Genomic DNA, 72,089 nt, shown 5'->3' on the forward strand with positions numbered 1-72,089 from the left:
TTCAACCATCTCAATCTTGTCTGCCTCAATACCGGCGCCCCGACTTTCCTCTCGGACTCTACTCATACCTACTCCCACTTGGACCTCTCGATCTGTTCTACCCCTCTTGCCCGTCGGTTCGAGTGGTATGTCCTTTCTGACACCTATTCGAGCGACCACTTCCCCTGTGTCATTCGTCTCCTGCACCACACCCCATCCCCACGTCCTTCGCGCTGGAACATACTGAAAGCTGACTGGGGACTTTACTCCTCCCTGGCGACCTTTCCGGACCACGATTTTCCCAGTTGTGACAGTCAGGTCGAATACCTCACGGCTGTTATTATCCATGCTGCCGAACGTTCCATACCTCGTACTACTTCTTCTTCACGTCGCGTTTCCGTCCCCTGGTGGAACGAGGCTTGTAGGGACGCTATCCGTGCTCGACGACGTGCTTTATGCACCTTTCGCAGCCATCCTACGTTGGCGAATTGTATTGAATACAAACGACTCCGAGCGCAATGCCGTAGAGTCATCAAAGACAGCAAAAAAGCTTGCTGGGCCTCTTTCACGAGCTCCTTTACCACTTTTACTCCCTCTTCCGTTGTTTGGGGTAGCCTGCGCCGGCTGTCGGGCATTAAGGCCCACTCCTCAGTACCTGGCCTGACCTCAGGTAATGAGGTCCTTGTTGATCCTGTGGCTGTCTCCAACGCCTTTGGCCGCTTTTTCGCGGAGGTTTCAAGCTCCGCCCATTACCACCCTGCCTTCCTTCCCAGGAAAGAGGCAGACGAGGCTCGGCGACCTTCCTTCCATTCGCTGAATCTGGAAACTTACAATGCCCCCTTTACTATGCGGGAACTCGAATGTGCGCTTGCACTGTCCCGGTCCTCTGCTCTGGGGCCAGATGCCATTCACGTTCAGATGCTGGCACACCTTTCTCCGGCGGGCAAAAGCTTCCTTCTTCGTACCTACAATCGCGTCTGGACCGAAGGTCAGGTCCCCATGCGTTGGCGTGACGCCGTTGTTGTTCCTATACCCAAACCCGGGAAGGATAGACACCTTCCTTCTAGTTACTGCCCCATTTCTCTTACAAGCTGTGTCTGTAAGGTGATGGAGCGCATGGTTAATGCTCGGTTAGTTTGGATTCTTGAATCTCGACGACTACTTACTAATGTCCAATGCGGCTTTCGTCGCCGCCGCTCCGCTGTTGACCACCTTGTGACCTTGTCGACATTCATCATGAACAACTTTTTGCGAAGGCGCCAAACGGTAGCCGTGTTCTTCGACTTGGAGAAGGCTTATGATACCTGTTGGAGAGGAGGTGTCCTCCGCACTATGCACAAGTGGGGCCTACGCGGTCGTCTGCCCCTTTTTATTGATTCCTTTTTAACGGATCGAAAGTTTATGGTACGTGTGGGTTCCATATTGTCCGACGTCTTCCTCCAGGAGAACGGAGTGCCTCAGGGCTCCGTCTTGAGCGTAGCCCTTTTTGCCATCGCGATCAATCCAATTATGGATTGCATTCCACCTAATGTCTCAGGCTCTCTCTTTGTCGATGACTTCGCGATCTACTGCAGTGCCCAGAGAACATGCCTCCTGGAGCGCTGCCTTCAGCGTTGTCTAGACAGCCTCTACTCATGGAGCGTGGCAAATGGCTTCCGGTTCTCTGAAGAGAAGATGGTTTGTATCAACTTTTGGCGATATAAAGCGTTCCTTCCGCCATCCTTACATCTCGGTCCCGTTGTTCTCCCATTCGTGGACACAACTAAGTTTCTAGGGCTCATGTTGGACCGGAAACTGTGTTGGTCTCCACATGTCTCTTATTTGGCGGCCCGTTGTACACGTTCCCTTAATGTCCTCAGAGTTCTTAGCGGTTCATCTTGGGGAGCGGATCGCACTGTCCTGCTTCGCTTGTATCGGTCCATAGTCCGATCGAAGCTGGATTATGGGAGCTTCGTCTACTCGTCCGCTCGGCCATCCCTCTTACGCCGGCTCAACTCCATCCACCATCGGGGGATACGTCTTGCGACCGGAGCCTTCTACACTAGTCCTGTCGAGAGTCTTTATGCTGAAGCTGCCGAATTACCATTGACCTACCAGCGCGACATACTGCTGTGTCGGTATGCCTGCCGGCTGTTGTCTATGCCCGAACACCCCTCTTACAAGTCCTTCTTCGCCGATTCTCTCGACCGTCAGTACGGGTTGTATGTGTCTGCCCTGCTGCCCCCCGGAGTCCGCTTCCGTCGCCTGCTTCGACAATTGGATTTTGCCCTCCCTACCACCTTCAGAGAGGGTGAGAGCCCGACACCACCTTGGCTCCAGGCTCTGGTTCGTATTTATCTCGACCTCAGCTCACTCCCGAAGGAGGGTACTCCGGCTGCAGTGTATTGCTCACGGTTTGTCGAACTTCGTGCTCGCCTTGCTGGTCACACCTTTATTTACACCGATGGCTCCAAAACTGACGATGGTGTCGGCTGTGCCTTTGTCGTCGGGACCGCCACCTTTAAATACCGGCTCCTTGACCAATGTTCCAGCTTTACGGCCGAGCTTTTTGCTCTCCATCAGGCCATTCAGTATGCCCGCCGCCACCGCCATTCATCGTATGTACTCTGCACTGACTCACTCAGTGCTCTTCAGAGCCTTGGGGCTCCCTATCCGGTCCATCCCTTGATTCAACGAATACAGCAGTCCCTCCATTCTTTCGCTGATAATGGCGGTTCTGTCAGCTTTCTGTGGGTCCCCGGACATGTGGGAGTGCCTGGGAATGAGGCTGCGGATGCTGCAGCCAACGCTGCAGTCCTCCAGCCTCGGCCAGCCTCCCATTGTGTCCCGTCATCTGACGTTTGTGGGGATGTATGTAAGAGGCTTGTGTCCTTGTGGTGGGATGCTTGGTCATCCCTCCAAGGAAACAAGCTCCAGGCAGTAAAACCGCTCCCAACTGCTTGGACAACTTCCTCCCGACCATCTCGGCGCGAGGAGGTCCTTCTGACCAGGTTGCGGATTGGGCATTGCCGGTTTAGCCACTGCTACCTGCTCTCTGGTGACCCAGCCCCGCAGTGCCCTTGTGGTCAGGCACTAACGGTGTGCCATGTTTTATTGTCGTGTCCCCGTTTTAGTCAATTTCGTGTTGTCCTGTCCCTGCCATCTACCTTACCGGATGTTTTAGCTGATGACGCTCGAGCAGCTGCTCGTCTTCTGCGTTTTATAACTTTAACTGGCTTGACCAAAGACATTTAACCTTTTTACTTATTTAATCTGCATCTTTGTCAGGTCCTTTTGATGTCCCCCCATCCCCTTGAGTTTTAGCAGGTTCCTTGTGCTCTAACACCAGTGACTGGGCGATAATGACCTCAGCAGTTGAGCGCCCATAAACCCTACCAAAAAAAAAAAAAAAAAAAAAAAAATATTTCTCTGACACAGAATTACACAGCTATCTGATTATTTAACAGAAAAACAAACATATTTTTACTACGTCAGTGACACATGTTTACGCAATTACACAGTTGGATAACTTCACACTTATGAAATTGTATTTTGTATGTACTTTGTGAACTGTTCATATACTTTTCGGAACCATTGTGATACTATGAGAGCTTTGAATGATGTATTTGGTATGGGATCATGACTTTTAAAGTATATTTCAGGTAGATGACACTTTTGAAATGAGCAGAGAATTTTTTTTAGGTTTTGAAATTATTGCAGAAAGCTACGACTTTTTTGAGATTTGAGTGAGGTGTTATGATATTATTACGACAACGATGTATATTATGCTGTTGAGGTATGTTTATGATCAATAACCTGATGCTACCGTATATGAGGAATGTGATTACGTGTTTATATGTATATGAACAATGAATAGAAGTTAAGGACTCTGGTTTGTGAAAAAGGATGTTGGAAACCAAGAATCGTACTTTAAGAGTGATGACTTGTCCGTCCATGCATGAATGTATCACAACACTGCTATTCATAAGATTTCGTTTCTACGCATTTCTGCTGTAATTTGTCGATCTGAGAATTTTTTATATGAGACTGTCACTGTAGTGCAAACTGCTGTCGTAAATATTTCGGTAAGAAAGCTAAGTGACCTTGACGTAATGCATTGTGGCACGCAGTTGTGCCAGTTGCCTGGAGAAAAAGCCATTAGGTGCAGAAAAAAGAGGCCATTAACCTCGCTATTGACATCCCTTTGTAGAAATCATCGCAAATATGACACACTATTACTTGCAAACATATGATTATGTTCTGGAGCACGTACTTTGTGCTATTTGCTGAAATGCTTATAAATTGATGGGAAATATTCTTACATCTGCACACCTGATTATGACAAGTGTCTTTCTATGAGAGTTGAGAGAATCTCTACTAACTTATGAAATGCCACATGACTATTGAATGATGTTTTTAAGCTTTGCTTTACATAGTTGCTTATTTCATTTGATATCTGGTTTCCAGCTGTGTTGTAGAATAAAATAAAATTAAATGCATTTGTTAATGTCAACACTTTCTGTCAACAGATCTAGTAAATAATAATTTTATGATCCACATTCTTCGAAAAAGGAGCACTTGGAAAGGAAAGAACAATAAGAATGGAGTAATAAAAGTAACTGCATACATAATTTTCTTTTCAAGTAGTTGGTAATTTTTTATAGAATTAGTTGTGGTGCACCACTTTAATTACATAGACATTAAGATGAGAATAGACATTTCCCTCATCTGCATTGTTGTCTTTAGTGTACTATTTTTTCTTCTTGAGCTTTGTCATGTTTAGATGTAAGTTATTGCATTTGCTGCCGCTTTTTGCCAGTCATAGTGCTACTGAATTTCACTTTGTATTACTCTGTTAAGCCAGCTGTACTACTGATTTAATTTTCTTGTTTGCTGCACAGTGTCTTGTATTAGTTGTAATATTGCAATTGCTTTGCTAAATTAGATATACTGCTGCTTGCTTTGTCAATTGGCATTTTTTGTCTTTGCTGTTTGTGTTAATTGTTTTGTGCTGCTGCACTGCCTCATCCCTTAGTTTATGCATATGAGCTCAGTAGATTTAAGTTAGCTTAGGAGGGGGTGGGATATATAAGAAAATGAGTTGGGATGAATAGGAAGAAATGTATTGAGAAGTTATACGGTTAAAGTACAAAAAGCAGGTATAGATAGGACTTTTTGGAAATAATGAAGAACAAAGGGAGATCTCCAAGAAGTAAAGAAAGTTTTGTTTGCAAAATACTGCAGTAAAACAAACCCTGTCCTTTCCTTTTGTATTATTCCGCTATGTGTTTGCGTACCCTTGTGTATTTGTGTTCTTCATGTCTTTATATTTTTATCTGATAAGACTTATGTTGTAGAATTTTTCTAATACTCGGCTATGTTCACTATGATGAGGAATACTGTTATCCACAAATATAATTTGCATTAATAATATGTTATTTACTTTGTAAAGATGTTTAGACATTATTAATTCAGTTCTGTTTCAATGCTCATATGTGAAATTAATGTTTCGGAAACTATTCTCATTATTTTATTTATTTACTTATGTCATAATTCCTGTAACACTGATGTAATTGTTTATTTCTATTCTTTTGTAAAGCCTGTATTACTACAAATGTTATCTGTACTATTATGTTCTTTAATGATGTATTTTGTACCTTTGTAATTGTATACTAATGTTGTAAATTTATAATTGTATAGACTCCAGTTCTTCAAATTAAGTTTCATTTCACTGCACACGTTTTTGTTGGTCATAGTACATGCAGAATATGCGAGAAAAAAGGGGACTGTTAGTGTTTGCACGTGTGTTAATAATTCAGCAAGGGACTGGTAAACAGCATTGCTGGTTCTAAGGACAATTCCAAAAACCTTGTGAGTGCACAAGTGGTAGTTTATGGACTTGCTATATTATCCGCGAGATTCTTCGGTGGTGATTGTGCACCTGCACAGTTGCAACAGATGGCTGCTGGCCGTCTCTACAAGTACTATAGTGGGTCTGCATCTTTGGTGGCCCACCAATACCATTATTTCTTCAAGGACGTCAGTGGGTTAGCACCTCTAGTGGCACACCAATACCGTAATCTCTACCAGGACTACAGTGGGTCTACTCTTGATGACCTACCTACCAATATTCTTCAATACTTTGACAGACTCTGCTGTGGGTTTGCTCTGTTGTGGTCCATTACCTGTCTGCATGTCAAGAGTCAGCACTTGCTATCCGTTGCAAGGACAACTCTACTTCTTCAAGACTGCATGGAAATCCACTACTTCCGTGTGCATTTTTCTTTACTGCTCAGACTTTGATGATGAATGATCAGGACTGTCATTATGGACTGTGAGGAAATTTTGGCTTTTGACCAACATTGTACCAATAAGTCTGTGCATTTGATTTCTTTCTTACTGTAATTATGAAAAATTTTTTTTCAAATCTGTATTGTCCACTGCCCAAAACAATTTGTAAAATTTTTTGTGGAGATCATGGGGGCTATGTAAGTAGGCTGTTAAGTTTTTCTATTGGTAGCGCCAAGTAGCGCTCTGTATGAAAATCACTGGCTGTGCTGTGTGCAGTCTGTGGCTCGTTTGTATTGTTGTAGGCTTTTGTAGTGTTGGGCAGCTGGATGTTAACAGTGCGTAGCATTGCGCAGTTGGAGGTGAGCTGCCAGCAGTGGTAGATGTGTACAGAGAGATGGCGGAATTTTGAGAGCGGATGATCTGGACGTGTGTCCATCAGGGACAGTAAATTTGCAGCACTGGATGTCATGAATTGATATATATATTATGACTTTGAACACTATTAAGATAAATACATTGTTTGTTCTCTATCAAAATCTTTCATTTGCTAACTATGCCTATCAGTAGTTAGTGACTTCAGTAGTTTGAATCTTTTGTTTAGCTGGCAGTATTGGCGCTCGCTGTATTGCAGTAGTTCGAGTAATGAAGATTTTTGTGAGGTAAGTGATTCATGAAAGGTATATAGGTTATTGTTAGTCAGGGCCATTCTTTCGCAGGGATTATTAAAAGTCAGATTGCGTTTCGCTAAAAATATTGTGTGTCAGTTTAGTGATGATCAGAGTAAGTAAAGAGAGAAATGTCTGAGTGCGTTCAGTTCTGCTCAGCTGCTTGAAAATCAATTAACGTAAGAGGTTTACCAGCACAATCATTCATAAAGTCTTCTAATGGGACGTTTCATAAGTAGTTCTAAGTTCTAGGGGACTGATGACCTCAGAAGTTAAGTTCCATAGTGCTCAGAGCCATTTGAACGAATTTTAGTAGGTTGTTTATGGCACTCCCCCTACCACTGAACGAAAATTTCCGACCACACGAACTATTCCCGATATTCGATCATTTTTGGTTAATGTTGACTGAGATATTACGTCACCCGCGTAGTCTAGTATTTCCTTTACATTATAAATTTCAACGTGCTCTTGAGGGTAATGAACGAAGAAAAATTTGTGTAAACGTTCCGTTAAAACTAATTACGTTGACCATTCATTCCATATTTAAAACTTACAAGCATATTGGTAGTCAAAAGGCCTGGCGAATAGAACGATGTCATTGTTTATTTTAGCTGTTAAAATTCCCAATAATGCTAGGTAACAGGTACACAAACGTCAGTTTCACAAATTCTAAGTGGTGGACTAAGACGGCGCCGTAACAAAGCAGTGAATTAAAGCTGAATGTGGCAGGTGGGGGTGGCATGAACATACCAGAAATTCTGACCAGTGAGGGCTGTGTGTGGGTATGTTAGAACGTCACTTTTGTACAATGTTCTTGAATAACTCGAAAACTACGGACTCCAGAGAAAACTGATGCCGGTACAAAATTTAAGTACATTAAATTACCTACGATTTATTTCTGAATTACTAATAGTTGGCGCGTAGCGAGTGAGAGAAATTTAAAATATCACGCGTTGTTTTTGACGGCCGAACGTAATACAGAGGGTTGAATAAAATGGCAGGAGCAGCTGAATGACCCTTTCTACATTTTTAACCGGGTTGCTACAAACTTATGACACGAAGGAGCAGCTCGCAGGCAGGGTAACGAAGCGCCAGAGCCCCGCTTTATGGAGGTGAATCCTCGCCACCTCAGACACTGGTCGCGGTCATGAACCCGGCAGGCCGAATGAAGCCGAATTGTTACATCAGAACCACACACTCCAGCTTCCCAAGCTGTTCAACAGCTGTCGACGGCTCCTGACCACCGTATGTGTAAAATAATGTCATATATATTAGATAACGGGGAGGACATCACACCTGATGCAGCTGAATCGAGTTACCAAGTTCTTCAGTTTCTGAGATACCAAACATGTCGGACAACGATGATGCTTAACGACCATAACACGACGAGGACCAACAGTTTCAACTCTTTGTCCATTAAAGATCGGGAAGAAAACGCAAAAACTCGCATGAAGTGGAGAACATTGCAAAACAACAGCACAAAGTCTCCACCTCAAACAAATACGCAACCGCTGCAGCCTGGCGATACTCAGATGGAGGTTTCAATGGAACTGAGCGCATCTGGAACGAGCAACGAGTCAAACTCTGCACCGACGCAAAGCCTTCCAATACCACTAACTATGGAACCACCACCTAGAACAATCCGATACTCAGGGCAGTTCCCATTCCAGAACAGTGAAAATGTCGGAGGACTTATAAGGGCGATTTGTGACGCCCATACAATCAAGTATCACTTCTCGCCATTTCCTGACCAATGGAATGGCCTGCTGTTTTCCAAGGATTAAAATCTCTGTTTTTTTAGTAACCAATCGCCAACCGACAACTCTCTCAAAATCTTCATCAAGTATTTTCCCACGTTAAAGCCAAGAAGAGGAGATAGCACAAGCTTTGTATAAGCTGCTCGAGGTCCCCACCATCCTGGACTGCTGCACGAAGGTTATAGACAGCTATCTTCAAGACAGGTGCTTCTTTGTCCGAATTGATGGTCAGTGGTCCCGCATTCAACAAGTACCAGACTGCATCTCTGCAGGCTCTGGTCTGTCTCCGATTCTATTCATCTTGTATGTGCATGACCTGTAGTTGCTTCCCCAAGTCGTCCTTGCGCAATTCGCTGATGATACAACGCTCCTTGCCAGCAGCCACAGAGTAGGTGCACGGATACGGGACCCCCAGCGTCAGATTATACTTATTCAGCCATGTACAACAGCGAATCTTATTACCCTGAACGCAGAGAACAAGTTGACCATTTTGTTTACTCTTCGTCGGCTCGAGCTCGGAGACCATCTCACACTCTTCAATATCGCACTCCCTTGGACAAACCAGGTACAATCCCTGGGACTGATATTGTACCGGAAACTCCTCTTCAAGGACCATGTTCAGAGAAAACGCAACATTACTATGCATCTGTTTCACCACTAATATCCACAGCAGCCAAATCAACATCTGAAAGTGAGGACCTAACAACTCCTCTACCGAGCAACTATCGTGCCGTCAGTCTTATATGGATGCTCCTCCTGGGAGATCACCTGTAACAGCAGTCTCAAACCACTGCGAACCCTACTAAACTGATACTTGCGGTTAATCGGTCAGGATCAGGAACCTACACCAGGAACTCCACATGGAGACCATCAGAAAAGTAATCGTATCATCCACACAAAAACAGTTCGCTACAATTGAACACCAAGGCCTACTACCAGACATCTTGGTTATGTGAGGTCCGTCTCCCGTGAAAGGTGGCATCGCATCCAAGATCCCCACGCCATCATCTAAGCACGCCAATGACATAACAAGTAATGTGTCAAATAAATTGGAACACACGTCAAATTGAATGAAATGTAAAGAAGTAACCAATACCTTAGTAAAATCAAAGGACTTAGTGTCCAATACCCTTCCACGCGAAAATAAAAACAAAATTAGACCTTCACCCTTTACATCTCGGAATTCCTACTACGAGGTGGTAGTACGTTTGTGACACGACACAAAATAAAAAAGAAAACGTTGCTACAAACGGCACATTTCTTTGATGCTACAAAGATTGGACGAAAGAAGTGGCGAAATTGTGGAGTTCAATTAAGTGTTTGGTGGAGTGAGCATTGCCACGATTTTTACTAATGCACATCTAATCGCAGGTACAAAACTGGAGAGGCAGTAAGCTGTGCAATTCTTGACCGAGGCCGTTTATCTGGCCCAGCGGCGCTGCTACACTGCGATATAAGATAAAGTTCAGGAAAATGGTTCAAATGGCTCTGAGCACTATTGGATTTAACATCTGAGGCCATCAGTCCTGTAGAACGTAGAACAACTTAAACCTAACTAACCTGAGGACATCACACACATCTATCGACGAGGCAGGATTCGAACCTGCGATCGTAGTGGTCGCGCGGTTTCAGACTGAAGCGCCTAGAACCACTCGGTCACATCAGCCGGCCGATAAAGTTCACAATCAAACAGGGTGTGCGGATGGGAGACAGGGAGAGAGTGTTAAGCTCCCGACTTATAATTCTGTTATTACTTCGTTATAACTTGAAACGTCAGTCTACACGCTGTAATTACTAGTGATTTAAAAGTACATAACCATTTTCACAATCTACGTCTGAAATTTAAGTGTGTCATAGTAAGAAAGATTTCAAAGCTTAGGCTAGTTATCGGTATGTTTAAAGACGTATTATAAACATAATACCTGAGCCGATGCTGGATGGAACGGTCGCGCTGAGGTCTCTAGTAGAATACCTTAACCCTAGGATAGCGTGGTTCGCGCGGAAATCAGAGGCGAGGACAGTGAAAGTGAGATCGGGAAGGTAAAACAGTTCGCTCTGGGTGAACCGGCCGAGTTGGAACCTGGCGGCGAAGAGATTAGTGTGCCGGCAGTAGATGGCTGGTACAGTTCGTCGCAGCAGCGACACGAGGAAGAGACATTCAGGCAGGTTCCTGGGTTATGGACCATTATTACCTCGCTTGCAGCCGGCTGCAAACTTTTGGATGTGTCGGGCGCGTGCGAGGAAAGGAGCGTGCGTGCTGTGTGGTTCTGCGACCGATGGGACCTGGAGGCGGACGGCGATCTGTCGCTGTCTTGAAGTTGTTTGTCGGCTCCGCACTGTCATTCTTGGGTCGTTGTACCGATATGTTTCATGAGCTTACGATTTGGTTTATCGGATGCGAGTGAGCCGAACATCGGCAGTAACCACAGCTATAATTGCCATTTCCTGTACCAGTACTGTCACTTTAGTTCAGTAGTTTTCTTGTTGTTTGTTCAGTTTCACGTCCAGTTCCCTACCAGACTTCTGGTTATTCATGCCGCTTCTGTCCCCAGGCACGGAAGTTGTGTGTGGACTCTTATAAAACTACTGAATTTGTTTCTTTATTTAATGCTCCAATCTGAGTGTTATTTCCGAAGTTCGGTCTCAGGTTCCTAGTTGGATGCGGTAAGCTGTCGGATTTGTGGCGGAGCGGATTTATATATGAAGTAGGCTTATTTCGTGTGCCGCGTTCTGCATATACTATTACTGGAGAGCACAATTTCGTCTGTTGTTTTACTGGGTGCTTACACTACCAACTTTGACTGTGTATTTTATTGTTTCTAAGTGTAAGGGGTCTTTTAACATTAATTATTAAGTCTCTATTAGTGAAGACTTTATTTTGCGTCTGTTACGAATACATTATACATGGCTGTAATGTTGTTAAAAAGTTGTGTTCTATCTGCTGTATGTAAAGGATTCGTTAGCCAAGCCGGCCGGAGTGTCCGTGCGTTTCTAGGCGCTCCAGTCTGGAACCGAGCGACCGCTACGGTCGAAGGTTCGAATCCTGCCTCGGGCGTGGATGTGTGTGATGTCCTTAGGTTATTTAGGTTTAATTAGTTCTGAGTTCTAGGCGACTGATGACCTCAGAAGTTTAGTCGCATAGTGCTCGGAGCCATTCGTTAGCCAACGGAACGCGTTAGTTTGGGGTTTAGTGTTCTGCTCCGCGTAGCGGTCATTTGTTTATCCCTCGCCCACGTGGCGGATGTTTGGTACAATTTGTGGTTGGCAGTTGAACTTGCTTCTCGGTAACTGTATTAGCAACTCTGTTTAGCTTTTGGCCACCTAACAAGTTTAATTGATTTGACTAGATTAACTCACCGAAAATTTATTTATTTGGTTTTCAAATGGTTCAAATGACTCTGAGCACTATGGCACTTAACATCTGAGGTCATCAGTCCCCTCGAACTTAGAACTACTTAAACCTAACTATCCTAAGGACATCACACATATCCATGGCCGAGGCAGGATTCGAAACTGCGACCGTAGCGGTCGCGTGGTTCCAGACTGAAGCGCCTAGCACCGCTCGGCCACACTGGCCGGCTTATTTGGTTTTCTTCTTGTAGTAAGTATGACTGTCGTGGGCGGCATTCGGTCTACGTTAGAGACCTGGCCCAATCCCCGACAAAGTGTTGTAGAGTATAGATTCCTGATGAAAGCTAGCCCACGTGTGCTAGTAACAAGGACCCCACAATAGATGCGCCAATGGAAACAAATACTTATTTAGCAGTGATGGGACCTGAGGATGGAGGTAATGTTCCACAGAAACTATTCGTTTGATAGAATAAAGACATTCTCAAGATAAAGTTGTCGCGGTACTTTTTTTTGATAAATATCATCAGCTGAAGTCCCTCATCCATATAGTGAGATGTACATCCACTAAGTGTCACTAATTATTCGTACCATCCAGGATGCAATATTTAACATGAATTCTGTCCTATTTCTCTTGTGTACGCAACTCCAATATCCGCCGGTACAGTAATTTTCTTGTATGGCGGTTATTTACGGAGTGTACTTCTATTTTGGTCTGTAAATCTTAATTTTTTTTTTTTTTTTGACGAAGAATTTTTACCTCTTTTATTGTACTGCTACAGTTTTTATTATTGTATTTAACTTTTTTGCTGTTAATCAACATGGTGCAGGTATATGATTGAGTATTACTCAATTCTTTAGTAATCAGTGCCACTGGAGCTGTTTTTCCATTAGATCTAACTTAGTGTATTCTGTTAAAACTAAGAGAAAGTTCACAAAACAAATTGTATTCCATCTCCGTCTGACCCTCTCCTTCCTAGCACACACACCATGTGGAGCATATTGCGTACCAATACTGCTGTGCAGAAACAAAGACTCTTCGCCCGACGTAAAACTGTAGATATATGTATCCTACAATCAAACCAAACATCGTCTCCATGATACGTGGAAGAATGTAAATAAGCACAAAATATTTACAGAAAGTATCGTGACAAAGTGTACCAAATTGCGTCACTCACGGACCCCACGTTAAACTGCAAATTAAGTAAGAACAGTGAATATCACGTAACAACAATGAAATAGTGCTAAACAATGTGAATTCCATAGACTCCTAACATTCTCAGTCGAACTTCAGTCAAGAAGCTAGGAGAGGATACTCAGAAAACTGCAGTCATGTATATAGAACACGTGGTAGGAAACAGACTGTCAAAACGATATACGCGGTTACAGTGGTAAATTCACAACAGGATTTAGGACAGAGGTTGTCCTTAAAGCTACGAACCAGTTCTCACGATTTTCGAGACACGGCAAGAACTGCAACCTCGTGGACATGCTTTTACTGTATATAATGTATCCGATAGAAATTGACTAGGGATAATATTTCCAAAATCATAGACAAACACGAAAGCTCTGTCCTATATCTTTATGTATGATACACTCTGCTCTGTAAAGCTTACCGAAGAGCAAGAGAACGTAGCACAACATAGTAACTACTCGGTGAAAATGAATTGCTGGAGCCTGTTGCCAAAGATATTCCAGCCGTTACAGTGTGGCACGAAGGCATTTGGATGACTTCACATGGGGAAGAATCACGGGGAAACTGGAAGAAGGACGAAGTGTGTTGAGTGTAACCGAGGAGATTGGTGTAGCCCACAGCACGCGTAGGGTGCGTTGCGTATTACATGAACTGCTGCTGACGGCGAGGAGGTGGTCGACCAAGGACAACGCTCCACAGTGGCATAGCGACTGCACGGGGGTAGTCTCACAGCCCGATGACCAGTGCGTCGTATTCCGTTCACACCCGAATATCGGTATCGCAGTTTGCGATGTTATGAAGAGCATAGAGACTGGATCAACAACGTGTGGGTGCGCGTGTTGTTCTCTGGTGAGAACATATTCAGTTTCAGGAATGATTCTGAACTTCCTTCACATGGTGAGAGGTCTGAACACGTAATGTACCCAGTAACATTGTCCATCACGATCGGTTTTACTGTCGAGGCGCTATGTTGCGGGGACGCATAACTTTGCATGGCCATACTGACTTTCAGCTCTTTGAACACTGTACCATCATCCCTGTCAATGACAGTGTGACACTGTACTCCTTCCTCACATGCATCCTTTCAGGGGTGCATTTGACATGACACAATCTTTATGGTTCCATACTTTCTCAATAATATCGGAAATCTAACTTCATGAAATGAGGCAAGAAATAATGCGTTCAGAGAAATAATGAAGGGAAAAATAGAAATCGTTAATTTTTAATTGTACACTATCTGATCAAAAGTATCCGGACACTTGGCTGAAAATGACTTACAAGTTTGTGGCACACTCCACCGGTAATGCTGGAATTCAATATGGTGTTGGCGCACCCTTAGCCTCGATGACAGCTTCCACTTTCACACGCATACGTTCAATCATGTTCTGGATGGTTTCTTGAGGAATAGGAGCCCATTCTTCGCGGAGTGCTGCACTGAGGAGGGATATCGATGTCGGTCGGTGAGGTCTGGCTCGAAGTCGTCGTTCCAAAACTTCACAAAAGTGCTCTGTAGGATTCAGGTCAGGACACGGTGCAGGCCAGTCCATTACAGGGATGTTATTGTCGTGTAACCACTCCAGCACAGGCCGTGCATTATGAGATGCTCGATCGTGTTGAAAGATGCACCCCCGAATTGCTCTTCAACAGTGGCAAGCAAGAAGGCTCTTAACACATCAGTATAGGCCTGTGCTCTGATAATGCCACGTAAAAAACAAGGAGAGGAAGCCCCTTGCCTGAAAAACACGACCACACCATACCACCACTCTTCAACTGTCGGCGGTCTCTGTCAGTCAACAGACGAGGTCGGCCCGTACGCTTTTGTTGTCTACGTGTCCCTTCACGTTTCCACTTCACCATCACATCGGAAACAGTTGGCCTACGGACGTTTAGGAGTGTGAATACCTCGCTTACAGACGTATGACACAAGTGACATCCAATTACCTGATCACGTTCGAAGTCCGTGAATTCTGCGGAGCGCCCTATTCTGCTCACTCACGATGTCTAATTAATGACAACTGAGGTTGCTGATATGGAGTAACTGGCAGTAGGTGGCAGCACAATGCACCTAATATGAGAAACGTATGTTTTTGGGGGTGTACAGATACTTTTGATCACATGTATCATGCAAAAATATTATATTCCATTTGCTATCATAATGTCTGCCTGTTCATCTGCCAAGACTTCTTTTTTCTTGGAAACTGGTAGACGTATTAAGTTGAAATTAGAGCCACATACTAAGGTCTAAAGTTCCTCGGTGGCGTAAAAAATGTTACCTTCCAAGTCAATGAAATCAAAAGATACTGCCATTTATGTATATCTTCATATTCACAAACGTTCTCATCAAAACATACAAGATACTTCCCGTTGCCCTGTAATCATGAGATTTCGCATTAAGAAAGGTTTTACAGTACAAGTTAATGAAAATTGTGTGGTGTAGCGAATTAGCATATCATGTTAATATAGCTCCAGAATTACTAGCCGGCCGGGGTGGCCAAGGGGTTAAAGGCGCTACAGTCTGGAATCGCGTGACCGCTACGGTCGCAGGTTCGAATCCTGCCTCGGGCATGGATGTGTGTGATGTCCTTAGGTTAGTTAGGTTTAAGTAGTTCTAAGTTCTAGGGGACTGATGACCTTAGAAGTTAAGTCCCATAGTGCTCAGAGCCATTTGAAAGACAATTTTTGAATTACTAAAATAAACAAAAATTGCGTTAGTAAATGCGAAGTTGGGCAATAATAGACTAAAATTAAAACATTCTCTAACATCTTAGAATCCCCCGAACCGATATCATGCCAATATCAACGTCGATAACAGACGAAAATTGTTGAGATTTTAGATTTTCGATTCTCGGTGTGGATTAACCATCTATATGTGATTCTTGAGTTTCTCCCGGCGTATTTGATAATCAAAATATCCACGGGTGTACTGCCGGTCTACAGTGTCCAACGGGCACAATATTTCGGCGATCATACATGTCGCCTTCATTAGGTGAAATGACGGACTGAGCTCTTGTGAACGTGCCGGCACGGAGATCTCCGCCCAGCCACTACAGCACAACCTGTGGAGATGGATGAAATCACGAGGGAGGAGGTAGGCACCGTGTTTATTCCATATACGGGCGCACTCTCGGGGAAAATCGCCCGCATTTTGAAGGAACTATGTTTTGTCATCCGAATAAAACTCGTGCATTGGTCGGGAGCGCCAAAGATGACCTCGGTTTGAGGAAGGCCGGCGTGTACCAGATTCCGTGTCAATGTGGCAAGTCGTATATTGGTCAGACGATGCGTACCGTCGAGGATCGATGCTGTGAACACCAGAGGTGCACTCGACTGATGTGTCCGAGCAAGTCGGCGGTCGCTGAACATTGTTTGTCGGAAAATCACGCTATGGAGTATGACCGCACGAGGATTCTGGTACAGACGTCGAGAAACTGGGACAGCGTCGTTAGAGAGGCCATCGAAATTCGCACCAATGACGACCTCATAAACCGTGACTGGCTATAAGCTTAGCAAGGCTTGGGAACCTGAGATTGGGTTAATCAAGAGTAAATCGAGCAAACGTATAGTTGTGACGACCACGGCGGACAGAGCCATTACATCGACGTCATCTCAGACGCCGTCGCAATCTGTTCCACCGCGCGACCGTGGCGCGGACGGCGGAAGGAGCGCGCCGCGGGCGGAGGGTATTTAAATCGCCCGCCGCCGCGACCGAACCCGGTTCCCTCTGAGAAGCCATAGCGTACGGATCTCTGTGCCGGCACGTTCACAGGAGCTCAGTCCGTCAGTTCACCTGATGATGGCGACATGTATGATCGCCGAAATATTGTGCCCGTTGGAAACTGTAGACCGGCAGTACACCCGTGGATATTCTGATAGTCATCTATATATTCGTAAACAGATGAGTTTGTTAGGAAGCCTCCGAGCTTGAGTCTTACTCGCACTTGGCCAATCTCTTTCTAATGGATGAAAATGCACTACCGCACTGTAGAGCACAGATGGTGATATTGGAACGACAGTATATTCAGCGAATGAATTGCCCTGGCGGTTGTGGGATGCGTTGGGGTCATGTACAGCAGCACGTCCACATGCTCCAGTTACCACTGTCAGCCGAACTGGTGGAGGAAGTTCAGCATCTCGTGGCCGGCATCGGAGCACGTTGCAGAGCATATACCTTCTCACGCACTGTGACTGTGAAGGAGAGCACCACGAATTGCAGTGATTTCATTGTAATTGTTGTCTTTTAATAAAATAGTTATTTCTGTTCGTCTCATTGCTTACAGGGTTATTACAAATGATTGAAGCGATTTCACAGCTCTACAATAACTTTATTATTTGAGATATTTTCACAATGCTTTGCACACACATACAAAAACTCAAAAAGTTTTTTTAGGCATTCACAAATGTTCAATATGTGCCCCTTTAGTGATTCGTCAGACATCAAGCCGATAATCAAGTTCCTCCCACACTCGGCGCAGCATGTCCCCATCAATGAGTTCGAAAGCATCGTTGATGCGAGCTCACAGTTCTGGCACGTTTCTTGGTAGAGGAGGTTTAAACACTGAATCTTTCACATAACCCCACAGAAAGAAATCGTATGGGGTTAAGTCGGGAGAGCGTGGAGGCCATGACATGAATTGCTGATCATGATCTCCAACGCGCCGAAAATTCAAAGCGTTTGACTTTGTCATCGGCTGTCAGGGCTTGTAGCAATTGTAAACGGTAAGGCTTCTGCTTTAGCCTTTTCCGTAAGATTTTCCAAACCGTCGGCTGTGGTACGTTTAGCTCCCTGCTTGTTTTATTCGTCGACTTCCGCGGGCTACGCGTGAAACTTGCCCGCACGCGTTCAACCGTTTCTTCGCTCACTGCAGGCTGACCCGTTGATTTCCCCTTACAGAGGCATCCAGAAGCTTTAAACTGCGCATACCATCGCCGAATGGAGTTAGCAGTTGGTGGATCTTTGTTGAACTTGGTCCTGAAGTGTCGTTGCACTGTTATGACTGACTGATGTGAGTGCATTTCAAGCACGACTTACGCTTTCTCGGCTCCTGTTGCCATTATGCCTCACTGCGCTCTCGAGCGCTCTGGCGGCAGAAACCTGAAGTGCGGCTTCATCCGAAGAAAACTTTATGAATTTTTCTACGTATCTGTAGTGTGTCGTGACCATATGTCAATGAATGGAGCTACAGTGAATTTATGAAATCGCTTCAATCATTTGTAATAGCCCTGTATTTCTTTCAGTTATCTTCTGTGCTGCATTTTAGCAGTTCTTTCTCCGTATGGTGTAAGTTTCATCGAACTACGTTACTTGGCAGTGGCCCATCACGTGAAAGTTACTTTCGTCCCTGTTCTGCACACGACTGAATAAAGGCGCCTAGGTTACGTATGTGCATATCGATGCAGACGATGGAAACAACGTGAAATTATGCTTCAGAAGTAAAAGAAAAATAAAAGTGTTCGTGTTACCCTACTACTCAACGTTCGGCCACAGATACTGCGTCAAAACCGAAAGCTTACTGGCCTTAGAAAAATTACCTTTAAACAGAATCTAAAAAAAAAATTAAGTACAGTGGGAATTTTCATTTTAGCTGAAAGACGTTTAAACAGTTACCATTTCTTATAAACTCACTGTCACTGAGTAGACAACAAAGGTACAGAATTTTAAAAGCAATGAAGTCACTGGATAGTTAGCTACAGTTATCTGAAGTTCCCTGATAAAATTTTAAGCAAATGGTTTTCAAACAGCTGTCATTCTGAACCCAACTCATACAGTAGAGAGCAAAATATAGAATTTTAAACACAATTGACAGTTACTGAATAAGCAGCTACAGTTAGCCAAAATTTACTGGTCAGATTTAAGAAAATGGTCTATAAACATCTGCTATTTATGGTTCATAACCAACACACTATTGTGAGGAACGCGGGAGGGGGGGGGGGGGGGGGGGAGTGGTGGCAGGTGGGAAAGGGGGGGGGAAGAGTATGAGATAAGAATATACACGGAAGACACTAACTTCCACTCTTTAAGTCTGCAAGAGACTGGACCGTCTTCAATAGCGTCGCACCGACCACATAACCTCCTATTCGCTGATGTAATTTCCAAAATATCGTGTGTACTATCGGAAACCACTTCCGCAGAGCAGGCAAAACGACGCTCGGCGACTTCACAGGAGCCGATTCCTTCTGTCGTCTACCATCTAGAACTCCAGTCCTCTTTCGCCTCTGGCCAGCTCTCTCCGAAAACCACACACCCACGGCCCCAAAACTGATCTGCTTCGTTGCTTTTGTCCCCACCAACGGCGCCTACGCATTTCTCCAGACTTATGTAGCGAAAGTTCATCAAAGAGTGGCGAAATCGATAGAGAACACAGCTCACATGGCTCAACGTCCTCGACTGAAACCCAAAGACGTCCCGCCAGGGTTCGGCACCAAGGGCGGAAGGTGAAAGTCTGTGTAGCTACTCTCCTTAACCTGATTAATAGGTACTCCGGAGATCTTCCCCATCAAATCATTACGCATCAAGATATGAACGGGACTCAGAAACCCTAAAACTTTACAGGGTACTATTAAACAGTGAGTCAGTTTATTAGAAGAGGTTGCTTCAACCTAGGCTCTGAAATTAATCCTGTTGATACTCAAGGTCCCCTACCCCTCCGTTGAACTTTCACCTCCACAATACTATCTAGGAGCCTGACTCCTAGGCGCGGGCTCTGCATTGTGTCTCGATCTCTCCCAGCTACGTTGGATGGTTGGAGGGTTATTCACCCAGGGAGCAGCTGGTCAGTGGTCCGAATACGAGAGGATAGGCCAGGATTAATGAGGCCGGAGTGATCTTGATGGCATCACGCTGAGAGTTATTAAAAGCAAGATTCAACCGTGGTATAGAGGGGTCCCATGGTTTTCGGGACCTAGCATTAAATGCTGTCACCATGGAATTCAGATTCCTATTCGTGCTGTCAGCAAAGGATGGATGAGGGTTGAAAGAAGTGGTGGGAACACGCCTAGCACCATGGTCGAAACAGAGTGTCATCAGTTACTACAGTGATCGCTGGTCCAAGAACGGCCAATGTTTTGGTAAGATGCAGTACAGATTGGTCACTAGTAACCCCGCGGCTGGGAATTTACCAGCTAAAGTATGATAACCCTTCCACCAACACCAAGATGTAGCGTCCCCCCCACCCCTCTCTCCCCAGCCCTCTCGGGTACGTAGAAGGAGTCCAACGTAGTCGACAAAGAGGTAGTCCATTGGTGTGCCCTCACGAGTAGATTCGAGAAGATCCCTACGCGAGTTAGAAGTAGGTTTCCCATTTTTACAGAACTAACCGACATATATCCTTAAATATAGACGGCCAAAAGTCTTATGGAGATCTAGTTGAACGAGTACCACAGAGCTATGAAACCAGTAAACAGCGGGAAGCACTACCTGAGGCCAACAAATTTTGAATATACAATCGCTCTTCAGAAATGGTTCAAATGGCTCCTAGCACTATGGACTTAACATCCGAGGTCATCAGTCCCCTAGACTTAGAATTACTTAAACCTAACTAACCTAAGGACATCATACACATCCATGCCCGAGGCAGGATTCGAATCTGCGAACGTAGCAGCAGCGCGGTTCCAGACTGAAGCGCCTAGAACCACTCGGCCACAGCGGCCGGCTGATTGCCCTTCCCCTTCTGACACACAGTACCTTTGTTCAGAACATATCCGTCTGTGTGCTCGCCATCAAAAAGCATTTTTCATTTAGAAAATAGAGGAATCCCCTTCTTGTCTCTCACTGAGATCGCAAAAGAGTTCAGGAACTTCAGACAACATAGCGCTGACCAAGGCGACGATCATCCTCCGCATATTGCGGCCGGTCACATTCTTCATACATGGGACACAAAGCGTGGTCCACGATGCTGTCTGGACCCCCGATATGACTAACTTTAAAACGAGACCCGGTAATGCGGACTACCCAGGGACCAATGCTAGCATGTGTTCTGGAGTGGGCCTATACCCCATTTAACGCTTGATTTTCGCTCTTTGCCGCGCGAAGTGGCCTCGCAGCTAGAGGCGCCACGTCACAGATTGCGCGGCCCTTCTCGCCGGAGGTTCGAGTCCTTCCTGGGCATGGGTGTGTGTGTTGCTCTTAACGTAAGTTGGTTTAACTAGTGTGTGAGTCTAGGGACCGATGACCTCAGCAGTTTGGTCCCTTAGGAATTTATACACGTTTGAACATTTTTTTTCTTTCTTTCTCTAGACATAATTTACACTTCTTCGAGGCGAAGAGAACTGGTAAATCTTACCAACGACCTTGAACAGTAAGCCTGGCCTCCCTAAGACGAAGTGAAACATTTTCGATGTGCTTCAAATGGTCCGCGAACGTGACACCATAAAGCACCACAACATCAAGATAGAAAACGATTTGAACTTAAGATCACCCAAAATATGGTCCAAGAAACGAGACAATACGGCCGTGCTTGTAGACAGTCCGAAAGGACCCAAAAAAAAAAAAAAAAAATGGTTCAAATGGCCTGAGCAGTATGCGACTTAACTTCTGAGGTCATCAGTCGCCTAGAACTTAGAACTAATTAAACCTAACTAACCTAAGGACATCACACACATCCATGCCCGAGGCAGGATTCGAACCTGCGACCGTAGCGGTCGCTCGGTTCCAGACTGTAGCGCCTAGAACCGCACGGCCACTCCGGCCGGCCGAAAGAACCCAATTAAGCTCGTTAAGGTCCCAGTCAGTACAAAAGGCAGTTACTAGTTTCGAATCTTTGATAAAGAATGTCTGATGATAGGCTCGACTAAGGTTCAGTGCAGAGAACCAGCGAATCAGGAGAAATAATTGTGAAGGGTGAGCAACGGAACCGATTCGAAGACACCTTGTGGTTGAGTGCCCTATAATCAAAGACTGACCATTAATACCCACTCTGTCCTTTAGGAACAAGGAAAATGGATGAAGCGTAGAGAGAAGACGAAGAGTGATACCATCCCCTATTATGTTATTAATTAAACCGCATAAAATTTTCATCTTGGGTGGGGATAATGTAAAGGTGCCTGACGAAGAGGAATATTGTCAACCCACAGAATCTTAATTTGGGTCTTACTACTGAAACGTAACTTATTAGGGAGGTGATCGGGAAATTGGGATAACACACTCAACATTTGCCTAGCCTCGGCAGGTTCCTTATGATCTGTGGCAAACTAAGACGAACCCGTCTGCACATTATTAATACGCTGAGAGCGCCTACTCGAACACAACGCTGTTCTTTCATAAGGGAAATTTTGTAATATTAGGTGAGAGCTTGATAATCAAGAACCAGTACAGTACACTCAATGAAATCATAGCCCAGTATCAAATCAACTGTAAAATTCCAGAATGAAATTTTCACCCTGCAGCGGAGTGTGCGCCGATATGAGACTTTCTGGCAGATTAAAACAGTGTGCCGGACTGAGACTCGAACTCGGGACCTTTGGCCTTTCGCAGGCAAGTGCTCTACCGGCTGAGCTACCCAAGCACGACTCACGCCCCTTCCTCACAGCTTTACTTCTGCCAGTACCTCGTCTCCTACCTTCCAAACTTTACAGAAGCTCTCCTGCGAACCTTGCAGAACTAGCACTCCTGAAAGAAAGGATACTGCGGAGACATGGCTTAGCCACAGCCTGGGGGATGTTTCCAGAATGATATTTTCACTCTGTAGCGGAGTGTGGGCTGATATGAAACTTCCTGGCAGATTAAAACTGTGCGCCGGACCGAGACTCTAACGCGGGACTTTTGCCTTTCGCGGGAGAGCTCCTTTAAAGTTTGGAAGGTAGGAGACGAGGTACTGGCAGAGGTAAAGCTGTGAGGACGGGGCGTGAGTCGTGCTTGGGTAGCTCAGTTGGTAGAGCACTTGCCCGTGAAAGGCAAGGTTCCTGAGTTCTAGTCTTGGTCTGGCACACAGTTTTAATCTGACAGGAAGTTTCAACTGTCAAATTCCTAGAAAAGACAAAATTGAAAGGCCAAATAAAATCTAGTGTGCCTAACTTGTCCCGAAGCTCCTCTACTAGAGGTAATTCTTGTCCATTAAACGTATGAAACCTCTGAAACGCCCTCTCGTGTACCCTTGATCGTACAATACTAAGCTTTACGCCTAGCCTGGGCCCATCAACACCGACATAGGACTGTTAATGACTGGAACCATGTTGCCTGGTCGGACGAGTCTCGTTTCAAACAGAAAATGTGTGTGAAATCTTATGGGACGTAACTACTAAGGTCGTCAGTCCCTAAGCTTACACACTACATAACCTAAATTATCCTAAGGACAAACACACACACCCATGCCCGAGGAAGGACTCGAACCTCCGCCGGGATCAGCCGCACAGTCCATGACTGCAGCGCCTTAGATAAGCTCGGCTAATCCCGCACGGCAATCTCGTTTCAAATTGTATCGAGCGGATGGACGCGTACGGCTATGGAGACAACCTCATGAATCCATGGACCCTGCATGTCTGTAGGGGATGTTAAAGCTGTTAGAGGCTCTGTAATAGTGTGAGGTGTATACACGTGTAGTAATATGGGACCCCTGATACTTCTAGATACGACTCTAACATGTGAAATTTACATAAGTATCCTGTCTGTTCATCTGCGTTCAATCATTTCCATAGTGCATTCCGACGGATTTTGGCAGTCCCAGCAGGACATTGCGTCACTCCACATGTCCAGCATTGCTACAGAGTGGCTACAGGAACACTCTTCTGAGTTTAAACACTTCCGCGGGTCACCAGACTCCGCAGACAAGAACATTATTCAGTATATCTGGGATGCCTTGCAAAGTGCTGTTCAGAAGAGGTCTCCACCCCGTCGTACGCTTACAGGTTTACGGAAAGTGCTGCAGGACTCATTGTGTCAATTCCCTCCAGCACTACTTCAGACATTTCTCGACTCCATGACACGTCGTCCTGGCGCACTTCGGCGCGCTCCCGGAGGCCCTCCACGATATTACGCAGGTGTACCATTTACTTTGAATCTTCGGTTTATTAGTGTGAAATTTAGGATGTTGTCATCCGCTTTTGTTTTGCCTTGTAGTAGCATGTGTGGTCGCATCGCTATATCAATGGATAATCTCACGTTCAGTACGTTCCTGAATTGTCACTTGTGACCAGATGTGCGGAATATTATCTTCATTTAATCAGAGCTAAGTGCAGAACACCCTCACAATCATTCTAGCACGGTGCTGGATACCATGTGGCTCCAGTTCAGTGCACTTCGCTGACAATCTTAGATGAAGGGATGTAAAGGTCATTGTCATAGCGAGTACCAACAGCAACAGGATCAAATGAATAACTTGACCTTTTACAGAATTTATCGTAGTTTCCTGCCACCTGTTTCCCCTCTCTGGTCTCGGTTTCCAGACTTTATACATGGTGGTAGTTGCGCTGAAGGAGTTCAATATCCGATGAACATGAAGAGGCTTTTCGTGCTGAGCCTCATGTGAATTTTGACATCCATTCCTTTCTCGGCTTTGTGTAAGGGGCCACAGTAAGATAAGTTGTTTCACGTTTTAGTTAGTGTTGAACTGTGCAATATACTACTAAGTTTTAATGCGATTTGACTGTCATTTATGGTGGATCCTCCCCTTTCTTGGAAAGTACCAATATTTTCAAGAGTACTGTAGGACCAGGACTATGCACTTATTAAAAATGATACTTGTTTGCCACCGCTTGTTGGTACCGTATCGCCTCCGCTTCTGTTTCGATTTCATTTCTTACATCCATAAAGATTAGGGCTCAAATGTTGTCAAGTGACGATTCAGTACGAACCTTGCACTTGGAGTGTTCGTCAACTCTGCCTAAGCACAAACCATGAAGAGCGAGAATTTATCCTGTGTTGTAGCTGGAATTAGATATCCAAGAATTATCAGTTCATAATGCGTAAGTCAGCGTAGTGATATCCCTTTAAAGACTCCGTTCAGAGACAGATAAAATTATGCTATAGTGATGACATCTTTGAGAAGCTGACAGTATCCATAAATATCGACATTTTTCAGGATAATTTAGTAACAGTAACGAAGTACAAGGTCTAATGACATACAAACTGAAGCAAGCGAAAAAGAAAATCACCAGTTTAATAGTAGCATCCAACCCGATATTACGGTACTCAGGATTAAATCAGAACATTTTTCCCAATTTTCTTTAGTACTATTCAAGAAGAAAACTAGAGGTTTTCTGATTAAGGTAGTAACCAAGTTGTTTGAAGCCCAATTGTACATTTCCCTCAGAGAGAACCACACTGATGAAAATTAGTTACCAGAATGAGAAAAGGTCCCGCGGTTGAGTCTCGGTCCGGCACACAGTTTTAGACTGCTAGTAAATTTCAACATTAGTTAATCTGACGTGAACAGAGTTTCTCACGTTGCAGACTCCACATAATGGCTATAAGTAACTCAGCCCCTATTACTGCTTGAAAACTACAAAAGACGCAATGAAATGGCCGTATTTCTTAGTTGGTTGACTCTTGGGGGCGGGGGAGTGGAGGGTGGGGGTGTAGGGGTCCAAGTAGCGAGGTCATCGATTCCATCGGATTAGGGAAGGATGGGAAAATAAGTCCTCCGTGCCGTTTTCCTTTATCCCGGCATTTGCCCGAAGCGGCTTAGGAAATCACGGAAAACCAAAATCAGGATGATCGGACGAGGGTTCGAGCCATCGTCCTCCCGAATGCGAGTCGGGTGTGCTAACCACTGCGCCACCTCAATCGGTGGCATTTTATCTTTACTTTTGTAATTTTTTCATGATTAAACATTTATTAATTAAATACTACTAGTCCATGCTTTTATTTACATACGTGTTTAAAACAACTCCTAGTAAGATAACGAGCAGATATTTTTTCTCTACGTATCTTTCAGTCATCGAGTGTACATTTACGGTGATGGAAAAAAATTTAAGCAATACGTTTTCCAAACGTTGCTGTGAGAATTATGGAGCTTTGTGTTTTGTAGCACTAGTTCTGTATAATTTTAAAAGTAGCTGGAAACCCGGCACAAACAGTAGTGATCGCTGCGACGTCATTCTGTGGTTAAGGAATTACAGTCACATTTAAGAGGAGTAGTTCAGAGTTCTATCAGTTCAGTTTTTGTATGTTCAAGCAGCACTTCAGGTGAGTGCTCTTATAATAGCTGCTGTTCCCATACCGGGTCCATTCCTCCTGCAGTTCGAGGTGGTGCTGTATAATGACATTGTCATTGTCGAGAAGTTGAACGCTGATCTTCTTTCTTCCCAATAATCTAGTAGCTAGCAGAATAAACAGACGATCACACGAATGCTGCTAAAATAGTATTTATTACGCCCTCATTCATTATTCGTAGATTAGTATTAGAATATATAAATTACTCAAATGCATTCTATAACTCGGTCCAGTGGATTTTGAATGACAAACGAGCAGAGGCATGCCGACCACGGACTGAATTCTTCTGATAGTACCACTGGAGTACCATTCAATACTGCTGATAACTGGACACGTGTCCTTTGTAGCCTTACATATCAAGACTAATCAGTCTAGTGCATACCCTAATCGGAGAGCAGCAAAACAGTCCCACTTACAAATGCCTTCTAGGCTTTAGTTTGCACCCAATTGCTGCACTTGAGGTATTGTTGGTATATAGATACGTTGCGCAAGTATTAATACGACATCTAGAATTAGAGAAATTTTATAACCAATAAATCTCTCTGCCCCATCGAAGCGTAGCGAATGACGAAATCTAGCAACGTGATGCATTCGTAATGTCACCGGATTCGCGTTCAGGGGAAGCAGGGGGGGGGGGGGGGAGTATAGGATAGGATTGAAATTTCACAAAACCATCCCGCTTTTTGTTCTCCGTGGTCTCCTTCTTTGCATTAGTTTATGACAGACTTTGGCTCAGTTCATTTGAAAAGGAGAAGGCCAATCAGATCCAAGTGTTAACCCCACTCGAGGTTATGTGCTGTTCCTGTGACCTTGTGGTGAATGGGATGTTAAACTCAGATCTACCTACACTCATGGGAATGTAAAATTAGTTCAAAGGAGATACTGATGCATTGGGAGATAGTGTCAGAGGTTCGAGTACCAATCTTGTAACAAGTAATGTTTTCTTATCACTCATGCTTCTATTAACAGTGTTTATCACGACAGAAATTGTTACCATCTACTTTCGCGTCTGCCCAGCAAACGAAAGAGGGTTATATTTTCGTTCACAAATGGGAAGCTTGTTCGGTTGCACAACTAGGGTAAGCAAGCAGCCTGTTGCTTACTTAGGGAGGAAAACATGAAAATACAGTAGCCATAGTACGCGAAACTCAATTAAGATTAAAATAGGTGGAGCTAAGAGAATATTAGAATCGTGTTCGTTTAGGGCTTGGGGACCTTTGACGTTTAAGTGGACGTTATAATATAACTGTACTCAAAATAATACAATTATCTTCCGAAAGCATCATGTGATCCCTTTTGAAAGTAAAAGTATTATCGCTGTTTAACAGAAACGTGAAGCGAGTCAAATTAATTTTAGTTTTGCGAATCTGATTAATTTGAAGTGGCATATAATTATTTACACATCACAGGTTTCGTATTGAATGCTCACTTCATTGACCGACCACAAAAAATTGACACAGTAGGTACACACCGCGTTACCGAATTCCAACGGTTATTGCTAATTAAACGGAAGGCAAATTTACACATTCGCTTGTCATCCTCCGATGACAAACTGCAGCCCGTTGAGTCACGTACCTAAGCGCACCAAACCGTCACACATGTTTCAAACAATCAGTTACATCGCATATATTGCGCTTATAATTACATCTGTTGGCTATGACAATAGTCTTTTTTTCTCTCCCTTAACGGTAAACAGTAATCTGTTGAATCACTGATTCATGTTGGTGTAATTATTTTCTCGTGTATGTATTCCTGTGCTTTCAGAACTACAATTTCTACTGCAAAATTAGCAATAAAAAGTCTGCATTTTTTTTAACATCCTTTTAAGGAGAGAACTTAGTGACCCTTTCTTCTTTTCTTATTCATTTATTTATGTTTTATTTAGTAATTTATCTCACTTAGATCAGTAACTTCAGGCCCTGTTGTACCAGAGTTCTGAGTTAACATTACAAGATATGTAGTACATTAGTAGTATATACAACCACTATTATTATTTTCTTATTGTTATTGTTTTTTTATTATTATTATTATTTTCGATTATTCCCATTTAGAGAGAGCGTTTGAACTTGATTTCCTTTATGATGATTGTTGATGTTTTTTCTGAGCACAAAATTTTCTTCATGTGTTCACTGTGTTGTTCCTTTCGCTCCGCTGCCCATTTGCATCCTGTTCTCTTCTGTATTGTGGTGTCAAATTTATGTTTTTTCATGATGTTTCTTAATTCAGTTCTATTTTTTTCATCGTTTACTGTTATGTGTGCTTGCATGAGGTCCTCTTCAACTTATTTTATCCATTTCGTTTTTCCCCTGCCTGAGTTGATGACTTGAAGAATAATAATAATTATTATTATTATCTTCATTATGTGAACAGCAAATAAAAACGATAACGACCGCAGTGCGAAAATAAATAAAAACGGAAGTAATTTAACTGTTCAGAAGAGGAATAGGAAATAACAGGGTAAGAATACTAAGTAAGACTGAAGAAAGAAACCAATTGAAGATAGAAACGAGAACATCGTCGATAATGTTGACATTGTGACTTAGGTACGGTTTCATTGGTAGAAGGAAAACGGACGGGACTTGCTGACAGGAAAACTATGCGTATGAAAACTGGGCAAGCTTTAATCTCTTCTTGAGTACAAGCGATGTTGGACAAGAGGCTGGATACTGAATATATTGTTTCAGTATTATGGATCAAAAGGAGAACGAGCTGGGGAAAGATATAGCCTTATGCTTATATATAGAATGCTACACATCCGATATGTTACAGCGGTTACGCATTATGTGACATGTAACAGCGTCGACAACATTAGGTCTGCAGATGAAGATGCCACTTCGCTCGAGGATGCAGGTTCACTAGCGGGGAACAGGAGCAAATTCAGTAATACACATATTGAATAGGTATGTACAGGGTGATGCCGTGATGGTGTTACTAACTTTCAGGGATGATGAAGAAGGATAAATGCATTGACGTCAGGTAAGAGACACTGGTCACAAACGACCGATCCGAAAGTTACAATCGAGAATCGTTCTGATACCTCCGATAGAGGAATACATGTTCCGGTACTGTTGTTTCTAATATTGTAGAGTTGGCAATCACAACGAGCACTAGTGAGTAAGGGTTACAATAATAACTCAACCAATCCAATGTAGATGGCGTACTGTGTACTGACATGAGAAATGCTGGTGTTCATTGTCTGTACTGCAGTAGACTGCAGTATGTCCTCACAAATTGAAATACTGACATCACTCAGCGATAAGGAAATGGAGTTCTGCTGCGCTACGAAACATGTAGTCATAACTTTGGTGTATCGGCAGGGAAATGGAGATATCAGGACCAAATATCCGCATGTAAGACATCCGGCACACACCTTGTTTCGAGGACTTTTCCAACGATTAAGTGGAACAGAGCAATTGGTAACACAGTGCAACAACTGAGGAGGACATCGAACTACAAGGACTTTCAACTTAGAAGAAGCGGTGCTTGCTCGAGAGGATGAGACGCCTGCAATCAGCACTCGGACAAGTTGCACGTGAAATGAATGTTTCGCAGAGTACTGTGTGGCGAGTATTGTGGAAAATGCAGCTACCTCCCTATAATTCTCAGGAAGTGCATGCTTTGACTCCTGCTGATTTTGGAGCTAGTGTCATGTTCAGCCAATAGTTTTTGCCACACCTTACAATCGACTCTTACTCCTTTACGCATATGGTTTCCAAAAATGAAGCTTCTTTCATAGATGACGGTACGGCAAAGTGTGCCAATGGTCATTCTTACACCGATGAGAATTCCCACGCTATGGTCGAAGTATGGATGCTCATAATGTTGATTATATATGTAGTAATTCGCTTAGTTACCCTTGGTTTTGTAGCGGCTCCAGATGAGATTTATATCCTCAAACCTGGGTCGTGTTGCAAAGTGAGCATGTACTTTTGATTTTTATAAGTTAACAATGTGCACGTCGGACAGAGATCAAGTCATGTCCCTGTTAAAGAACCATTGGTCTTGTTGTGTCACAGTCTTTTCCTGTGCGCATCTGATACATTTCTCGTTAAAGCATGCAAGGTGCTGGACGCTTTCAGATGTGCTGTGTTGACTTGTTCTGTAACCATTAGATGAAGACAGATTTATTTTAAAGGACAGCAAGAATGAATATGATGTGTATACTGGAAGCTGAAAAGGATACCAATTTTGAATAGTGTTATCATTTTTGAAGAGAAGAAGTTTGAGTTAAGACTGCTGCACTGCGGAGATAGGACTGATTATTGTCAGCTAGTTAAGTTGCTGAGAGCTGCGAGAGAGACCAACCCACTTCCATGAGGTAGGCCTATGCACTAACATACCAACAGATTAAGCTGATTGATTTTTAAAAGAAGTACTCTGTTAACAGTGTACCATTTTCAAATCACTGTTGACTTTGCTCAGCTTTCTATAGTTCAGGCAAAGTATTATGTGTGAAGATCACGCGAAGCTTTACTGTCTTCTTGAATACATAGTTCACTATAAAATCGGTGTCTCGGAGTATCATTTCATAGGAATAGTTACTCTTCCCATTCGACTGTTGAAAGAAGGTTTATCGTTACACATTACCACATTGCACCAAGTGGTATATCACAGTTTGAATATTTATTTAAAACAGAAGTCTAAATTAGCCGCTGCCTGCTTATTGTTTGCTGTTGTGCTTTCGAGAAATCTGCAACAATATTCTCAAGACGCGAGGTTAGTGTAAATTTTGATTACAGTTAGATAACTGTTGTACTTCAGTTACGCATGTAATATAAATGCAAGACATGTCCCGACCAGATACAGTTCTATTAAAATTACATTCTGTTTAGTCAAAGGTTACCATACGAGTTAAAGTTGGATACCAATTTTTCTGTACATGTTTGGTAAGACGTAGACTTCTCATAGAGTGGAAGTTAAATCTGGACTAAATGTCATAGAGAAACGCATATAATGTGTAGGTTACATATGTCGACCTTTTCTGTAATGATTCTTGGTTGGTTCTTTTTCTAATGCATAGTCAGGTAGTGTTGGATTTCTCGAAAGCAAAAAATACCACTGAGTTAACTTTACTAAAGCTCTACTTCCTTTTCAGGCAATTCATTTAAAATTTTGAGTTCAAGTGTCGTTTGACGATTATCGATTGCTTTATTACGTAAACTATTGGCATAATACTACAGGCTCTGTGTTAATTTCATTCGTTGTTGAATACTTACGTGCACAATAGTACAGTTTTTGTTTGTTTGTTTGGTCACTGAAGCAATTTTGTTGTTCCAAGAAATACTGCTTCATCATATTTCGTACAACAGAAAACAATACGAAAATCCGTAGTAGCAAGAGACGACAGTGTGTGTTACAAAATAACAGTTCGGTACAGGAAAAAATGAGCAATTAGCAACTACCAATTGTTTATATGAGATTGAGGGGAACTGCTCGGATTGCTCAATTATTAACAAATTTAGCGATCAACAATGAAACGCCGGCCGGAGTGGCCGAGCGGTTCTAGGCGCTACAGTCTGGAATCGCGTGACCGCTACGGTCGCAGGTTTGAATCCTGCCTTGGGCATGGATGTGTGTGATGTCCTTAGGTTAGTTAGGTTTAAGTAGTTCTACGTTCTAGGGGACTGATGACCTCAGAAGTTAAGTCCCATAGTGCTCAGAGCCATTTGAACCATTTGAACCAGTGATGAAACAGAACAAACGACTGGTAAATAATGAAGATACGTCGGTCGGCTAAATGTCGCCACAGTCTAGCGAATGCTTACTAAATTCGCCACGGTCGTGCGAATTTTTACAACTGATAACAGACACATTAGAAACAGGTTCCATATCAATATGTTTTGGAAGAACACAACATACATCACCTTCAGTAAGCAATTATACAGATCCACATCCCGCGAATCCGACCGATTTTCTAGAATAAATTCGTCAGATGGTTAAACACAAGAAGAACCGGGTAAGAAAATCGAAAAAGTCAGAGGAAGAGAATAGAACATCCCAGGAAGAAAATAGTAAAGCACTTAGGAAAAAATTAAAAATGACCATTTACCAATACTTAGCGGTTTTGGTACTACTTTATGTGATACTACATTACGTGACCTTCAAACAGAACCCGAAAACATGAAAACGAACCAACGTAATCACAAGGACGAGTTTTTAGGTCAAATCAGCATTGTTGTTCCGAGTGCGATGGTTACGCGGATAAAAGAACAGAACAAGCAGCTTAACACAACGGTAAAAGAAATTAGCGAACAAGTGGAAACTTTGATATTAAATTCTGGAGAACAAAAAGAGCAATGAAGCACAATTAGAAGAATTGATGTCCTGACAGTGAAAACGGCAAATTTGTCAACCAGTGAAGAGAGAGATTCAAATGACACAATGCAGTAAAATTTGCAGACACAGTAGGTCACCAGTTATTAATAAAATATTTTAAAGACAACAAGTAGAAAATTAATCGAGAAAATAAGTGTTGTAGGAACATTATGCATGAACAAGTTGAGCGTTTGAAAGAAAGCTTAAATCCGGCGACGAAATGGATGAATTTGGCGGTTTACATTTATGTTAAGAAGACTTTGGTGACCATGAAAATGTATGGCGTTTAGGTGATTTTCATGAGAACAGTACCACACATTCCACTACGAAAATGAGGCGTGGACGTTGTGCAGTAGACAACAATCTGGTTCGCACGGAAATGGTAACTTCGGTTACAAAAACTTTCTGATAGTAAGTAAATTCAAAGTTTTCAGCAATTATGGTAGCGAAATTCACTCTCAAGCTTGGACTGATCAGTACCTACATTCTTTACCACCAAATTGGCCACTTGAACACAGTTTAGGATTTTTCTGCGGTTGTTTGAAAAATTTACCAGCTGCAACAATGCTTTCAGTAGTGAGAGACAGCCAAAGCGAAAATTACTTCTTTCGAATATTTTTGTTATGCTTCTAGTCGAGAGCCACACAAGATAGGGTAAAACATAGCATTATAGTGTCACGAAACTTTTGACAGTTTGACTTCTCTAGCCCAGCAAAATAGTTTGAAGTTGTGGTATGCAGAAATCAGTACTGATCAAACCCATACAGTCAGTCAGACCGTATTCGCATTTCTTTAACAAAGTTACCTACACATCTGAGACACGTAATTTTGGCCGGCAGATCTAAAGATGATTTAGAAGTATTTCAAACATTGCTTCAGGAACTGGAGTTGAACAGTGAAACCAGTTTAGCAAAAGACACAGTAACAATCGCAATGGAAACTATGAAACACAAGACGGTTTTGTACCGCTTCAAAACAAAAACTATGGGAACTCGCATAACAAACACACCAACAATTACATACGGGATAACCGACATGGTACGTATCATACACAGTTCTCGCAGTTGAATAATCATTATGATAGAAGTTAATTCGGGGCTCTTTACTATAATAGGCACAATTCAGATAAATGAGACGCACAAAACACATGTCACAACAGCAATTAAACATATCGCAACCCACACATTCGCTGGAATTAACATGATAATTCACAGTGGCAAAATTATAGAAGGGCAGGCCCAGCGCGACAGATAGAAATAACTGAAGTCAGATTAAATCCATGAGTTAATTAACACCGAGGAAGCAACTCAGGACGAAATTGAAACTATTCGGTCATACAAGAGCAAGTGCTATCGTCATATTTCGCGTATCAAACAGTGTGTAGAATAATTCTATTTATTGAGCTGTACCCAGATGATATAACTACAGGTCACCTATTTTTAAAATATATCTTGCATTGAAGCAGACAGCGACAGTGAGCGGTAAATAATGCTATGGCACCGCATGACAGAGCGATTCCTGTCGCGTGGCGGGCAATCCCGTCACGCTGCAGGCAACTTTTGACAAGAATCGGGCTACTTTTCTGGCACAGTGAAATTCATTTATCGCGCAATAAATTGACCAATTTGCAGCCTCGACACGCACTCTAAACAAACAGCTACGAAGGTCGAAGTTAACATGTATAATCCAAATAAGAACAAATAATTTCCAGTAAAATGAATATTGACAGTATTTTTATGCCAGTTCTGAGTGGATACATAGATTATCAGCAATGTATTGCTCACCTGAGATATAGTTTTGACTACACATGGTGATGATAACAGAAAGACATATAATATTTTCTACCACTTACGAATGGAAAAACTAGTAGAAGCCGACCTCGGGGAAGATCAGTTTGGATTACGTAGAAATATTGGAACACTTGAGGCAATACTATCCCTACGACTTATCTTAGAAGCTAGAATAAGGAAAGGCAAAAACCTACGTTTCTAGCATTTGTAGACTTGGAGAAAGCTTTTGACAACGTTGACTGGAATACTCTCTTTCAAATTCGGAAGGTGGCAGGGGTAAAATACAGGGAACGAAAGGCTATTTACAATTTGTACAGTAACCAGATGGCAGTTATAAGAGTCGAGGGGCATGAAAGGGAAGCAGAGGTTGGGAAGGGAGAGAGACAGGGTTGTAGCCTATCCCCGATGTTATTCAATCTGTATATTGAGGAAGGAGTGAAGGAAACAAAAGAAAAATTCGGAGTAGGTTTTAAAATCCATGGAGAAGAAATAAAAATTTTGAGGTTCGTCGATGACATTGTAATTCTGTTAGAGACAGCAAAGGACTTGGAAGAGCAGTTGAACGGAATGGACAGTGTCTTGAAATGAAGATATAAGATGAACATCAACAAAAGCAAAACTAGGATAACGGAATGTAGTCGAATTAAGTCGGGTGATGCGGAGGGAATTAGGTTAGGAAATGAGACACTTAAAGTAGTAAAGGAGTTTTGCTATTTCGGGAGCAAAATAACTGATGATGGCCGAAGTAGAGAGGATATAAAATGTAGACTGGCAATGGCAAGGAAAGCGTTTCTGAAGAAGGGAAATTTGTTGACATCTACTATAGATTTAAGTGTCAGGAAGTTGTTTCTGAAAGTATTTGTGTGGAGTGTAGCCATGTATGGAAGTGAAACATGGACGATAAATAGTTTGGACAAGAAGAGAATAGAAGCTTTCGAGATGTGGTGCTACAGAAGAATGCTGAAGATTAGATGGGTAGATCATATGACTAATGAGGAGGTATTGAATAAGACTGGGGAGAAGAGAAGTTTGTGGCACAACTTGACTGGAAGAAGGGATCGGTTGGTAGGACATGTTCTGAGGCATCAAGGCATCACCAATTTAGTTTTGGAGGGCAGCGTGGAGGGTAAAAATCGTAGAGGGAGACCGAGAGATGAATACACTAAACAGATTTAGAAGGATGTAGGTTGCAGTAGGTACTGGGAGATGAAGACGTTTGCACAGGATAGAGTAGCATGGAGAGCTGCATCAAACCAGTCTCAGAACTGAAGACCACAAAAACACTTCTGATGAGAAATACGGACTGTTAAGACAGTAATTGTGTTGTCTGGAAAGAAGAGTAATATATATTTTGACAAGAAGTCTTTCAGAATCACTTGTGAGGCAGTGAAGATGTGTTTAATGAACTGTAATACTTACAATTACAGCTATGAGGTGTTTTCTGTTTGGAAACGAGATGACGAAAACGGAGTAGGCTTTGTTATTTTAAGAGTATATTGAGGCAAAGACAGCGAATAGAACTAATGTTGTGATTTGAAAATGACATTCATGTTCGTTACCTACATGAGATGGTAATTATGAGATTGATGATGCATACTGTAATAGAATGAGGCAATTTTTGTGACGATTAACGTAGAGAAAGAGTAAGAGCGTAATGATTACAGCGTATATTCCTTGGTTCTTGTTACAGTCGGTTTTTATGCCATGTGGACGCATTTCGCGTTTACAAGCGTAAAAGGTAAGTCGTTGAAAAGCTGTGGCTAGATGACAATAGTAAATGAAGGTAACGTGATTTGAGACAACACAATTATTTCATTGATGTGGAGATTATGATTATCTGATGCAAATTATTCAACCTTTTTCGATACAGTCTTTTAGGATATGGTACCTCATTGAACTTTTGTGACTTATCTTTGTGGTAGCGTCTATTTTCTTGTTTATATTGATAAACGACTTTTTTATGATTTCTATGTAGCTACTTGCAAGCAAGACTTTGCTTCAACTAAATTCTCTAAAACTAACATTCTTTTCTTTCAATAATGATGAACTTTACCTGTGTCTGAAACGCTACCATAACAATATTGTCCATCCGTGTAGGTTTTTTGGAAAAATTTGAAGTAAAGATAACATGGACAGACATTATACTTGAAATAAACAATAAATAAATAAATAAATAAATAAAAGTAAAGGAAGCGACAAGAGAAATAATATATAGGAAGTATGTGGTATAATTTTTTTTTTTTTTTTTTTTTTTTTTTTTGCGCACTCGGGCTTCGCAGTTCGAGTCCTCACGTGCCAGTGATAAAAAAAAGTCTCTCAGAAAATGTCGTCTGGCAAGTGCATCCGGCGGTAAATGGACGTTAAAGAATGGCAATCTGGTACCTCTGCAACCACATGTATGGTAACTACCCCTGTCAGCACATAATAGACGTGCAGTGGATATTGTTATGGGCTGGCATGCTGGAGGTCGACAGTTCAATCCTGGTTTGGGGTGGCATTTTTTTCTTTTTAATTTGCTAATTTCATTCTGACATTTCACACTGTAATATACACCGTTTCTTAGGTCACATGTATCCTAAATTTACAACATTTTTAACGCTGAAAATAACAAATACTTGATTAGAAAAATAAGAAGCGGACAGTTGAAACAGAGGACTTGTCATAGGAAAAACTAACTACAAAAACAACATCAATTTCGAGATGCTAAAGATGATAGCACAATACAATAACACAACTTCTACTTGTCATTTATACTACATGTAATATGAGCGCTCAGATGTGACAACAATAATGTCCATATTGATGACTGCATGACCTTCATAACAGAATACGTTGTTCTCAGAACAACGGATGCTCAAAGGGATTTCCGTACACGTCCCAACATTGCGCAACCCGCCGGATCATAGAGTTCTGGATCCCTCACAGCAACGCTGCGTCCACAGTATCAAGAGCAGCATGAACATGCACTACCAATTTTTCGACATTCGTCAGCGGAATAGAATACACGTGCTCCTTCAGGTGTCCCTACAGGAAGAAATCCAGGAGATTTGGGTAAGGTGAACGTGGTGGCCATACGAATGGACCTCCACGTCCGAGCCATATCCCTGGAAATTTTCTGTCCAAATACTGTCACACATTAATACCAGAGTGTGGAGGTGCACCATCTTGTTGAAACCATATTCGCTGCCAAACATGTAGAGGAACGTCTTCCAGCGCATCAGGCAGATAGTTTAAGAGGAATGCATGATACCTTCATGCAGTCAACCGGCCAAGCAACATGCAGGGGCCCAAACACCTGCCGCCCAATATTCCAGTCCTGACTTTGATACCAAAGCGAACCTGATAATCATAGTCGGGCGTGACTTCTGGATTAACCTCACACCAATGATGGGCATTGTGCATATTGAAGGTACCCTCACGAGTGAATGCTGCTTCATCCGACCATATTATGGTGTTCAAGAAGTCGTCGTTGGCTTCCTCTTGTTGTTGGAACCATTCACAGAATTACAAGCGCTGGTGGCGATCTGCAAGATGCAGGTGTTGCATCAAAGCGTAATGATAGGGGTGCAGCCCATGCTCGTGCAGCATGTTAACGACCGTGCATTGCGAGACACGCAGCTGTCTATCTACGCTACGCTTACTTCGCTGAGGTTCTTGGTGTATGACCTTCAGAACAGCTTCGTCAGTAGCTGGAGCACGGCGAGTCCGTGGACGACTTCTGTCACACAATAGTGGAAGGAGAGAACCTGACTCCCGAAGACGCAGTTCCAGACAGCGAAACACAGTTCTATCTGGGTGGGGTCGATGAAGATATCTAGCAGCGTATTTACGAGCGGCAACACCATCCCGGTTGCCAGGTGTGCCAAGGACCAGAGGCATATCCACATGGTCATCGGTTGGTGTATGCCATACGTCTGCCACACTGGTATAAAGGTTTACAATGAGAAAATTCGATACGTGCGTTGGGGTCCGTCACGGGCGCGTTACTCCGCTCGGAACTAGTTCCTGTCTGGTGGGTAGCGCATACAGTATAAACACGCTGTTAGTCCTGTGCGTTGTTCTATCTAACGCACATGTAACCCTGTGCCAGAAATTGTTGTGCATGATTAGTCTTGACGCCGCTAATTGTGAAATGTTCGGTTTCGATTTACACCGTTTCCCTAACGGTAATAGACATGATTTTTCCACAATCTCGTCGATATAATAATAATAATAATGCTTCGGGATATATACTAAACAGCATGCGGTTACCAGACTCAATGTTGAAAGAAATAACTAGTGGGACCAAATAGTAACCGAGTTTGTACATTATTCGCAAAGCACGTTGCCAGTCTTACTGGTAACGTAAGGCACTAACGATATGTAATGGAGCTGAGCGAGGCAAGAATAACAGTTGGTACTAATCTAAGGGACCATTGGAGGAGGGTACAAAGAGAACAGGTTTCGCATCTAGTAGCTGAAGTGGTGCGAATAAATTCACGCCCACGTCGTGCACAGGGCTTCTCTCAAAGCTTACCTACTATGATTTTAGTATTAAAGTGCAAATCTTTTCTAGAGGACCCGCTGCAATGGCAATTGACGATTAAGATGCCAGATACGGTACCACCTGGTCTACATTTACCAAATAAAAAACATTTGTCTCAACTAAGGATCTGACCATTGACTTCCTGCATACAATCCAAAACTCTCCTCATTGCACCAACTGTACAGCAAGACACAATTGTGGTGACAGAGGCAGTTATCATACATGTTAGTGCCTCTCTTTAACGTAATTTTTCTGCCGGGTGTACTCACCGCACGAAATTTTGTAAGAGATATTTTTTTATCGCTGGCATGTGAGGAGTCGCGTTGCGAAACCCGAGTGCGCGAATTTCGTTTCACCCTGTATATTTTTCTATTAACGTGTGTGACATTTCCGACTGTCTTCTTGTATTTACGTATAACGTAACATAACAACATGCATGGCTTTAGCCTAAGGAATTTTCTTGTTGTATTTGCCTTTTACACTTACATTATTTGATGAATTTTTTTTATAATGCATATTGTTTGTGTAAATTGTTACTACCGGATACAGCGCCGTTAGTACAATAATTATGCTACTTAGTACTGTGGTGAGCTCTCATACGTCATGGAAGACGTTTAAGAAGTCATGGAAGACGTGTTAGGAAGAAGTAAAGAGGAAAAGGTAAGAACGGAACTTGTACAATATACACATGAGCGAAGAAATGGTTACAAAGGTGAATTTGAGTTGAGATATGGTTAGGGAATGCAGGTATAATAAATGATTAGGTAGGGAAAAGATAACAAATGGTTAAGAAGGACAGTTAAGATAAATAATATGAACTTATAAGAATATGTATGATATATGACAGAAGGAAGCAAAGAGGTATAGTAAACAATGGCTTTTGTTGGAGGCTTAATGAAAGTATGGGTATGTATCGGTACACAGACTAAAGGATGAAATATAACTGGATAGCATGCTAATAACTGGCTGTATTTGGTATAATAACAGAATGACGTTTGACTGACTGCATAAAGTATTCCTTAATGGGAGCTTTGGTTGCTCTCTGATCCATGTTTTCCCTCATTGTATAATTGTGTTCTACATTGCATCTACATTGATACTCCGCAAGCCACCCAACGGTGTGTTCTTCTTAATTATGTGTGTGACCAGTATCCTCATTTTTTATTAATTTCTTGTGTGTGATCACTGTGCTTAGGCGTCTCTTTCTATCTTACTCTCTATAATTTTGTGTATTTCACTGATGTCCATACAAACATATTTATTTGAACAGATTTTGGTTTTCTGTGGGTCATTCTGAACACATATGAAAGTTGTTTTTTATCACGCCTATTACGGTGCACTGTTCCAGTTGGTTTACTTGCCTGATGTTTCTGTAGATCATTATTGTAAAAACATTACTTTTTTATAGATATAGAAATCTGATGTTATCATTACGCTACATGTGCAGTCCATATAAGCAACTATGTAAAATCTTATATTAAATTATTATATTATAAATTTAACAAATTGTAGCCGATTGACCATTCACCACAAACGATTGAGGCTTGCCAGGGACGAAGAAATATGTCTATTAATCATATACTGAAATATTCGGTCGTATGTTGGCATACTTCACCGACACTTTGTGTAACCGACTTTTATAAGGAACTCTTCGGTTCTACAAGATGGCTTTGGAGTTATCAAGGGATCTTCTGTGCGCGTCAAACAGAGACTACTATGTATTTTACTATTTGTACGTGTGGGGGGCTTTTGGGTGAGAAATGTTCTTAGTCTCATTGAGTCAGTTTGTAACTTCCCACAACAGTGACATTATTGCTGCGAGCTGAATAGAGTTTGGTCGCTTGTGACAAGGTCACTGCTCTACATACTTTCGTCGTGCAAGTTACTACTGCCATATGTGACTGTGCTTCAAAAATCTAGTCCTTTTGTGGTATACTCCAACCTACTAAGAGTGTTCTACAAAAGCAGTGTAGAGTCCTATACTACTTACTACAATACAAAATGTGACATATAAACTTTCAGAATAGCCCTGTGGAGAACGTTCTCATACACGTCATGAGACACGATAACCTATCTTTGGTGAATTCTGTAGATTTATTGACTCACATGTTCTTGAATTTTGTGAATATTTTTTACTTATAATTCTTCACGCATATTCTTGTAAAGCGATTTCTCTCTTTGTATTTGTAACGTGTTTTGAATGTTCCTGTCCATAATGCTTAGAATTTTTGTCCTTGTCGCATTCGTATTTGAATACAACATTTTACTTGGAGAAGGTGAAAGATATGTAAGATGTTCATGTAATTTTGATTTCTGTAAGTTGCCGAAGTGCACGTCAGATAGAGGAAGTTGTGTTACTGTTAGAGAATTTTTGGTCTCGTTGTGCTACAGTCTTTGCCTCTGCGCAGTCCGATACGTTCTTAGTTGAACTGCAGTAGGTGATGGGTGTATTCAGTAGTGCTTTGTTGAACTGTGACTGCATCTGTCATATGAAGAAAAGTTTGTTGTAAAGGAAAGCAAGGATGAATACGACGTATATATTGGAAGGCGAAAATGATATAATATTTGAATAAAGTTGTTATTTTTGAAGAGGTGACGTTTGAGGTAGGACTGCAGCACTGCGCAGCTAGGAATCGTTGTTGTCAGCTAGTTAACCTGCTCATAGCTTGGAAAAAGACCATTCTCTCATTCCCTCCAACCTCATTGTCGTTTTATCCACCCCATGTGATAATTACTGCAGCCTTCTGTTTTTATATGAAAAATATTTCGTTAATCACGTTTTCCAGTATTTTCGCAGCTTCATCCTCATATGTACCCATTTATGAAGTCATATTACTGATCTGTCACCCGTCCAGTCGTCAGGGTTGTGCCATGCCAAATGCACTGTTGAGGATCTGTCTGACACTCGAAAATTTCGAGAAGCAATTACTGTCAATTACGTATTTACTAAACACACGAACACTTTACCTATGTATCTTCCCCAGGACGCCGGTAGCTTAGGCGCACTGGTGAAGTGCTCGCCAGTCCAGTGGATGCTGATGCAGTCACGCCTTGTAGTCTCGGAGCGGCAGCGATGGCTAACGTAGCGGGCTGCTACGTTTGGGGCGGCTGACTACCCCGGTAGCACTACCAGTGTAGATAGTGTAGGACTGTGATCCGTGGCTCTGCTAATTTACCTACAGAGAGTTCTTGTTGATATCGGAGAGCAAAACCCTGGTGTGGCGAACTCCAGTCCAGTTTGAAGTGCTTGTAGCCACGTAGACGAATGCCGCAGCTTCCTGTTAGAAGAGAGAAACTGGAAGCATCAGTGTCCGCTGCAGTAACCAGTGCGAGGTGCAGTAATGGCTCACCTTCACGATGATGGATGAGAGTCCGCTCCTAGGCACTGCTGTTCAGGCCTCCAGACGTCCACGTGTGTGGTAGCAGTCGTAGTATCAGTCTCGGCTCCATAGTAGTCGGTGCTGCTCAAGGCGGCTAAGTCCCTCAAGCAGAACTTCTTGCTTAATGGAAGTTCGAAGACGACTAGGCGAGTAGGCGGTGGACCGGCGTAGGCCTCCCGTCTCGACAGAACTACTATAACAGAATTTTAAATCTACCAGTGGAGGCGTAGTACTTATGCTGGATGCGCTCGTGTGCTCCGGTATGACGTGGCAGCAATGACACCATACGTTATTGTTTTCCCGTTAGGTCAGCTCTCTTGGTTGTTTGAGGATTTCTCAGCTTCTCCTTTCTGATACGATGGTAGCTGAATATTTACTCTTACGACAGATCTGGGCTTTCTTGTCACTGTGAGCAGTCACCATTTTGACTGTGCCATTATCTTGTCATGATATCACTATGCTACGTTCGCTTATTTGCTATGTACGGGCGCTTGGCCAATTCGGGATGTTGTAATAACCTCCGTGTTTACTGCTACTCGGTCACTATTGCTCTCTTGCTGACATACCGCCCGCCACTGGCTCCTTTTGCACTGTTTCTGGCGTTGACATACAAGAAATTTCACAATTTTAACACAACTTCGAATAACATTCTAGGGTATAACATACCTCAATTTTTTACCTGTAACAACAACATATTTATATTATTTCTTGGATTTAATACAGTTTCGTCGATGTTCCTCCCATTATCTAAACTCTGCTTTATGTATTTGCCGTTTCTTTATGCTAGTATCTGTTTCTTTAACAATCTTCGGATTGTACTCCCTACATGTATTTATACAAGAATACAACAATGACGTAGGTCTACAGCAAGAGCTGCCAGTAAACCTATCACCTAACATCGGAAGCGATGTCTTTGTTTTACGGTTCAGATACTGTCCAAAATAATGCAAAAATTAACTTTACCTGATAACAGCGATGTGTATAATGTGGTACATTAGAGAGAATCGTAGCTACTCAATGACCAAATACTGGCAAGTAAAGAAGAGGAAACGTCAAAATGCCTCAAGGCAAGTCTAGATCCAGTTCATATTCTCTAGAACTAAACATAGCAGCGGCATATTACATTGAAGAAAAGCTATTCATCTTCTGGTAATGAGTATAGAAAATTTGGAGAATCAGTTTCACCAATTTTTTTAGAGCAAGATCTCTTCTGTAACCTCACAATGTAAATTTAACATTTGACACGTTTCAATTCACTCGCGTCAGTGGTGTATCGAACTGTACTACGGCTCCGACTGCCGACGGCCAATTTTCCTGCTGTCACGCATACGTGCTTGACTATCCGCTGGCATCCCGAGAACGGTTAATGAAATAACGTGCATGTAAACAGAAACACAGAAGCACTACCTCGCTGTTACAAACAAAAGCCCCAATTCGCAGACATATTCTAACACATCTGGACAAGGAATAAGAAGTCTTATCAGATTAACGTAGAACAGCTTCGTCTACGGATGGATATGTAGAATAAAAGAATAACAAAAATGGGGATATTCCTGCTCTGATATGACGTAATAAAAACAGTCATATCTGAAACCGTCTCTTTTATAAAAATGTACTGATCTGTGAAGAAATATATGGCACCGAGAGATACTGAATTAAGCGACACGGCTGGGGTAACTTCGCAAACAGAATTGCTTTATACAATTGTGAAAGGAATAAATTAAACTGAGTCACTGAGAACCATAAGGGTTCAAAGCATAGGTACAAAGTTTTGAAAAAAGAACCCGATATTTGTGAAAATCAGACTTGTAGGCGAACCACCAGTCTCACAGGGTTGACTTGTTTTTCAACTAAGTCTATATTGCCTATAAAGAATCACTTACCGACCTGTTACGAAATTTTAATTAATATTTAGGAAAGCTATCATTAATGTTAATTCATAAAAATTTTATATATGGACTAACGGTAATAACGCAATTGTGCCTGTTGCGTAGTTTGTGAAATTAGAATCGCATAGAACTATAGCATATCTCAGAACTTCATGGTCCTCATTATCATCGTTTTCATTAAACAGTTTTCTTGGCTTGAGGTTCAGGTAAAACTATCTGTTCACTTAAGGCGTGAAATCTAATAGTTTAGCTAAACCTGCATTTTTTAAGTTCGAGCTAGCCCTTCCGTGAAATCTGCGTGTTTCAAGGTGGATATTTGCCTACTATCTACGTATCTGGGTACTGGATATTGCAAGGCATCTACAAACTATGGGGAATTAACAAACTGTGTGCGAAGAATACCTTACTTTCACAAAAGTTCAACGTAACCTTATGAAAACAGAGAAATCATTGTGATATCTTTTCGCAAATGTTCGTATATCCAGCTTTGGGATACAGCACTGATAAAGATGGTTTACTGTAAGTTCAACGGATGTCAGAGGCATGTATACATGCTAGTCTTAAAATAGACGACAGTGTGCTGTAGGCCCTTATGGCTCTCGCCGACTCAATTGTAAATGAACACTTCACTTGCCATGATCGTTGTTTGGCCATGAACAAGTTATTAATGCCGTGAATCAGTTTATTTTTTTATGCTTTCATTTGGTCAACTAGGATTTCGCGTTGTACAAATTCCAAGCGGAAATCGTACGGTAGTGACAGCGACTATTGAAACTTTGCAACTTAAACTGTAAGCTGGTTGAAGAAAGACTGAAGAAAGTGCTGAAACGAAAACGGCCACATCGCTTTCATACCTCCGTGGGCAGCGAAATGAGTGATGATGAGCGAAGTAGAGACAATATAAAATGTAGACTGGCAATGGCAAGAAAATGATTTCCAAAGAAGAAAGATTTGTTAACATCTGATATAGATTTAAGTGTCAGGAAGTCGTTTCTGAAAGTATTTGTATGGAGGGTAACCATGTATGGAAGTGAAACATGGACGATAGACAGTTTAAGCAGGAAGCGAATAGAAGTCTTAGAAATGTGATGCTACAGGCGAATGCTGAAGATGATATGAGTAGATCGAGCAGCTCATACGAAAGTAATTAACAGAACTGGGTAGAAGAGATATCTGTTGCACACACTGACTAAAAACGGGATTGGTTGATAGTACTCCGTCTGAGATAGCAAGGGATCATCAATTTAGTATTGGAGGAACATTTGGTGGGTTAAAACCACAAAAGGAGACCGAGAGATGAATAGTGTAAGCAGATCAAGAAAGATGTATGCTGCAGTAGTTACTCGCAGGTGAACAGGCCAGCACAGAACAGAGTAGCATGCATAGCTGAATCAAATCAATCTTCGTACTGAAATAACAACAGCAACAACAATACCTCAAGGTACACACATTCGACATTATAATAAATGCAGATCGTTGTAGGGATTTCATAAAATTAAATATGTAAGTAGCTAGCCACTCTTGTGCCTGTATCAGTGTTGTTAGAATGATACAGGCTTGAATGGTTACAAACGGTTCCAAGTGCGACATGTCAGCGAGAGGTAGTTTATCGATTTAAATATTTCAAAAAGTCAAGCTGAGACCGTGGAACCTGTGTATGCTGTTATTTCTTCTCCAGACATTCAGCATTCGCTATGACATACTCGTATTTTTTTTCTTACCATGAGTACCTTCGCACAGACGTTGATTGTAGGAGTGTGCATCTTGGATCCTCAGGAAAGGTTCCACACCGAGCATGAACTCGTCGTAATTCTGAAAATGATGGCCAATGTATGCTTTCTGCATCCAATGAAAGGGAAACAAAGCACAGGGCTCCATATCCGGAGAATAAGTGTGTGAGCCAGTATATGATAGCCCAGAGAAGCAACATGTATGACTGCGTCCTGGGGTGGTTGTACTGTAGAAGAAATACCACCTGGATAACAGAACGCGACGCCTCCTTTTGACTCGTCACAAGATTTAGATGTACTAGTCGGCCACAATGTTATGCACTTGACCTCTCGTGACCGTTGCCGGAAACTCGAGTTGTTACAATAAAGAAGTACTGTGGGACTAAGAAAAATGCATATGCTTTCAATTGGTACAGCATGTCCTCGTCAAATATCACGATAAATGATTATTAGCGACCGAAGCGCCTTAACTACCAGGTGTAATAAACTTGTGAGACGATTAGCCCTTTTTAAGTATTAATCGTTAGCATCACACCATGATAAGCCGAAGAAACGCTTTCACTTTGTCCGGTGATACAGCCATTCGTTTCCTCTGCTCAGTTTCCTCGTTTTTATCAAGTTCGTAAGAATATGCTTTTTTATTCCAGTCTCTGATCACAGATGAATTCTTTAGACGATGACCGGTTTCAGTCTGTAATGACCATCCTCAGATCTAAAATACATAAATATATACATCTAGTGAGCAGTGTGTCTTTTAACATAAAACAGCAATATGTATCACAATATACTGTCACACAACCAGGGAAATGTATAGATAAAATATGGCATTACGTACCTTTCTTACACCATGTCCTAAAGTGATGCGGCCATAATGGCATCGTCAAAACATATAAAAGTAATCAGCATAGCATCGTCACGTAGATTTAAAATATGGTGTAGAGTAGGCCACATCGTCCACATAGTGATTATTGTCAACTAGCTACTTAACTACAGTAACATTAAGAAACCTCTTTGCCTACACCCTCCCTAGATATCGCTACTGTGGACTTGCTTCTATGTGGTCATCATTTACGCAAAAACATAATCTGATAAAAGCACATTAGATAAAATGCATGTAGCAGACTTATTAAAATTGATGACTATCATAGAAACCAGTTGTAATACATTAAAAGATGAATGCAGTTACCCATGTAAAATTATTAAAAGGAAATATATGTAGAGTATAGGTGCGACCCTTTCGTAAGAATACACCCAGTATTCATTCATTGTGATTAGACGGGTAAAGAAATAATCAGGATTTTTTTTTTGACACTGCAGCTAAAATTTCGCTGCAGCCTCTTATTTTTTGAATGGCTGTCAGCAGCCGCGAAACTCACTGGACGACACTTGTCTTGTTTAAACTTTCGTGCATTTTGACGAAAACTAACGCATGGCGGATTTTCACGTTTGCACTGTTGTCAGATTGTGATACGCTGGACACGTACTGCCATTCCCGGTTCTTCACAATGATACGAGTATGTTCTGTCAGTTCATTCTTCTTCAGTTACACTTGTCTGTAGACACTGTAATCGTGTGAACTGCCAAAACCTTTTATCATATCACGTTATTTATGTTGCCGTATACTTCCAACAGCTCATCATAGACTGTTCCAGCGTTGTTCCCTTTCAGGTTGAGAAAATGGATTACAGCACGATAGTCTTCATCTATGGGATGTGCCAGTTTCCTTTGGTTCTGCTGGTGGCGTGTTGCTGTACTGTGGCGATGAGATTTCAATGTGCATCAATGCTGCTGATTAGTATCTCAAAATTTTCTGGTGGTAATAAAATGATAACAACACATCGTAGATTTTCATTTGTACTATTTTACGTCAGAGCGATCTGAAGTATTTTTAATAAGTTTATGAAGTAGTCTCAGGTCGCACTTGATGATGGTAACGAGTTACACTACCGAAATATCGTGCAAGTACGTCGCTGATATCCGGCAGAACACCCGACAACTCTAGATGTCTTTATGAATGTTAACTGGTGCTTGTTGTAGATATTGATCATTACACTGAAATTATTCCACAATAAAGGGAACAGTATTATGGCTTAGGACAGACTTAAACTCGATATACGTGGAATTAAAATTTACAAACTTCCGCAATGAGATATTCTGACGTCGATTACACTTACGAAATTGCGACGCCCTAAAATTAATGGTGTGATTCAGCTGGTCACTTGTGTCCTAACAACAAACAGCGATGGACCACGCGCCCGTAATAGCTTCCACTTTCAGCGAAGAGCCCACGGGTCTTCTGTTAGTCACAACAGATTTCAGCGGATCCTATTACGTCTAGTATACACATACTGGTTGTCCCAATTTGTTCCATTACCTTGACCATGACCGATAACTTTTGGTTCAAGGTATGATAAAAAATCTATCAAGCGAAAGTTGATCAGCTATCAGGGCCATTAAGCAGCATGGCGTAGCTCTGTTGGTTTCAAAGATGTGAATTATAGTACGTCTGTTTAAAATATCACCCTGTATTCCTTTTGTTGAGCAACCCACTTTCTCTCTTACACACTTGTTGTAAAACGTGTCACAGTCGATCGTTCACGTAACTATGACCCTATTGCGAAGGGAGTTCAATCAGTAATGCAAAACTTTTTCTTTTCTCTGCCAGTTTAGGTTAAAAAATGTGGAAGTCTTTGCGGAACTGTTCTGACAAGTGGCAGCGCAATACGTAACCTTCAAAATGATGTCTGTGACGGACGTGGTTTCCAAGGAAAGACTTGTCACAGACTTTCTATTGGCGGAAAACCAGAGCATCGCAGATATTCGTAGGAACTTGCAGAATCTTTAGGAAGACCTGACAGTGATCAAAAGCACCGTGAGTTGAGCGGGACGTCTGTCCTCGTCACAACAAGGTCGCGGAAACCTATCCGATCTCTTGCGTGTCGGCTCGGCCGGTCGCACACAGCTGTGACTCTTGCTATGTTGGAATGTATGGACAGTCTCATTCAAGCTGATAGACGGACTACAATCAAACACCTCTCTGTACGGCTGGACATCTCTGTTCGTAGGTTCCTAGTGCTGACAGTCTTGTCCACCAGTTGGGGCCACTCAAAGGTACGCGCCCATTGGGTTCCTTGCTGTCTCACTGGAGACCACAAGGAGCGGCGAAGGACCGTCATACGGAACTGCTTGCTACCCACGCTACCTGCACGGGATACCTGAGGGTGTTCATTTTTCCAGTATCGATCCCTCCTCCCATGAACCGTGGACCTTCCCGTTGGTGGGGAGGCTTGAGTGCCTCACTGATACAGATAGCCGTACCGCACGTGCAACCACAACGGAGGGGTATCTGTTGAGAGGCCAGACAAACGTGTGGTTCCTGAAGAGGGGCAGCAGCCTTTTCATTAGCTGCAGGGGCTACTGTCTGGATGATTGACTGATCTGACCTTGTGACAGTAACCAAAACGGCCTTGCTGTGCTGGTACTGCGAACGGCTGAAAGCAAGGGGAAACTACAGCCGTAATTTTTCCCGAGGGCATGCAATTTTACTGTATGATTAAATGATGATGGCGTCCTCTTGGGTAAAATATTCAGGAGGTAAAATAGTCCCCCATTAGGATCTCCGGGCGGGGACTACTCAGGAGGACGTCGTTATCAGGAGACAGAAAACTGGCACTCTACGGATCGGAGCGTGGAATGACAGATCCCTTAATCAGGCAGGTAGGTTAGAAAATTTAAAAAGGGAAATGGATAGGTTAAAGTTAGATATAGTGGGAATTAGTGAAGTTCGGTGACAGGAGGAACAAGACTTTTGGTCAGGTGAATACAGGATTGTAAATACAAAATCAAATAGGAGTAATGCAAGAGTAGGTTTCATAATGAATAAAAAATTAGGAGTGCGAGTAAGCTACTACAAACAGCATAGTGAGTGCATTATTGTGGCCAAGACAGACACGAAGCCCACGCCTACTACAGTAGTACAAGTTTATATGCCAACTAGCGCTTCAGATGATGAAGAAATTGATGAAATGTATGATGAGATAAAAGATATTATTCAGGTAGTGAAGGGAGACGAAAATTTAATACTCATGGGTGACTGGAATTCGACAGTAGGAAAAGGAATAGAAGGAAACATAGTAGGTGAACATGGATTGGGGCTAAGAAATGCAAGAGGAAGCCGCCTGGTAGAATTTTGCACAGAGCATAAGTTAATCATAGCTAACACTTGGTTAAAGAATCACGAAAGAAGGTTGTATACATGGAAGAACCCTGGAGATATTAGCAGGTTCCAGATAGAGTATTTAATGGTAAGACAGAGATTCAGGAAGCAGATTTTAAATTGTAAGACAATTCCAAGGGCAGATGTGGACTCTGACCACAATCTGTTGGTTATGAACTGTAGATTACAACTGAAGAAACTGGTGGGAATTTAAGGAGATGGAACCTGGATAAATTGAAGGAACCAGAGGTTGTACAGAGTTGAAGGAGAGCATAAGGGATCAATTGACAGGAATGGGGGAAAGAAATACAGTAGAAAAGGTATGGGCAGCTCTGAGCGATGAAGTAGTGAAGGCAGCAGAGGATCAAGTAGGCAAAAAGACGAGGGCTAGTAGAAATACTTGGGTAACAGAAGAGATACTGAATTTAATTGATGAAAGGAGAAAGTACAAAAATGCGGTAAGTGAAGCAAGCAAAAAGGAATACAAACGTCTCAAAAATGAGATCAACAAGAAGTGCAAAATGGCCAAGCAGGGATGGCTAGAGGACAAATGTAAGGATGTAGAGGCTTTTATCACGAGGGGTAAGATAGATACTGCCTGCCGGAAAATTAAAGAGACCTTTAAAGAACCAGTTGGAAACCCAGTTCTAAGCAGGGTAGGGAAAGCAGAAAGGCGCAAAGAGTATATAGAGGGCCTATTCAGGGGCGATGTTCTTGAGGACAATATTATGGAAATGGGAGTGGTGGAAAATAAGATGAAATGGGAGGTATGATAGTGCGTGAAGAGTTTGACAGAACACTGAAAGACCTAAGTCGAAACAAGGCCCTGGGAGTAGACAACATTCCATTAGAACTACTGACAGCCTTGGGAGAGCCAGTCATGACAAAACTCCACCATCTGGTGAGCAAGATGTATGAGACAGGTGAAATTCCCTCAGACTTCATGAAGAATATAATAATTACAGTCTCAAAGAAAGCAGGTGTTGACAGATGTGAAAATTATCGAAGTATCAGTTTAATAAGTCACAGCTGCAAAATAATAACGCGAATTCTTTACAGACGAATGCAAAAACTGGTAGAAGCCGACCTCGGCGAAGATCAGTTTGGATTGCGTAGAAATGTTCGAACACATGAGGCAATACTGACCCTACGACCTATCTTAGAAGAAAGATTAAGGAAACGCAAACGAACGTTTTTAGCATTTGTAGACTTAGAGAAAGCGTTTGACAATGTTGACTAGAATACTCTCTTTCAAATTCTGAAGGTGACAGGAGTAAAATACAGGGAACGAAAGGCTATTTACAATTTGTACAGAAACCAGAAAGCAGTTATAAGAGTTGAGGGACAAGAAAGGGAAGCAGTAGTTGGGAAGGGAGTGAGACAGGGTTGTAGCCTCTCCCCGATGGTATTCAATCTGTATGTTGAGCAAGCAGTAAGAGAAACAAAAGAAAATTTCGGAGTAGGTATTAAAATTCATGGAGAAGAAATAACGCCTTTGAGGTTCGCCGATGACGTTGTAATTTTCTCAGAGACAGCAAAGGACTTGGAAGAGCAGTTGAAGGGAATGGACAGTGTCTTGAAAGGAGAATTTAAGAAGAACATCAACAAAGGTAAAACAAGGATAATGGAATGTAGTCGAATTAAGTCGGGTGATGCTGAAGGAATGTGGAGGTATTGAATAGAATTGGGGAGAAGAGGTCTTTGTGGCACAACTTGACCAGAAGAAGGGATCGGTTGGTAGGACATGTTTTGAGGCATCAAGGGATCACCAATTTAGTACTGGAGGGCAGCGTGGAAGGTAAAAATTGTAGAGGGAGTCCAAGAGACGAATACACTAAGCAGATTCAGAAGGATGTAGGCTGCAGTAGGTACTGGGACATGAAGAAGCTTGCGCAGGATAGAGTAGCATGGAGAGCTACATGAAACCAGTCTCAGGACTGATGAGCACAACAACAACAACGATCTTCTCTGTCTTGATAGAAGCCGATAATGCACGGGCGACTCCACTATATCGGCTTTTAACTGTATGGGTGAACATTTTAAAACTACTAGTTAGTAATGTTATAGTTCCGTAGCACGTAACACAGCGGGGCTATGGGGTCCTAGGGGTGAGCTCTGAGGGGCGTCTTGTACGTTTACTCGTGCAATTCGTTCAAAGTCACTCTTAACTTACCACTCAGAAGGTGCCGGAATATTTTTTCTCTATATTCCAGAAAAATTCCGTCCATCCTAGACGAAACTTTAGTGGTCTCTTCGAGAATGGATAGCAGTTAATACGGCATATTGGGCTGTAAAAATCTCGTTTTTGTCCACAGAAAGCAACCAAGACAGATTTTGTCTCGTGAAGCAGCTTTCGATGAATATTGAAATACACTTCCTCTTTTTCCTTTGCGTATGAACTATATTTCTCTCACTATTTCTGAGAAAATCAATTAGCTATTTTCGCTAATGTCTTAGTTACATAAGAATAAGATATACCTGTGTCTGATCCGAAATCGACTCTCTCAATGTCAAGCTTTATCTCGAAGCAAATCACGTTATAAACAGAAATTTTCCCCTGTATGTCTTCATAGCATGAACGTTTTTTCAATAAGTGGGTGACAGAACTGAATCGATGCCACGAAATAAAGCTACTATGTTTGCCCCGCACAATGCTCGACCCACCTTTATCTACCTTTAACAGATACATTTCCCGTGATTTCTCTAAATCGGTCATTGAAGAAGTCGGAATGTTTCCTTTGAAAGGACACAGCCGATTGCTTTCCCCATCCTTGAAACAATCTTAGCTTCTGCTTCATGTGTAATGACGTCGATGTCTTCGGGACATTAAAGTCTGATCTTCCTTCCTTCCTTCCTTCCTTGTCGTAGCTCTTCTGAAGCCGAGCGACCTCTACGGTCGCAGCTTCGAATCCTGCCTAGGGCATGGATGTGTGTGATGTCCTTAGGTTGGTTACGTTTAATTAGTTGTATGTTCTAGGCGACTGATGAACTCAGAAGTTAAGTCACATAGTGCTCAGAGCCATTTGAACCATTTTTTTGTGGTAGCTGGGATTGTGGTTAGGGGCCATAATTCGCCTAAATTTTGTTATGACCACAAGCACTTGCATTCAGGTCAGTATCTTGTTCTATAATATTGTATTCAGGTGTTTCAATATCCGCCTCTAAAATTAACGCGGTCACATTATTTCTCAACCTTCCATAGTCAGGTTCCGTAATCCATCTCTAATTACCTGAGCGTCAGCGGACGTTAACCCAAATACCTCTTCCTATGTTGCAACAGAAATGTACGACAGGAAGCTCGGCTGCCCTGCGGGTCACACGAGCACCATCAGTGAGTAATCGTCTATACAACCAGTAGGTTCGAAATGATGTTCTTAGTGCCTTTCAAGACGTAGCGCTCATTTTGCATTGCCTGTAGTCGAACCAGCTGAGTTCTCTTAACGTGTCTGTCGGTGATGTTTGTGCTTCAATTCATACATAATTTATGTACTACATTCTCCACGACAGAAGAAAGACACAATATGAAGTTCTGTAAATGGTCTCCACGTGTGTATATGGAAATAATTTCCTGACATGTTTAGTGTTGAGTGTAATGCAGCCACTATCTATCTAAACTGGAAAGTGAACCACAACAATGTGATATTGTGGGAAACAGTTGTCAGGGGGCGACTCTCCTACGCCCGAAGTATTTTACGCCGTATCTCGAAAATGCATTTACCATCGATTCTTTATTTGGTAGGAAACACGATTAAAGGACTAAAAAGATTCAAAGCCACGATTGCATAAAATATGTCCCTTTATTGAAAACAACCGGTTTTGATACGCTTTACTGCTATATTTAGGTCTTAAAAATTCTTTTTGTAATGAAACATATTCATTCTAAGATGGACCTCACTCCAAGTTGTCATATGGATGAAAAAATGTTTCATAGGAAAATATTTTTAATACCTGAAGATGACAGCAAAGTCTGTCGAAACCGTTTGCTCTAAATAAAGAAATACTGATGTGATCGTGGCTCTGAATACCTTTAGTAGTTAAAACAGATCGTACCTTCTTTCTCCTCAAAATGAGAAAAATCAACTACTAAAGGAACAAATTCTTCCCTTTATGTAACGGTGTATCACAAGATGCGACATCGTCGCGAAAAAACACAGTGACCCGTATATGTAATAAGTTTCCTTTAATTTCTGTCTACGGTCACAATTTTTTTGTTTAACAGATTACCGGTTTCGGTCTTTGATGACCATCATCAGATCTGTCGCATAAAATCAAAGTCCTAATGCACTGCAGCCATAGTGGCATAGTCAACTGTTAAATGCGGTGGTGGTGCTGATTCCGCACTTAATAGTTGACTATGTCACTATGGCTGCAGTGCATTAGGACTTTGATTTTATGAGACAGATCTGATGATGATCATCAAAGACCGAAACCGGTAATCTGTTAAACAAAAAAATTGTGACCGTAGACGGAAATTAAAGGAAACTTGTAACTGTGTATGTTGAAGATCTGATTTTTGCCACAAGTGCATGTAATTTGATTTCCAACAGAACCGAGCGCAATCGCACTGGCACCGTAGCATTCTTTAAAAGTAACCGAAGTTGGGTATGCGATGTTAAGGCATGAACTCCAGCGGGCCACGACAGGCAGGCAAGTGACATTCAAATTATTAAATTCCAGTGGCAGGTACTGTAGTACTACTACCTCAGTTTCAAATTTTGGTGATAAGAATCTCAGTAAATTAGCTTACTATGCCTACTTTCATTCACTGCTTTCGTATGGCATCATAATCTGGGGTATTTCATCATTGAGTAGAAAAATATTCATTGCTCAAAAACGTGTAATCAGAATAATTGCTGGAGCCCACCCACGGTCATCCTGCAGACATCTATTTAAGGATCTAGGGATCCTCACAGATACCTCACAGTATATGTATTCACTTATGAAATTTGTTGTTAATAATCCAACCCAGTTCAAAAGTAATAGCAGTGTGCATAGCTATAACACCCGGAGAAAGGATAATCTTCACTATGCAGGGTTCAATCTGACTTTGGCACAGAAAGGGGAAAATTATTTTGCCACAAAAGTCTTTGGTCACCTACCAAACAGCATCAAAAGCCTGACAGATAGCCAACAAAAATTTAAAAATAAATTAAAAGATTTTCTAGATGACAACTCCTTTTACTCATTGGCTGAATTTTTCGATATAAATTAAGGGAAAAAAAAGAAAAAAAATTTAAACATTAGTGTCATGCAATATTTTGTGTAATGTAATATCTTGTACAGACATCTTTTATTAACCTGACACGTTCCACATCATTACGAAGTATCGTGTTCTTGATCTATGGAACAAGTATTAATCTAATCTAATCTAATCTAATCCACAAGCTGGCGTACAACGGGCCAGGCTCCACCACGCCGATGCCTGCGGTAGCACAGTTCAGGCATACGGTTACAACTTCGACCGGATGCTTACACCAGGACGTCTGCCCTGCCAAAGATCATTTGCACTCGTGGACTGTCCCTCGTTTTGTTCTGATGTCAGATAGGTCTTCTGGTGTGACTACATTATATCGACCCAAACTTTCAGATTTAAATAAGGAATTAAGTTATCCATTCAATTTTCCACAAATACGCAACCTATCTCTCTTACTTACAATACACTTATTCTAACTACTATTCCATGTACTGACTAATTCCTCTTCAAATCACTTCATAACTTAGCCTACCAAAGGTGTGTGTTCACTAGAGATGGCGTTATGAAAAAGATATATATTTCAGAGATGTATAAGGATTATTGTTAAATAATTATCTGTTACATAATGGTCTCATAAAATTACATTTCAAGTGCTAATGTAGAACTGTATAAATATTCTTATGAAATACTTGATAAAGCAAATTTAAAAGCGTTTCTTCATCTATGGTAACTCCGTAATATTTCGATAATATATTTATTGATATAAATGTGACTTGTGCATGAGAAATTCATTATGCGCTCTAAGACAAAATAATCGATGCACCTCGAAATAATTATCGAAACGAGACAGAAATCGGCAGATGTGATCTACATGTGCAAACAAATGAACAAAATTTAGAAAAAAATGGATGATTCATTATAGAGAAAGAGCATCAAAAATTGAGCAGTCAAATAACACGCTGATCGACGTCAGGCTCTTATGCAAGCAGTTATTCGTCTTGGCATTATTGTCTAAGAATCCTCCTGAGGGATGCAGAGCCAAATAATGTCCTGGATGGCGAGCTGCTTGGAGGGCTTTAACCATAATGTTATTTCTTTTCTTAAGTTCCTTCTCTTGAATAAATCATCCGAATTTTCTCAAACTGTATTCGTTTGTTTCTCTGTACATCACTTCTACCGATTTCCGTCCCGTCTGGATGAATCCTTCGTGATGCGTCGTTTGTTTTCTTCCCTCTTAGAGCGTATATGTGAGTTTGTCGTGTGTAAGTCATTGGAAGAGTCCTTATAATTCAGAAATGTTTTTAAATTTGTGCTATAAAATGTTTCATAGGAATATTTATAGATTCATACGTTCATATCCTAAATGCAATTTTATAAGACAGTTGTATAAAAGATAATTATTTAACAATATTCCTTATACATCTCTGAAATTTAAACCTTTTCATAACGCCATTTTTAGTGAACACAGATTTTTTTCACACTAGGTTATGGTTTGGAGAGGAATGAATCAGTACATCGAATAGTAGTTAGAATAAATGTATTGTAAATAACAGAAACAAGTTATGTGTTAGTTGAAAATTGAAAGCATAACTTAATTCATTATTTAAATCTGAAACATTTGGTTAGCTTGATGTAAACAAATCTGCTAAAGCGCCCAGGTTGCTTGACGAAGCTGTTTAGTAAACGGCTACAACAAACTACATCCAACGTCTAGAAATACATGTATAAATTCAGTTGTACAACTTCTCCATCATTTGTACTGTGTACAACAGACACACTTACTGAAATAAAATGCACTCATCTTGAAAATGTTTGAAGGACAGACAATAGCTACGTAGAAAGTTGCTCTCTGACAGCGTCTTCTAAGGGGAAGGAAGATACAGGAAATGTTAGTATTTTGGTTTCCAACGTTCAGTTTAAGGGTTCTTTACCTTCGGAAAGGCTCCTGGTACGATCGAGGTAAGGGTGGTAACAATGACGAACTACACAGCGATGTAGAAAAATCTTCGGCGCCGTCAAAAAAGAATATGTTTTTTGTCAGATTACAGTGCAACAGAGTGACAGGAAAATTCGAAAAAGCGGTGATGTTTGACGCACACCATTACAGGATGCTTAAGTTGCTTGAATAATATTAGATAAATTTACCTCGAAACTTGTGAGCTATATCAAACAACGTGTGTCTGATATCACTGCTTGCAGATGCTGGCGGCATCTCTTTACGGAAGTATATAATGCTGATATACAGCCCTCGGCAGATAAAAGTAGATGGTAGACTTTCCGCTAGCTAACAGTGCCAGCTCATGCGAAACTGTTGGAAGTTGGCGAGAATTACTTTGTTTTCTAAGTAATTTTAAATCGTAAGTTTTAATGGAGTAACTTGAACAAATTTTCGGCCTAACCCCGAGAAACTGAGACTCACTGGAAACTTTAGCAGACACGCCTTCCACGACTCGATTTGCCCCGAGCCCTCACTGCACAGCAAACTGTCAAGTTCAGGGCCCAATAACTTTAAACAGGAACGCCATTTTGACTGCTTCATTTATAAAGTGCACGAGTCCCAGCACTTGGTGAAGAATGTGGATGGCAGAAAGCTAGTTAAACCATCTCATCACTCTACGTAGCGCAGCTCTGTAAGGACTTTCAAAATTACATCGACTGCAGTGGCCGGGTAAGTGAGAATGTATGTGTGGCTACTATTTTTACAGCTGAATCTCGATTTTAGATAATTTTCTTTGGAACTCTAACAATATCACGTTCGTTTGTATATGTACTGCACAAATTGCTGTAGCAAATATTCATGCTTAATTGGTCGGAACACACAAAAATGCTGTTTCGTCAGATGTTGAATAGAGTGAGAGATAATTTTTCTTTCAGACCCACCAAAATCCTCTGAACAAAAAGGGACTGTGTATTAGGGATTGACGTCCAATCGTTGACGAGGTCACTGCATTGTAAGCACAAGATCGGGTTTGGGAAGAATGGGAACTTTCCAGGATTTCCCATTAAAGTGGAGTGACAGGATGACGGACGAAATTATTGCTTAAATTCAGTAGTTTTTCTCCTTATTGGATTGTAGTACACAAATGGGGTTCGCTGCAATGAATAAAGCATACTTAGAAGTTTTATTAGTATTTGTTTAATGAAAAATATTAATATCTTCACTGTGTAATTGGGATTTTCCGGAGGCAGCTCTGAAAGGAGGTAGATCGAAGTTGTCGTAACTCTGGTTGTGGTTATATGAAACATGAAATTAACATATCTCCCTGATCCTTATAGATTTAGTATTAGTTCATCGTAGGTATTTGTAAAAAACAACTATTTTTGGCGAAATTGTTTGAAAAAATATCCGCGTTTCGACCCTTCTTTTTTGAGCGAGAAGAATGGAAAGTATCAACATAAAAATATCGGCAGAGTTGAACTGAAGAGAAATTGTAGCGTGGGCGACGTCAACATCGCTGAAACACATGGTTTTGAGAAAAACGCGTTTAAAGATTGACAAGTATTTTTCGTACAATAAAAAAGCTGTCCAAGTTTGAATCTTACGGGATATCATCGATGCCTGGTCCATAATATCAATCTCCCCGGTTAGTGGATGCCCACTTTCTGCGGCTTTGATCTCATAAGCCCTCATGTCTATCCTCAAAGCACTTTACGCCGCTGGCGTCCCTATCTTCACATGATCGCCGATTTTGATTTGAAGAGCATTTGCCAAGTGCATTAATACCGAATGACCCACACTGAATAAACATACGATCGAAATTGAAGCAATGTTGACAATTTCACTCCGGCTTGATGTTATTTTTGGAGCGTATCTTGAAATGAAACTATAGAAACTTCCACATTTTGAGTAAAACCCCCCAGACAACAATACAGAAAATCAGGTTAACTCAGACAGATGTAAATATGGCTGATGGGGTCGATATCGACTTGTGGCAGTGAAGTTTTGTGTTGTGCAAACCCGGCTCCAAACGTTCACAGAACTATTACTTTTTAGAGCTCACGAATAATATTTTGGGGAACATTCTTTAGTGGATATACATTCGCATTCTGTAACAAAAAAGTCGAGTTTTTTTTGGACCGTCATCCTATTGTTCCCTCTTAACATGTAGGAACACCACACTATGTCTAATTCTCACTGAACAGAAACTTGGTCCTGCCAAGTACAGACACAGTATCTGAACCACTGCACCACCTAACTCAGTCATCATGTGGCCTAAGACGGTTTGAAATTTTTTATGTAAGACCTATGGTAAATCACTAAGACTTTTCAAAGTTCCAGTGTGTAATCGTTTTATCTTAACGTTAAGCTCTTTTAAATTTCAGATATTGATAATTATGTAGCCAGTCAACATTAGATCTTGAAAAATGTGAAAACGTCACGAAAATAGAGAGCCTCTTAACTAACTTCATGCACGCAATAGTACCAATTTTGGAGGATATCATCATCCATTTTCTCTCAAATGTTCAAATGTGTGGGAAATCTAACGGGACTTAACTGCTAAGGTCATCAGTCCCTAAGCTTACACACTACTTAACCTAAATTATCCTAAGGGCAAACACATTCACACATACCCGAGGGAGGACTCGAACCTCCGCCGGGACCAGCCGATTTGCTCTCAAATTAAGCTTTTGCTCTTGGGTATTAATGATCGCTTCAGCTGTATTTTGGTCTTTTAGTACTGTACCAATACCGGTTTCGTAGCGTTAAGGCCACATCTGCAGGTGACATACGATTAAAACATTAGAGCGGAAATTTTTTTCTAAGTTTAAAATCTCGCATACCTGACATCTACGAGAATTTCATGGTCACGGAAGCTCCAAATTAACATTCATTTAGGACATTGTCCCACCGTGAAAAATTTCGCACGAAGCAACGATTAAGCAGCTTTCATCTATCCTTAAATCAAAAATCGCGAAATCAAACGGACTGTAATCATCAATTATGCTCGCTTGTCACATAGATGAGTGCGTCCTTACATACGGGACAAGTGTTATTCTATGAAGAGAGGATATGCTCTGTTTCATAGTATATATAATTTTTGTAATTACTTCTGAGGAATTCACCAGAAACTTGTTACCCTATACCAAAAGTGAATCGTAGATGACACAAACGTTAAGAGCCGGCAGCTTTGTGGTATGTTTCCTTATGTAACCAAAATATTTTAAACTCATCAGTGTTCAACGATTTTATGGCACCCCTACCTTTGTTTTCTGTAGTGTTAAGTTTTCGTATGTGCGTACCTACAGACCGAATACTTTGTATAATCTCTTTAGCTTCTTCTATCCTACCAGCACTATTCTTGCCATTGGTTTGTATTCCTCAACGTCCTATCAGATGTCCTATTAATCTCTCACTTCTCCTGGTGAGATAAGTATTAGACTTCTTCCCTAATTCATGTTTTATGATATCTCTCTCTTTCTTAATTCAATGGCCCACATAATTATTAAAATTATTGAATGTCTCCACATTTCGCATACGTTCCTTTCCTTAGTTTGTTCCCTGTGATTACTACTGAGTTCATTTAGCTGTTGTTCTTTCCAATTATTCCACATTCCCTACAGCATTCAAAACTATAACGGTCATTAGAATTCTAAATTTTCCGGGGAAAGAGGAATAACACTCATTTTCCCATTTCCTAGAAAGCTAGCCTCGTTCGACGTCTTCTTGATAACTGCTTGCAGGTTTCTGGGTATCTCGAAAGTTGAAAGGTGGACTGGTAACATTCTAAACTGTTCTCGAAAGAAGTGGTGGCCAAGCTGTTGTTTTACAGAGGGCTGAATTAATTAATTCGGTTTTTCCCATTGTACTGTGAACCCTAATGTCACTCACTGGGATTTGTTCATGCGCTTGTTATGGTACCTTTGGGATGAGTGATCTATACAAATTACCCATATTTCTTTTCCTTTCTACAAGATTTCACCAGAATGACTACGAGGGGTCAAGCCTCCACAAGTCACAAATTTTTAATCGAAACTAATCCAGTGTCTCGTACGGAACGTAATTCCAGCACATATTCAACAATAAACTATTACAATGTGATCTCCGTGTAAGATATACGTAGGATTATGTATTCGTTTGGTAGACAAACTTGGCAGTTAAATACATAATATTCGATAACCCACTACGGCTCTTAGGAGACAACGTGACATCTATTTATGAAACACTTGCGGTAGTCTAACGCAGTGGCCTACGAGTGTAGAAACATTGTCTCTGCGATGTCCCTGTGTACTGCTGGCCTCGGAGACACGCTTCTTTCTTTTTTTGCTGTAGCGTCCGATATGATGCGACCCAAGTACCTTGTACCGATGATCATCCCATTTTCAAAGCCGATCTGTCACAAGCGAATGCCTGACACTTCGACTACTAGACAGTGTGTAACACACAGTCAGATAATGTGTTATCAACCACGTCTAACGACGCAACTTGATGTATCAAAAGGGATGTGTACACGGCTCATCTTCAAAAGGAGCAACACATCCCTTAACATAAGGTCACTCAATTAGATGGTAGCGGATAGCACCACCATGGATGATGCCTTGTTACTTGACGCCCAATACACATTCCCCACAGTTCCGAACCCTCGTTTAGTGAGCAAAATAATTTCTGAACAAAATACGAGCTTAAATAACTTCATATAATCTGTATGATTGAAATATAGACCCTGGCCGGTAGAACTTAGCATTTCGCTCTCAGCAGAGAGATATACACACATCAAAAAATGTTTTGGATCGACCCAGTTCAAAGATTTCCTGAAGATAGATGTTGACTGTAGATATTGTATCACAGATACAGTCCCTTCCACTGTTCAGAGATGTCAATAAACCCGCCCAAATATGTACTCAGCCATGCAGAGCGGCGCATATTAGACGGAGCGGGTCTGACAGCCGTTCATTTCAGTCTTTCTACAAGTAAGGAGGTAAACGGCTTGTGTTGTCTGTAGTTCAACCATACCTAGACGGTCAATACCGCTGTTCGATCGCGTCCGCATTGTTACTTTGTGCCAGGAAAGGCTCTCAACAAGGGAAGTGTTCATGCGTCTCAGAGTGAAGCAAAGTGATGATGTTCGGGCTTGGAGGAGGTACACAGAGACAGGAACTGTCGATGACATGACTCTTTCAGGCCGCCCGAGGGTGGATGACCGCTAAGTATAGATTATGGCTCGGAGAATCCTGACAGCATGTTGAACAATGCTTTCCGTGTAGCCACAGGACGTCGTGTTACTGTGAGCAATAGGCTGCATGATGCGCTACTTCAATCCCGACGTCCATGGCGAGGTCCACCTTTGCAACGGCGACACCATGCAGCGCCATGCAGATGGGCCCAACAATATGCCCAATGGACTGCTCAGGATTGGCATCACGTTCCCTTCACCGATGAGTGTCACATATGCCTTCAACCAGACAATCGTCGAATACGTGTTTGGAGACAACCCGGTCAGGCTGAACGTCTTAGAGACACTGTCCAGTGAGTAGAGCAAGGTGAAGGGCCCTTGCTGTTTTGGAATGGCGTTATGTGGGACCGACGTACGCCGCTGGTTGTCATGGAACGCGACGTAAAGGCTGTACAGTACGTGAATGCTATCCACCGATCGATAGTGCAACCATGTCGGCAGCATATTGGCGGGGCATTCGTCTTCATGGACGACAATTCGCGCCCCCATCGTGCACATCTTGTGAATGACTTCCTTCAGCATAACGGCATCGGTCGACTAGAGGAGCCAGCATGTTTTCCAGACATGAACCCTATTGAAAATGCCTTGGATAGACTGAAAAGTCCTGTTTATGGACGACATGACGCACCAACCACTCTGTGGGATCTACGTCGAATCGCCGTTACGGAGTGGTACAATGTAGACCAACAGTGTCTTGATGAACTTGTGGACAGTATGCCATGACGAATACAGGTATGCATCAATGCAAGAGGACGTGCTGTTGGGTATTAGAGATGTCGGTGTGTACATCAATCTGGACCAGCACCTCTGAAGATCTCACTGTAGAGTGATAGATCATGCAATGTGTGGTTTTCATGAGCAATATAAAGGGTGGAAATGATGTTTATGTTGATCTCTATTCCAACTTTGTCTACAGGTTCCGGAAATCTCGGAACAGAGGTGATGGAAGAATTTTTTTGATGTGTGTAGACAGCGAGCAAACTATGGATGTACCCAAAGTGAGGGATTTTTCACCGTCACCATACCTAAGAGGTAATGGCTAGTAAACTTAATGAAGTAGTACACAGATGATGCTGTTGCATGAACGTAAGTCGCAACTCTAAGAATTTTCAAATGTGTGTGAATTCCTAAGGGACCAAACTGCTGAGGTCATCAGTCCCTAGACTTACACACTACCTACAATAACTTTTGCTAAGAACAACATTCACACCCATGCTCGAGGGAGGACTCGAACCTCCGGCGGGAGGGGCCGCACAATCCCTGACATGGCGCCTCAAACCGCGCGGCCACTGCGTACGGCTGTCGCAACTCTAAAAGAGTGTAGCGAAATAAACCCTAACGACTGGCGAGGAATGGCTGATAGTCAGAGACACGCATTGTTCATTTAGTATCAGTGAGCGTGCTGTCCGAATGTAGAATGCTGAAGGCGCTCGGTCTATCTGATTTTGACCTATGGCAGATTTTGAGGGCCAGGAGACTAGCCACGATCATTTCGGAAAATTCATGCCTTATCGGATGTTCGAGGAATGAGTACCTTTAGCACGTGGCGAAACCAAGGTGAACCCTTGTCCAGACATCATGGGATTCGGCGGCCGTCCCTCATTACAGATGTCGGACGTCGTAGGCTGATCTGACCGGTAAAACAGAACAGGCAGAGAACTGTGGTGGAAATAACATAACTTTAATGCTGGCCAGAGTACAAATGTGCCTGAACACATAGCGCACCGAACATTCCTATTGATTGGCCTCCGCAGCCGATGACCCATGCATGTACCAATGTTAACACCACGGCATCGGCAACTACGACTGCAATGTGCTCAAGACCGTATGCACTGGACGTTGGCGCAGTGGCAGAGCGTTGCATGGTCTGATGAATCGTGATATTTCCTTGATCAAGATCAATGGAAGGGTCGAATCAGTCGTCTTTCTGGGAACAGTTCCCTGACACCGGTTTGTCGGGACGGAGACAAACTGGCAGCGGCCACATTATGTTCTGGGGAACATGCAGGTGGCCATCCATGGTCCGTAGAGCTCGTGCGACGCACCACGACGGCCAAGGTCTATCGTACACTGGTTGCATACCGCGTACATCCCATCATGAAGGTCATGTTTCGCGACGACCATGGCATTTTCCAACAGGATAATGCGCCATGTCAGAACGACAGGTGTGTGATGGAGTGGTTTAATGAACATAGTGGCGAGTTCCAGTTGATGTGCTGGTCCTCAACTCGTCAGCTAAGAACCCGATCGAACACACTTGGCATGTGATTGAACGTGGCGTCGGAGCTCATCGCGCCCTTCTCCGGAATAAATGAGAATTAGGTGACTTGAATGTGCAGATGTGGTGCCAGCTGCCTCCAGGCCTAAGTGCTTCCTTGCCATGACGCGTCTCCGCTGTTACCTGTGCCAGAGGTGGACATAGCGACTATCAGACAGATGGTCATAACGTTCTGGCTGGTATGTGTATCAGATGGCCTTATGGACCTCAGTACATGGTTGCAATTATTATTTAGTAAGAAATAGTCTTTTGTATTACGTGTCGTGCATCAGTGTTAAAAATATGTAAATACTATTTCTGATCTCTAAGAATGCTGTGAACTGTAAATGAGTCAATGTTTCATGCTGATGGATAAGTACAAGTAAATATTGATGGTATAAGTGTAGCTGACAATATGAGATATCAAATTAATTGTGATAGTTCGCATGAATAACGAATAATCGAGAGTCCAACAGAAGGTGACGATGTGGGGAATTTTGGCAGTAATGTGGAGTTTTCAAGAAAGGTTACAAAATGCGTTTTCCGTACACCTATCACGCCACTGTGTGAAGTTAAACTGTGTCAAGATGCGATGGTATCACTGTCTCCTCGAATAATAGAGAAGTAATCGAAATACATCGAGGAGCATTAGACCGAATTCAAATGTGGTGCCATAAAATAGCGACCCGTTCAATAATTACTATTAACCTATGGCTCATGATGAGAATTTTTTTCAATATTGAAGAACCAACTGACTATGAAAATATATTGTTTTTGTAGGCATCACGTGAAATTGCTGTTTCCATTGAATTCACGACTGATCATGACGACTTGCAGTCTTCTTATGTCACATTCTACTCGCGCTGAGAGCGTTCTGGGACAAGAAATCGACTGAAAAGGACATGAGAAGTTATTATTACTTTTCTGCTTAATGAGATGGACCGACATTTCGTCTTTTCATCAGTGATGTCCCTGGAAATCAAAGTAAGTACCGTTTCGCTGTTGTGTAGTAAATGAACCAGTGAACTTGAAAGCAATTTAGTAAAAAACAAGTTGTAAAGACAAAAGTTTAATGATTCTGAGAACATACAAGGTGTACAACTTTGCTTCCGCCGTTTTTTCCCCAACATTCGAGGCTTCAATGAAACAAATTGGTTACACATGTAGCATTCAAAGTATTTGCCATCGCTGGCCACTACTTTATCGCATCTTTGAGGCAGTGTACGAACCCCGCGTCGAAAAAATTGTTCATCTTATAAAGCGATCCACGAATCGATCCAATTTGTGACTTCTTCATCAGATCGGAAGTGTTGGTCAGCCAGGCCATGCACCATTGATCTAAACAGCTGATAGTCAGAGGGTGCAATGTTTGGAGAATACGTCGGCTGGGGTAGGACTTCCCATTTTAACGTTTGCAAGTACGTTTTGACCTCTTTTGCAATGTGGGGTCGAGCAGTGTCGTGCTGTAAAATCACTTTATCGTGCCTCTCGCTGTATTGCGGCCGTTTGTCTTTTAATGCTCTGCTCAAATGCATTAACTGCGTTCGATAACGAGGACCTGTGATTGTTTCGCTTGGTCTTAACACCTCATAGTAGATGACGCCGAACTGGTCCTACCAAATGGAGAGCATGATCTTGGAGCCGTGAATATTCGGTTTGGCCGTCGACGTGGAAGTATGGCCGGGATATCCCCATGATTCTGCGTTTAGGGTTATCATAACAAAACCATTTTTCGTCCCCGGTCCAGAAATCCCTTCCGTTTTTGCCTCTGAAGCAACTGTTCACAAACATACAAATGCCGTTCAACGTCTCTTGGTTTCAGCGCACACGGGAACCAAATTCCTTCTTTCTGAATCATGCCCATAGCACTGAGACGTTTTAAAATGACTTGCTGTGTCACTCCCACTAATGGTGCTAATTCGTCTTGAGTTTGACGCGAGTCTTCATTCACCAATGTCTCCAATTCTGCATCATCGAAAACATTCTCTCTTCCACCACTACGCCAGTCCACGACGTTAAAATCATCGTTCTTGAAGCGTTGAAACCACTCACGACACGTTCTTTCACTAATAGCGTCCTTACCATACGCACCTGAGAGCATTCGATGAGACTCAGCTGCTGTTTTCTTCATACTGAAACAAAACTGTAACACCTCCCGCAAATGACTAGAATTAGCTCGTAAACTGACATTTTCAGCCAAGAACAACTTTACGATGAAGACACAAATCGACTAATGTTTGAATGAGGTCATGTTGACCGAGGTCCATGCTAACTGCCTTACGTCTGCGATCTGTTTCTTTCGACCGCTACTTACCGTTCTCGCCACCTATCGGCAAACGGCGGTTGCAAAGTTGTACACCTTGTATTTCAAATTTCTTTTGATTATTTTTTAATATGGACCTACTTTCAAATGCCCACAATTTCCAGCATTATTGGTCAATTAACATTTACGAAGCCATATAACTCGTTCTCTTAGGCACTGTTTTATGCTAATTATTTAACACACTGACTGTGTGGGAAAAAGGCATAGGTATTTTGTTCCCTCGAGTAGTGTTTTATGATGATGTATGTAAAATTTCATGTTTTATAACATAATTAGCCTGATCATTACTGACAAATGTCAAACTATACAGGGAGTGGACAAAAATAATGGACTGATCATAGATGTTAAGTCCCATAGTGCTAAGAGCCATTTGAACAAAAAGAAAGAAACACGATAAACATAAATAATTACCTTTTCCCGTTACGGTGTACGAAAACCATTGTCACTCGAACAGCTTCCGGTCATCTCGGAATGTATTAATGCAGGTGAAGTATGATTTCGAAGGTGATCTTACGGCATTTTTCCTGTAAAATTGTGACAAGTCTACGTTACGAAGCTGCAGATTGATGCAGATCACATATCCTACTCTCCAAAGTGGGCTGCAAAGGCAGAATAATATGCAGGTATGGTGTCTATGGTGGCCAGGGAAGATTGAATAATTCATTATCATGCTCCCAAAACCAACCCTGTGTGAACAGCATCCCTTTGTCTAGCAACACAGCAACATTGGCGATCGAAAACTGTACCGTGAGATGGACCAGCTCACCCAAGATGGTCACATAATTCTCGGCAGTAATACCGACCTTGCTGAGTGACCATGGGACCCACGGAACATAACCATATGGCTTCCCAAATCATCATCGAACCCTCTCCATGGTTCACACTTGGAACGTTAACTCAGCCAGAAGTTAGAAATAGTGTGAACCACTACACATCCGAACAAATTACCTTCTTCTATTGCACCACAGTCACGTTTAATGGCTTTGGTACAGCGTTCTTATGTTATGGGTATTTGCATAACTGATAAGTGGTTTTGAAATTCCTTCTCGCCCCTCAATTTCCTGCGTTAGGAGCTCACTGGCGTTCGCAAGTACGGCATTCAGTTCTGAAATGACTTCTGGCACTGTTGTCTTGTTATTTTTCATCACAATCCTATTCAATGGCCATCTGTCACTATCACTCAACAAACAATTTCCCCTCCTTTGTGACTTAGCTAGAGGATGATTTTCTTTCCCTTTCCCTTAATGCGCTGGTGTGGCCGAGAGGCTCTAGGCGTTTCAGTCTGGAACCCTGCGACCGCTACGGTCTTAGGTTCGAATGCTGCCTCGGGCACGGATGTGTGTGATGTCCTTAGGTTAGTTAAGTTTAAGTGGTTCTAAGTTCTAAGGAACTGATGACCTCAGATGTTAAGTCCCATAGCGCTCAGAGCCATCTGACCATTTGAACCTTAATGCGCTATAAATCTTCGATTCGGTGCCTCTTTAAACACCAAACACTTCGGCTACCGTGGCTACGGGAAATCCCACCACACCACTACCTACAATTTGCACATGTAACTCGCTTAGTTCCGACATAATGCACTCAGTATATAGCACACTGTTCTGAAAACGATTGAGGACACTGCATGGTTGCCGTTGGTGGACAAAAACAACAGTGCAATCTGCAGGTGTGGCTAGCATCTGCATTTAGTTTGAAGCATGCGTTTCTCGCCGTGTTTACAATTTTTTTTCCTATCACATATAGGTGTACAGCACCTGGTCCACGGTGGAAAGATTTTTAACCACGAAATAAGAATTTGTAGTAGTAGTGCACAGGCGAGTCTTTTGCTGTGTAATATCATAGAAACTCATTCTGCAACATTCGTGAAATGAACGGGAAGAGGGTAGACAGATACATCACGAATTTTCCCTACCCACCGCGCTTGTTATAAATGTAAGACTTTTTACGAGAATGAACATGAATATTAAGGAATGTAGTTTCTTAAATACAATTATCGTTTACAGCGTTGAATGGTACAGGTGTATTGTTACAGACATGCGATTTATAGTGACAGGGCTGGACCATAGTAGTTATTCCCATGGCTCAGCTGTTTCCCACTTTCCGTTATGTCCAAAAGCTCTGTAAGTATTCACTGATCATCGTGCCGATATTTACATACATTTCAGGCCTCACACTTTATTAGATCCTTCTACGCCTTACACACACTCTCTGTCTAAACGTCTGGTATACAAGTCCACCGGGATGGTACTACAACGGTTCGTCTCGCCGAGCAGCATCTTACTTTTCGTCAGGCTCGGCTCCGACCCGCACGCCTTTGGCCTCCAGCGGTCCTGTAATTATATTGTCCTGAGATTTAGGGGCTCTTGTCTCCCACTTAAATATCCTTGACTTCCTTATTTAATTCAAAGAAGACAAGCTAGCTTGAGTCCTTAATTGCATTCCCTTAACGAAACGTAATTCAATACATGTCAGCGCTTAGCACAATCTAATATTCGTCAAAAACTGTTTAATTTATGTCGAGCGCAACGAATGAAGTACTGTTTCAACTAACCGACATTCTTAGACTTCAAGACGAAGAAAATATTAATGTAATTTTTACTTTTCAGGCATCTCTATGCCGTGAACAACGTCTATTTTTATTTGTTACTTATTTATGCTTTTTGATGACCTGCCTTCATCTGTTTCTACGCACAATGTGATCAATACACCGAATACGCATAAAGTAACGTCATCATTCTTTAATTCCTTGCTCTAATAGCGTAATACTATAAATACTTACGAAAGAAGAAGTCAAAGTTAAATAGGAATAATCCAAGATAAGAATTATTAATAAGCGAAATAAAATAAACTGAACGTATTCATTCAATTTCATAGTCCTTACCTAGCAAGTATTCTTTATATTAGAATAGACGTACTTTTTGTGGTAACACATACACAGAGCGGAGATCTTCTGGAGTAAATGTCATATCATAAAACCAAGATACTCAACAAATATCTGAATAATGAAATATTCATGGACTTTCGATAGATACCAGGTGATTTTAATGGACTTGGAAGAAGTCAAAAGATTTTCAACATATTTTCATTTAAAATTTAATAACTAACATCTCAGAAAACATGTTCAGTACATTGACGTATATATGATAATTCTTTGCTGTTGTTGCCATACACCATCAAACATAAATCATTTTGCAACACTTACCTACAAGAACTGCGTTACTACACTGAATTTGTGCAGACGTTATATTGTGCATAGTATTCACATTAGGGAGCACACAGAGACAAAAGGAAGAGCCTTAGGTACAGTATGGTTAACTGATTCTATTAGTAATAGGTACACATTACTTGGTACTGCTAAGAAATTCATAATGGAGTAAAATTTGACGGTCAATAAATACTTTAAGTTGCTCTTAAGCTGAACTTTGTTGCAATTTAAACTTTTTACTAATGCTGCCAAGTTCTTTAATAACAGACAGCTTAAGTAATTCACTTTCAGTCTTCACGAAGGTTCGTCTTATTTCTAGTGCTGATTACATGAACTGGGATATCAGTTTGAAGAAATGGTAACTGTTGTAATTAGACGTTTCACTCAAAGATAAAGCTATTGGGAAGGAGCAGCTAGTACGTCTAGTTCAGAAAACTAGACTTTCACGAGTTCACACCACAGATAATTCTTATTACACGTTACTGGATTCGGATTTTTTTCTTTTCTTGGTCCGCTTTCTCACTGGTTTGATGCGGCCCGCCACGAATCTCAGAGTAGCACTTGCAACCTACGTCCTCAGTTATCTGCTGGGTGTTTTCCAACCTCTGTCTTCCTCTACAGTTTTTGCCCTCTACAGCTCACTCTAGTACCATGGAAGTTTCTCCCTGATGCTTTAACAGATGTTCTATCGTCCAGTCCCTTCTCCTCGCAAGTGTCTGATTAGCAAAGTAAGCAAGCAGCGAACTGCTTAGAATATGGATCACACCAACACCATTGCGACACTTACATTTCCAAAAAATTAGAGAGCAATTTTCCCTCTGTCACCGAACTGCTTCCAGGTGACAAGTGACCTTTACATCAGGCGGCGACGGGATGACCACGAAACATTTATTTCAATCCACATCTCTCTACTAGGAACACAGCTGTACATGGAGAGGACGGCACACTGCTGTTGCCAGTGAGACAGAGGAGAATGAAACTCAATAACTGTGAGGTGGCTAGTCGTATGGGGCAGTGTCCCATTGGTTGCACTGATTGGTCAGCTTCTTCGCCAAAGGGTGGCGGTTTTGCTACCTAATTCATCTGAGTATATATAATTTTTTAGCAAAAGCAAAGGATCTTCCGATGCTAGTCAGGCTACGTCTCAGTGTTTTTTCCTTTAATGTCCAGACAAAATAGATCGAAATATCGTGCTTAGTTATTCTCTGCGAATGGAAGTGGCAGCATGTTGGCTCCCTCCCAGGGCTAGAGAGGTTCAGTTCTGCTGACAAAATCACGAAGCAATCGGAACCTTGACTTCTGCAAAAATTGCCTATCTCCTATGGAATTTCTCCCTATCTAATGAGTTTTGCCGGCCGAAGTGGCCGTGCGGTTAAAGGCGCTGCAGTCTGGACCCGCAAGACCGCTACGGTCGCAGGTTCGAATCCTGCCTCGGGCATGGATGTTTGTGATGTCCTTAGGTTAGTTAGGTTTAACTAGTTCTAAGTTCTAGGGGACTAATGACCTCAGCAGTTGTGTCCCATAGTGCTCAGAGCCATTTGAACCATTTTTTTTCTAATGAGTTTCACTGACTTTCTGCTCCCAACAGAGAGGATATAAAGATCACGCCGGCAGACCACTTTCCCCCTAGAAAATGTGAGCAGTACACTCTAAATAAAATTATAAATGAAGGGGTGGCGTAGACGTGTCAATATCATATAGTGATATGTCATTCTATAAGACGGGAAGGCTCAAA

The sequence above is a fragment of the Schistocerca serialis genome, chromosome 7 (genome assembly GCF_023864345.2).
Source record: "Schistocerca serialis cubense isolate TAMUIC-IGC-003099 chromosome 7, iqSchSeri2.2, whole genome shotgun sequence".
Taxonomy (NCBI): domain Eukaryota; kingdom Metazoa; phylum Arthropoda; class Insecta; order Orthoptera; family Acrididae; genus Schistocerca; species Schistocerca serialis.